This window comes from Ictidomys tridecemlineatus, chromosome 1 (assembly GCF_052094955.1).
Source record: "Ictidomys tridecemlineatus isolate mIctTri1 chromosome 1, mIctTri1.hap1, whole genome shotgun sequence".
Classification (NCBI taxonomy): Eukaryota; Metazoa; Chordata; class Mammalia; order Rodentia; family Sciuridae; genus Ictidomys; species Ictidomys tridecemlineatus.
In genome coordinates, this window is record NC_135477.1 from 257,740,914 (window position 1) to 257,813,002 (window position 72,089).

Sequence of the window (72,089 nt, forward strand, 5' to 3'; positions counted from 1 at the left end):
AATTCTGTTAAATGTGTGTGTGTGTGTGTGTGTGTGTGTGTGTGTGTGTGTCTACAGTTAGTTGCCCTGAGGGCCCAAGCATTGAACCATGGAACTGAATGATCCATACGGGCTAGCAAAATAATCCCAGATAAAAAGTCAGGAAAAAGGCTTAACCTTTTATGTTGAACTTTGTGATAAAACTAACCCAAGCCCCTGCGTGGAAACTGGCAATTCAATATACAATAGATGGTATTGCCTCTAAAAGTCTATTAATGTTAATGAGAAAGTTGAAGCATTTCTGTTTAAAGTAAGCTGGAGAAAGGGCCCTCTTACTAAAATATTCACAAAACAGTATTTTACAAAAGTGGAGGATGTTAAAGAATTTTAAAATGTACAATATAAATGAGAATGGAAAAGCCACTTTGCATCCCACACAGGGACTGATTTTCTTTTTTTTTAGCGAAATGAGGAAATGGAGCAGGAGAAGAGAAATCTAAATGGTGTATATGCATAATTAACTGGAAACTCGTGAAATTATGATGACGTGAATTAAACTATTCACCCCTCTCCTTCTTGTCCTCATTTCCATTTAAATGAACATAAAGAAAATCTAAAATACCATCAAACTGGGTCACTTCCTAAATTACCCACAAGATATAAAATCTCGGATGGGGAGAAGACCACTGAGTGTCAGGGCAGAGAGGGAGGCCAGGGGACAGGGCCAAGGCCAGGCCAGCAAATCAGGCCCGGACAGAGAACAACAGACAAAGCAGTGCTTCTTCAGGGACAGGTTCAAGTAGCCGGTGGCGTTGTCACTCACAGAGGCACAACCACACACTCGGCATGGCCAGCCACCGTATGATGTAGCCAGCTCGAACCCCAGTCGTCAATGATGACGGCAAGCTCAAATTCCGCCAACAGCAGAGGGCACCACTTAGAAACCAGACACTCCATGAGCACCCACCTGGTGCATCTACATGGGCCTACAGCACACTTCACGGGATCTAGTATGTTATTCTTCTGTCTCTGCCAGTCATGGGACGGAGCTCAGTAAGTAATAACAACATTAATGGACAACAGATAGGTCAACATTCATCAGGTGCTAATTACACGTCCAACATTCGTCTAAATCCTTGATGTGTCCCTGTTCAGCCCTCAGCACCTCTAATGAAGTAGGCCCTGGGATCGCCCCACGTACAGATGAGAAGATCCAAGTACAGAAAAAAGATCAGCTTGCTCAAGGTCACAGCCAGCAAGTGGCACAGCCAGGACCTAGCCCCTGGTACCTGTGGCATCGCCTGAAGTCCCCAGAGTGAATCTGAGAGGACCTGCTGCTTGCAGGGGCTCAGCTCTGACTTAATTTTGAGAAATACTCCTTGGTTGCATCAAAATTTCTTTAGAATAAATGAACCCAGCTCTGAAGTTCTAAATCACCTCTCAATAGATGAAATGTGCTCCGGGTTGAATAAGGAAACACAGGCTAACATAAACGGCATCTTGACTTGAGTATATTAAACTTTATTACATATTATTAATATGTTTAAAAGTTATTTACTTCAGAAACACTAGCTGTCTATTAAAGCATGCCACATGTATACCATTGTGCTGGAAGTCAACAAAAATAAACACTTTGGTTGGGGTGAAGATGGAGGGTGGCATCTAAATTTATTTAATTCTCATCTGAAGCAAACTTTAAAGTGAAACTTAGAAAAATAAACGGTACATGTCGTAAACCAACCTGTGCTGCACATTTCCCCATTAAGGTAACCACAAGGCTCAGAGTGGGAGACCTGCCTACCTGCCACTGTCCAGATGCTTGAGGAGACCAGCAGACCAGCATTCGAGGTCTCAAGGAGCCTCACTTCCACGTCTAGAACTGAGTGTCAGTCCCCAGGTGCAGGAGGTAAGTGGAAGAGGCCTTGTTGAAGTGGGAGGAAACTGCAATCCAATTGAAGTTCCATTCCAGGTATGGGGTCTTCTGTTCTCACTGAAGCATGCTGTTTTTACATTACATGATAATGGTTAGAAGCAGTGGGTGGCTGAAATGGTCTGACAACTTTTGTAGGCTAATAAATAAATAGGCTTACTTTAGTATCTCCAAGATCCTATTTATAGATTCGTACAATGAATGTGAATTCAAACCCTTTATTTGAAGATTAAAAAAAAAAATCCAGGGTTAGAGGGGTGAGGAGGCTGATTACTTGCAAAAAAAGTTCCATGGAAAAATATTTTTTGGATAATCTCATTTGAATAAAACTCACACACCCAAACAATACTGTTCACAGATAAATATGTGAAGAATACAATACATGATTGCAATTAACCCCCTGCAGCAAAGAACTCAAGTCCACAATCTTGGGCAAGCTGGAAGTACAAAGGCTGAAGTCCACAAGTTGACCCAGCATGCTAGAACACAGAGAGGTGAGTGGAGGAAAAGGAAGGAGTGCGATTTGTACTTGGAAAATATCAGCTGCTATATGTGTGAGTCCGGATCAATTCCCTAACCCCTCTTGAATGGATGTCCTCTAGCAAAGGAGCATGACAGTATTCTGACTTGCCAGCTCTGCAGAGTTATTGCAAAGATCAAATGACATCATCTATTTGACATTTTAAAAGGATATCTGTACAAATGTTAACTCTTATTAGTATTGGGATTTTAACAATCAATATACAGGGAGAACAAATCAGAAAGATGTCATTACCCCCTCTTTGTATTCTTCGGGCTAAACTTAGGTGCAGCAATGAGGCAGACAGACAAACAGCTTCAGGGTTGGGAGAGTTGCTTTCTCCCCTCCCCTTCTCCTATTCTCCTCCTTTCTTGAAGGCGAGCCCTCAAGAACATGGAATTAAGTTGATCCTGATCCCTGAATGTTAAATAGGAAGAGCATGTTATTTCCACTTTGACATAATCCTCAAACCCATTCTCTAACCTCCTGCCGTGGGAGCCACTCCCGTTAACTAAATATCCTTCTGACTCACCTCCCATAAATGTATCTCCATGTGTTCATTATGTACAGTGCTGCTTTGTGCTTTAATTTACATGTGATTATGCAGTAAGTCTGTGCTGCCTCCCACCCAACACACACACCCCCAGCCATGCACCTACTCCCCTTTTGTTGGGCACCTAGGTTATTGCAATTCTTTCTTACAAAACACATGTCTTCCTGCACAATGGAGCAGATTCCTTGGAGGACAAGAGGGAGCAGCGGAGTTACTTAGAGGTGTGGTAGTGCACACTCAGCTGTACCATTCTACTTCCAGAAATGGGCAGGAGAGTGTGCACCTTGCCACATCTAGAATCCCTACTGGAAATTATTTTCCCTTAATCATGAGCACATTGTTCACTTGTACATTCTGTTTTGTGGCGTAATCATTTTTGCCAGACCTTTGTTACATGTTTTGACGAATTATCTTCTGTTTTTTTTTTCACTTCAGCTCAATTTTTAAAATTTGTTTTTATTGTTGTTTTAAAAAATTGTTTTGTTTTAGGTGGCAATAAGAGATCTCTGGCCTGGCTTACTTTACCTCCTTGGCAGACCAGAGTTAACTCTAGTTCTGATGTATTTTCGGGCCTTATCATCATACTTTGTAAACTCATGACTTCTTTCCTGGTTTGTTTGAATCAAGCAGAAACAAGTATCAGTTTTGAGTAGTTTCTTAATCTCTATGAGACCCTATCCTTACTTCATGATATATTTTGCTTTAAACATTTATCTTTGTCTGATGTTGAAGTTGCTACATTGGCTTTCTTCTAGTTCAAATGTATACTCTTTGTGTTTCTTAATTTGACATTTCTATGTTTTTTGTGGAGTCCCTTGTGTTTCTACATATAAAATAAGCTGATTGTGATAGATTTTTTTCAAAATTCAATTTACATACTTTCAAAGTGGGGTACTTCCTTAGTGGTAATTATGATTATTCTATGACTTATTAGTCCTCTTATTTTATGTTTTCAACTTACCATTCTTATATTCTGTTCTTACCTTCCTTCTGATAGGTAAAGTCATCTTCTGCTGATTGGAAAATTATTTGTGTACTCTCATTACTCTGATGGCTATCCTTAAATAATTAAAACTATACTTACTTTCCCATACAACTTTCTAAGCTCATCAAAGTGCTTCTCTGTTATAAGAAAAGAGCCCTACGATGCATTTACTCATCTCCTCCAGGCATCCTATCCTACTGACCCCTGGCTGACATTTTGGTAATTGTCTAGAATTCAACTGCAAATGGCTGAGGTTATTCATTTATTCTTGTATTCATTGCTTATTTAGAAAAATGCAACCAGAGATATGAAAAATTTTGCTCTCTATGTGAAATATGAATTGTAATGCATTCCACTGTCATATAGAACAGATTAGAATAAAAATTTTTTTAAAAAAGGAAACCATAAGTACTTTCTTATCTGTATCCCTGATAGTTCATTCTCTTTCCTTCAAGATATATTTATATTCTTGGAAGAGTAGATTCTCTAAAAGATTTTCCAAAAAGAACACATGTGGGTAAATGTATGAGTTTTTATAGCCTAAAAAATATTTTAAACAGTATTACCCTAATTTAAATGACAGCCTAATTTTTTCCATTTTAGTCTCTTTTCAGTGTCCAGTGATACCACCGATACGTTTACATCAATCTGGCTCTAATTTGTGTGTGGATGATGTGGTTTTCCTCTCTGGAAGACTTTACAACTGTCCCTTTGTCAGAGTGTGCTCAGCCTCTGTGTTCCTCTGTCTGAGGGTGTGCAGGCGTGGTGTCTGCTGTGCCTGATGGTGGTGTGGCTTTACTTTGGAATCTCTGGTATGTTTCTCTTTCTTGTCACTGGGATCTCCATGAGGCTTTTTCTGACAGATCCTTCTTTACTTCTGGGAAAGGTTGGGTCACTATTGCTTCCAGTAGTCTTCCTTCATCTTCTCTTTTTCCTTCCGGGACCCCTGACAGACAGACGTGACTCTCCTCTTAACGGTTCATGTCACTTGAATTTCCTTGCTCAGGCTCCCAGACTTCGGCTCATTCGTGGTTCCTCCGTTGGTCCCCATTGGCCATTGAATCGGTTCACTGGGTATTTTTCTTTTTATTTTTGTATTTATACTTCTGTAATAAAACGTGCCTATTTGCCTCTTCCGTGTGACCGCTGGTCCTACTTTGTGCAGCCAACTCTCCACTCTGAGGAGAGTCACTACACTGGTTAAGATCGTCATTTTCCTCCTGGAGCTTGTTCAAAAGGGTTGCTTGTCATTTGTCTCCTGTTTCCTTTGAGCTCCTCTTGATTCCCAAGGGTGGTCCGCCACCTCCTCTGGTGCTGCTAAATGCCAACCACTTGGCTCTTACAGAAGCTTAAGGGGTGAGAGGGGCATCTGGGCATCTCTGGGACAGAGAACCACTTTGCTTCTGACCCCACAGGCTGTGCCTGTCCATATTCCAGTCTCCACAGGGTCCTCTCAGGCACGATTCTCATCATCCCCTGCCATTTCTCAAGCCGTCATGTGAGGCAGAGCTGGAATGCAGGACAGCAGCCTGCATACGGACAGCCAGAATACAGGAGAGGCACGAGGGCCCCTCCCTGGCCACCCACACTCATTGCTTTTAGCTCCCCACCCCTCTGCCTTGAGTTGCATCAGTATCATCTGATCCCACCACCACCACAGTGGGTATCTGCCCTGTGGAAAGCAGAAGGGAGTCCATGGAGCTTCTTGGGTCAATCAATTGGTTGCCCACCTATCCATGGATCACTGCAAAATCTGCAAATCAGGAGTGGGCATGTCCCAGGCTAGATCAGGTTTACCTGCCTGGCTTACAGCTCCAACCTCACACTCAGGCTGAGTCACATGGAGGAGAAAGGAAAAGCTCCCCACCTGTGCAGGTTCTCTGTTCCCACCACTGGAAGCAGATACCTTCAGCCTGCTTAGGTTTCTCATAGATTTTATTTCATTTTCTCAGTTGAACTTTCTGTTCTTTCAACCTCATTCTCTCTCTTTGGCTCCTGAGATTATCGGTGGAGAGGAAGCCTATGACCTGTGCTTCATTTCTAGTCTTTATGCAAAATTAGCATAAATAATCTCTTGGGAAACCAGGTAAATATTGATTTTGTGGCCAAAATTTAAAAAAAAAATACTATGTCAATTTAACTGCTATAGACTTAAGCTATATGACAAATGAGCTGATTAGTTTGAGCATAGATATTCCTACTGACTAAGTTGCCAGTGATCTGTGTTAGTGCTCACAGTGCTGTGGGCACCATGATGGCTTCTCTGAGGATGACTGCCCGTGTTTGCTCCTGGGGCATGTATATGAGTGCCATCCTATCACTCCAAGAGTGATCATAGACGTTATGGTCCTCCAGATTTGAAAATCTCTACTTCATTCTATCAAGTTTCTAGATATTTCTATGGTTATGGTTTGGATGTGAGACAGTGCAAGAAGGATCAGAGGAGAAATGATTGGGTTAGGAGAGCATTATCCCAATCAGTGATTAATCCCCTCATGGGGATTAACCGAATGATATCCCAAGGCAGGTAGGCTGTGGCAGGAGGAAGTGGGTCCCTGGGGGTGGGACCTGGGGGTACATATTTGTATCTGGCAAGCGGAGATCCTTCTCTCTGTTGTCTGATCATCATGAGAGCTGCTTCCCTCTGCCACACTCTTCCACCATGATGTCCAGCCTCATCTTGAGCCCTGAGGAATGGAGCCTGCTGTGTATGGACTAAAACCTCTGAAACCGTGAGCCCCAAAATAAACTTTTCTTCTCTAAAGTTGTTCTGGTTATATCTTTTAGTCACAGTAGCAAAAAAGCTGACTAGGACATCAATCAACAGCAGATTCATGTCTTTCTTCAAATCTTCTTCTAAAGTGAGATGAAAAAAATATAAGGAATCAAAGCACTGAGACATGAAGACATTGCCTCAGAGGACGCCACGCCTGGGGGTTGCTGCCCCCATGCACCCTGGAACCGTATCCAACTCCTGGCTGGGCATCTGGGGCCTTCTGAAGGCTCAGTCTTGAGCACACATTAGGCACTTCTTGTCTGCTGCGGTTGTCACTGCTCGTCACAGCACTATCAGCAGTGGTATGGTTATCCCCTTACAGCCAGCCAATGGCTTTTCAATTTCCTACACTTAGGAAGGAGCAGAAGTAAACTTCTGCACCTTTCACCTTCTACTGTATGTCAAGTGTTTTCCCACACTGAGATTTGATAATTATCTTTTTCGTCTTGTTTAATATTCTGTCAAATGACTGTACTACATTTCAATTTCCACTCTCACTTTTTATGTATGCTTCATTTTTACAACTTGAAAAGCGTTTGAAAGCAGGACGTGGTGGCAGATGCCTGTAATCCCACAGCTGGGGATTGAGGGAGGAGGACTGCAAGTTCAGATCAGCATCAGCATTTCAGTGAGGCCCTAAGCAACTTAGTAAGAACCTGTCTCAAATTTTTCAAAAAGTAAAAAGGGCCAGGTATGTGGCTCAGTAGTTAAGTGCCCCTGGGGTTTATCCCTGGTACAAAAAAAAAAGTATTTCAAAAGTCACTTTTTCCTATTTTTTTTCTGTTATCTTGGATTAATCCCTGAGAATCTGCAGGCCGATTTTGATTAAAACCATAAACTCTCAACCAATTTATACTGCTAGGGGCAATGATTGAAAGAAGTTCACCAGCATTTCATCAGAAATAATCATTTGTTATTTTCAACTTTTGACAAATTAATAAGAAAGAAATGCCCTGGCCTCCACCTCTCTGATCTAAAGGCTATTGGGTCCAGCCTGAGTCAGAGCCATGCTGTGGCAGGTTTTCTCTGTGTGAGCCTCCACAGGGCACCTACAAACACTGACCCCAAAGAGCTGCATCCCGTTCCACAGCTCAGACACCTGACTGCCTCTGGACCTGAGTTGGAATGAAAAGTACAAACATTTCACAAAAGAGACGTAGAGTCCCCTTGTCACCTTGCCTTCCTAAACACCAGTACTGAGGGGAGTGCAGTCCTTCCACGGCGCCCTGGACCTCCACCAGGCCCATGACTAGCATCCGATTAAAACCCAATTCTTCCTAAGTCTTTGAGTCCGTCACAGTCCCAGATGAGAGGATGATTTAAAGGCAAAAAGGATTCACATGGGAGGTCATTCTGAAGCAGCTCCCAGAAAGAAGAGTGACCTCCTGGAGCCCAGGGAGGCACCAGTGTCCACCAAAGCAGAGGAACCCAGGGGCTGAGGTGGGGGTGATGTCATTCCTCATGAGGAAGAAGACGTCAGCCGTCATTTTAATATTGTGTGACTTTAAATGGGAAACACAGCTGTATGTGTGAATTCCTCCCAAGCTTAACCTATCCCTGAAATTTTAGTTACAAGGCTGTCAGAGGTAGGCTGGTTAGCTTTGTTTATTTACTTTTGATGTCAGAGAAAGATCTAGGAGAGCCAGTGGTTCTCAGTCTAAGAGGTCACCCATCTCCACAGAGCCCCCGTCCACACTGCCGGGCTGGCCAGCTTTGGGAAAGTGTAGGAAGCAGGGCCGAGACCCCCCCATCCCCACCGGACCTTCCCTTCCACTCAGCTGTGCAGGACCCAGGGGTCATCGCTCATCTAAGCATCCACTAAACTTACACTAAAGGATGCAAGACGGCAGGGCATGTGTGAAAACAAGAGGAACTTGAAGTCCACTGGTCCCACCGAGGTCCCAGCTCACAGCAGCCTGGCAGTAAGAAGCTCCATGAGACAGTTAACTTACCTGGGCATCTGTAGGGAAAGTGTCACCCACCCAGAGCAAACGCTGTTCAGAGGAAGTAATACAATACCTAAAAGTACTTTCTAGACTGAAAGTCTTCACCATCTTTTTATTCACGATGACCAACACAGGTGGAGGGTCACATTCCTGGGCATCATCTGGTCTTCCTTCCCCTACTAAAAAGACCACGTGGGCTTCAATTCTACCCCACCGCCCATTCACTCTCCTGATGTGGGAGGAGCTAGTCCCTCTGAGCCTTAATTTCAACATCTAACAGATGGGAGATCAATCATCCCTACTTCTAAGATAGTTGTCAAGATTAAATCATTTAAATATGCTGATATAATCATATAGAAGGTGATTTAAATCTAATGATCATACACATTGCTTTATCATTATTATTAGTAGTGGTAATATTTAATTTCAGGCTTATCTATAGAAGATATTTTTGGACTTTGGGTCTTATTTAGAAATTTCAAGTCATATCATATGAATATTTCCACTCTGTCCTACTATATGAAATAGCAAGAAAATTTCATGTCATTGTTAATCAGGGGTTATTTTAAAAAGAGCTCTTTTAAGCTCCTTTTAGTTATTGTATCTTTCAAGATGAAGGAAATGGCTGTTACAGTAGCAGCCAAGCAGTGCCAGCTCCTGCATGTAATTCACCATTGGCCTGAACATGCTGGGGATTGAATCCTGAGCCTTGCACTTGCTAGACCACTGAGCTGCATCCCCATCCCTTTTCATTTTCTATTTTGAGACAGGGCCTCGCTAAATTGCTGAGGCTGGCCTCAGTTTGTGGCCTTCCTGCCTCAGCCTCCCAGGCGTGCTCCACAGCACCCTGCCAAAGCAGGATGTTTTTGAGATAAAGGAAGCATTAGGAATGACGACGAACAGAGGTATTGGTCAGCAGGCCTAAGGGAGGCTGCCTTGGCCAAAGCAGACACGTGGTCACCAGGGTGGCCTACTTGGCCTTCCAGGTTCCCTCCTGGGTCTCCAAGGCCAGGCCCTCACCTGAAACCAAAGCAGACCTTCACTACCTCCCAAACACACCCTCTCTGCTGTTCCTGAGGGCGGCCTCCACGGCCTCTGTGTCAAAGTCCTACCTGTCCCCAGTGCCCATCTCAGCAGACCCCCATGTGAAGACACCCATCTCAGGTCTGCTGTCAGCACAGGCTCCTCAGGGGCCCTAGCCCTCGTCCCCTCTCCCATGATGTTTTCCATACTCTTCGTTGTATTGTGATTGTCTTGGGACCCGTCAACACCTACCCGCCTATCCAAGTTTTTCCAAACTGTGCTCTTTGGTTTATTAACTCTGGAGCTCAGCATTGCACACAGTAGGCAGCAGGTGCTCAATGCATATATAATGAAAGCTCCTCTTGCTGAAGCAACACCCACCACGGCGTTGGCATCTTCCTGATTCTCTACCCCCAAGATTGGAACTTCCATCTCGGGCATACCACAAAATTCACAACAAACTTGACCGTACCCATGTTCCTCACTTTCTAACAAAATGTTTAAAAGAAAAGAAGGTCTCTGAGCTCAGCTCTCTGTGTGGTTTAAGAGCAACAGATGTTTGGGTAGAGGAAGGTGCTTTCCGGAAGGGAGGTCTTCCCTCAAGACATGCTCCCCGGGAATCAGGGATTCCAAAACAGTTCCAGGAAAAATCAGGACTCTGGAGAGACCCAACCAAGGTGTCTATCACAGAGCTTTTATAAGCAACACATGCTTGCTACAGAGAGGGGGAATGACACTTAATGCCCACATCACTTTGCAGACAGAACAGGAGCGCGTGAGGCGATGCAGATCCAACGTTCTCCAGATTCTCAGATCCCTCAAGATGACTGATGGCCACGTCGAAGACCAGCAAGCATGGATGCACTTTTGATTTACACAGTTGATCAACCAGAAAGTTCTTGTCCTGGCCCTCATCTCAACCCACACCCTCCCCAAAATTCATGTAGTTAATAATCCACCTCTCTAAATTAATGATGATGTCAGTTCACGTATCATTTGACAATTTCAAGCTTCTAGAAGCTCAATTGAGCATGGTTGCTCATGCCTGTTATCTCAGAGACTTGGGAGGCTGAGACAAGAGAATTGCAAGTTCAAGGCAACTTAGCAAGGTTCTCAGCAACTTCAAGAGACCCTGTTTCAAAATAAGAAGCAGAAAGGGGCTGGGGATATAGCTCAGTTGGTAGAGTTCTTGCCTCCAATGTACAAGACCCTGGGTTCAATCACCAGCACCACCAAAAAAATAAAAATTAAAAATTAGAAGCAAAAGGGCTGGGTATGTAGCTCAGTGGTAAAGTGCCCCTGGATTCAATCCCCAGTTCCCCCAAGCCCTCCCCAACAAAAATTCTAGAAGTTCAGTAAAAGACTTTTTAATTAGAGTCCCAGTGTTGCTGGCTCAAAACTGACACAAAAATCAAACACTGTAAAATGGCTACATCAAAACCAAAATCATCACCTTCCAGGCTCAAAGAAGGAAATATTCCCCTAGGAATGTGCTCATCTTTCTTCACCCCAAATCAAGGAGAACCAAATGCAGTGCAGACAGAGTTGGAGCAGTGTAGGAAGCACTGTGTATGACCGTCTTGTCAGAACCCCTGAAATTGCACTCCACAGAGCTGGTTTTGCTGGGGTGAGTTTTTTGCAATATTGTAACAATCCTCAAGCAAGCCTAGGACCCGGAGAGTTCAATTAGACAGTACAAATGCCAGTACGTTACTTCTGGGGAAAGGACACATTTCCATTGCTATCTAATAAAACGATCTTTGTCCTGTGAGTCTCTTCTGAGTCTCCATGTAGGAGGTAGCCCTAGATACACAATGCATGATGGGTAGGACCCTCTCTCTGTAGGAGATGGGTGGAGAAGCCACCTTCACTTGCAAGTTAGCATAAATTACCCCACGGTGTAGGCTGAGCTGTTTACCCAGGAACCAGCTGGATTCATTTGCATTAAGAAATCTAGGGCTTTGTGGGAAGGAGGAGACTTCTGCCCCCCCCTCCAATTTGGCATTGACAACTGGAGTAAATCATACAAGTTCTGTGCAAGAACCCGTCAAAGTGAAGCCAGCAAGCTGCTGAGATGACTCTATCCAGACAAGAGCCAGCCCAGCCTGGTGCCCAGACCCAAGAACTCAAAGGTTCCTGAGAACAGCCTCTGGATCAGCCATACGGTCTTTCCACAGTGTCCAGACATTGCTGTTGTCTCAGAACTTTTGAGTTTATGCATTTCTCCCAGAGAGAATATCAACAGTGACCTGATATTTCCAAATATTTCATGATCCAAAAACAATTTAAGAATTGTTGCCCTAAAGATAATGTTGATCCAAATCAATATTAAAACACCAAACTGGTCAAAGGATGCTAAGAAAGCCAGTGAGCAAGCAGGATCCTGTGGGACAGGGCCCTGCACTGTCTCTGTGAGGAGGAGGGATACAGCCTGCAGGTGAGGTGGGCCCAAGCAAGGAGAAGGCTCTTCCTGTCCCTCAGCAGAGTCGAACCAGAGGACGAGCCTCCAGACTTCCTGGTCTCAACCAAGATGGCGCCTGGTGCTGCTCCATCTTCTAGTCATTCAGAAAGCAATACTTCAGGTCAACAAGTGAGGGGAGAGCCTGCTGTGTGCCCCAGACCTCTACCCAGATTCTCATCTTAAGGTCCTCTTTTAACCTGTGCCAGGGCCAGTACTGTGACCATCACAGAATACTGACATGACAGTCCCAATACGGATCATCAGGAAATCAGTAATGATCAGTGAATGATATCGTTTTCTTTACTTCTATACAAATCTTTCTTTAAAACTGTGCATTTCAAGCTTTTTCTATTTTTGGAAAACTTTGATGAAAAAACATTTTTTATGGGTCTCCAAAATCACTCCACATGCCCATGACTTAAAGAAGAGGGGAAATAACAGCAGAAAAGCAGAAGCTTACTAAGACCTAAAATGTACTGGAAAAGAGCAGTCCACCTGGGACCAGGAGAGGTGGCCACTCACAGGACCCCGCCGCCTTTCTGAATCGCAGGTTTCTGCCAACCACGCCCTGAGAACCTCCTCATTGTGCAAGAGGGGACAGGATCTGAGCCACAGAGCAGGAGGGGCCTACTGGGGTCCCTCCTATTTCAAAGTTTTGATAGAATCAGGTATGGCCTAACTGGGTCCAACATATCAGAAATTGCTCCAATGGAAACTGTCCAGAAGAGTCTTTCAGAGTGTGCAGCTACGTGGCCTGAGGTCCTCAGACCAGCATGGAAAAAGCAGAAGGCCACAGCCCTGTGCTTGCACCAGGTGGGCCAGGACTTAGCTCCTGGGGAAGAGTAGACAACTGTGCCAGACTCCTTGGGCAAGGCCTGGCACAGAGTGCCCTATGTCCTTGTGACAGGATCTGCTGGTTGGCCCCTGCCCTGCCCACTGAGTTCTGATGATGGGTGAGCCGTAGCTCGGTCTGTCCTCTCTGTCTTCACACCTTTCCCAGGCCTTCTAACTGACCTGCTCTGCAACTGATGATTTCCGAGTCTCCTCAAATCACCTTAAATAACAGTTTACCCTTCCACCACCCTGTGAAAGAACATTCTTCCACCTAACCCAACAAAGGGACTAAAGGCATCTTCCAAAGTGCTACAGGCGGCTTGGCTCCTCGGATGGCGACCTGCAGAACTGGGGAGAATCCACCTACACTTGGAATCTCCCAGAGCCCACTGGAGCATGGGACAGTCAGCATTGCTTCAGTTTTGGTGTTTTTGAGGACCCAAGAGGCACAAATATAGTAAGAACAATGATGTGAAAATCTCTATGACAGCAGGAGAGAGCTCAAACCTTTCTCCCCACGGAAGAGTTCACAGGGCTCTGTCCCCAGGGGGAGGCCTGTGAGGGCAGGCAACACAGCAGAGTGGAACCAGAGGACGAGCCTCCAGACCTCCTGGTCTCAACCAGCACCACTCACAGTTAGGAACACACAGCACATGTCAACCTCTGCCACTGCACAGGCAGCCAGAACTCGATGGCCCAGGGGAGTAGGAGCATAGCAGGTGGGAGTCTGGGACACAGCAGGTGGGAGTCTGGGACACGGCACAGAAATCGTGCCCATGCCTACCCGAGAGAAGGCCTGTGTGGTGGCAGAAATGACTCACCTAGGGTAAAGGAGAGGAGGGGTGTGAGGAGGGGATAGCTAGTGTGACAGGGACATGCTCGTGCAGTCATGATTCCCAAGCCACACAGACGCCCTTGGAAAAGAACACCTGTACAGGAAACGGTCTGATTCGGAAGTGGTCTAGAAGAAATGAGGATTCCCCATGTGACAAGCTTGACACACATGTCCCCAGCAGCCACAAGGTCTGTCCCCAGCACTGGAGACTATGGTTACTGAGGGCTGCTACTGCTGCTGCAGGGTGAGGTCAGAGTGGAGAGGAGCACACACCTCCCCTGGTCCTCTTGCCTGGGGGGTCAGCCAGCCTAGGACTCCCAGGAATGCATCCAAAAAAGTCCTTCACTATGGACGGCGCACGGTTGGAAACCCCCCTCTCCCGGAACACTTTAGACATGGGACATAAGGTTCAAGAAGGGCAGTCCCACTGAGCTGCTTATTCAACCCCCCACCCGGTGCGCCCCGAGAGAGAGAAGTGAGAGCGTGAGCAGCTGAGCCTCAGAGAGGGACCTGAACACAGGACTCGCTCCTCCCTCCATCACAGGGCTGAGCTTCCCGCTTAGGTTTCATGCGATTAGGAAATGCACCAGCAGGCACGCCCCCTGGGACAGGGCTGGATGGAACACAGATGGCAGGTCACTCCCACAGGAGCAGCTCCTGCTTGGCGGCCTTGAGATGCTAGGGAACGTCACAGCTGCCTTGGCAGTACGTGTCAGCTCCTCCCCTACACCATATGGAAAAGGGCGCGACTCCGCAGAGGCCCAGGGCAACCTCTGGGATGGCTGGGATGTCATCTCAGTCACTCTCCGATGGAGACAGTGGTAGAGCACAAGGGGAAAGAATTAAGTCTGTAGGACTTAGAAGTCATCCCCCGGTCTTTAAATCCAGAACCTATTCAATCTCCCTAAATTAAAATGGCTATATTTGAAGAAACTAGACCAATAAAACCATCATGCTCCATTATGAAATTTTAACTTTATATTTATGAAATGTCATTTTGCTGAAAATTTACAACTTATAAGCCTTCAGGGTGAAGGTAAACTATTCCTACCCATAATTTTATCCCTTGTTCTTCTTTAAACACCCTAAGCAAGAGTTAGCTCACTAGCTCCACCAAAGATATCAGGTCTTGGATTTGTACAAATAATTTCTTGTCAATCATTAACCCCACAAGACATGCTCACAGCCAGCACTACTCCCTCCCCCACACAGGCACATACACTCACGCCAAAGCCTGCTCACTGACACAAGGCCCTGAGCCAATGCGCCTCAACTTGGCTTCTGCAGCAAAACATTGTTCATCTCCTGTAGCAACCAAAAGAAGATTTCTTGCCAATATTGGGAGTTTTTGTTAACAAAGACATTGTGTTATGATTTCCAGGTTGAAGAATTTTATTTCAGCTAAAAACAAAATCCAAGATCTCCAATGGACTCAGTGAAGGCATGGGGTGCTCCTCATTCTTAATTTTTGAAAAATTAAGTGCATTTCTTTAAGTGCCCTTGTCTGAAAACACAGTACTGAAGAACATGGCAAGACCTGGAGGACCTCATCCGTGGGAACTGCTTTTGTGCAGCATGAGGTGTCCAGGCTGTGCCAGCTGGGACATGCTGAATGGATGATGGAGACCATCAAAACCAGTCCCCCTCCCAGCGCACCTGTTTAGGACCCAGGGTCCACTCCCATTGTGCTCAGGGAAGTCTGGGAGCTGTGTGCCGCTCATCAACAGCGCTGTCTTCAGTCCCAGCCCAGGCAGTGACTCCCCAGATCCCAACATCCTCAGCTGTGTCATCTACACCAGCCCCTGGTGCTGGGGCCAGGTCTGTCTTGGCTTCGGGGATGATCGCTTCCTCCAAGTGTTGCTGGTAGAGACAGGGTCTCTTGCTTTCCAAAGCAGACCTGATCAAGCTATGGCCACCAAAGCTACCTTGGAGGAGGAAAGGACTCTCTTGGAATTTGTCAGGCCACACAACACCGCGCCGCCCTATTTCACAACTCACTCTACCCCTCTCCCTTCAAATACATCCAACAAGTTCACCTCAGACTGGGTCAGCAGATGGAGGAGTCGCCCCAATAGAGACCCCCTCAAGACAGTGCGCCAGAACCCAGAGGGTGTTCCGTGTGCCTCTCTGTGGGTGAAGTCAGTACCTTTCCTCTCTCTGAGGCAGTGGCTATGTTTCCTGGAATCCCAGATGGCCCCAGGCTCAGTTGGCCCATAAGAACCGGGAGGCTCAGATGAAGCAGTGATTATCACTTGGGAAGCCAAGGCCGTCAGATCTGGGGATGGGCAGACTCAGGCCAGCGGTGCTGTTCCACAGCCAGCCCATTCTCCTGGTGACTGGCCCATCAGTCAACAGAGGCCCAAGCCCTCGCCAGGTTTCTGGGTCCAGCCCACACCGTGGCCCCAGGCTTCCACAGGTCTCACTGCCCTCTCTCTTCACACCCTCCAGGTAGACTGGGCCTTCTCCCAAGCTTGGACTCTGTTCACCTGCCCAGTGCCTTGGGCCAAGATGCTGAATTTGAACTCAGACGCCTGACATCATCTTCCAGCTCTTCTTCCCCAGGTCCTCCATGTTGATCCCCTAGTGCTGACAAGTGCTCCTGTTTCCCTACTGACCCCGACCCAAACCCCAACTTTCACCCCCCCCCAGGGTACATCTTCCCCATCTGGAGGCCAAGGAACAACCGCTTCCTGTCCTTGCGTTCAGGACCTCCGTCCTGGAAGTTACCCTGGCCCCCAACATGCCACTCCCATGGGACACGTGGAGGCTCCAGTGGGGCCCCCAGTTGACAGGCCCACCTCCTCCCATGGGCTGGAGGGGCATCCTCTCTTCACAATTCTGAAACTCACATGAAGTCTCTCGTGTTACGTGAACTTGGAGCCACACCAACGACACCTCATGGACATCACATCCTGCAGACAAGTGCGTGGGCTCCAGAAGTGTCCTCCTCCTGTCATCTTGGAGGTATCACCCACGTTAACAGATGAAGCCCAGAAAATAAGTTCTCCTGGCAGCAGGAAAAAAAATGCCTCTCTTAGTTTTTCTCCTACAAAATTTATTTTCATGAATTTCCAAGATTGAATTAAGCAAAGAGCACTAAATAAATATCAATAAATTGCAAAGTGGCACCCTGTTTCTGGAAAAAAGAGACTTCTCAGAAGATCCAGGGTAGGCTCTGCTCCTATTAGCATCAAATGGACCCGTCACCAAGGAATACCAACTATGTCCCAGTATTCACTGAAGCCTTGTTTTTGTTTTTAAATGAATATCATAGGCTAAATAAGGCTAAGCTATTTTAAAGTCTAAAATAAAGTATCCAGTGTTCATTTTAAAGTCTGTAGGCTGGGGTGGAGGAGTGCACTTGTAATAGGTTTGTTTACTGATAAAACGCAAAGCAGATGGTCCCCTGTGATTTCTGTTGGTAACTTCAGAAAACCCCGTGAGGAATCAGCTAGATTATAATTTACCACATTTGGATGAAAGGCAAACAATTGGTCTTAAAGAGCAAGGGCTCTCCCGGTTCTCACCCAGAAACACGATGCTCAGCGGGAGCCTCCCACTGCCTCTCCTGAAAGGGCACAGAAGCTGTAAAGGACCCAACCCAGAACAGAGCTCACAGCCTCCTCGGCTCCTGCTCCCCCCAAAGAACCAGCAAAACCCTGGGGTGTTTTCCTCTTTGATTGCTAGGGGGATGGAGGGAGAGACAGAAAAGGAATATTGTACATTAGAAAATTGAAAAGACTTTTTAAAAAATTTTTTGTTTTTAATTAAAAATTTTAATTTTTTTATGTTTTAATCTACACATGACAGTAGAATGCATTTATGCACTTTGATATATCATACATAGATGAAATATAATTTCTCATTTTTCTGCGTGTACATGTTGCAGAAACATGTTGGTCACGCAGTCACATATACACATACAGTAATAATGTCTGTTTCATTCTACTGTCTTTCCTATCCCCACATCCTCTCCCCTTCTCTCCCATCACTTCCCTCTACCTAATCTAAGGTAACGCTATTCTTCCCTAGTGTCCCCTGCCTTATTGTGAATTAGCATCAACATATTAGAGAAAACATTCAGCATTTGGTTTTGTGGGATTGGCTTATTTCACTTAGCGTGATATTCTTCAACTCCAACCATTTACTGGCAAATGCCATAATTTCATTCTTCTTTAAAGCTGAGTAATATTCCATTGAGTATATATATATATACCATATTTTCTTTATCCATTGAGTATATATACCACATTTTCTTTATCCATTCATATATTTAGGGACACCTAGGTTGGTTCCATAGTCTAGCTATTGTGAATTGAACTGCTATGAACATTTATGAGGATGCATTGCTATAGTATGCTGATTTTAAGTCTTTGGGGTATAAAGGAGTGGGATAGCTGGCTCAAATAGTGGTTCCATTCCCAGTTTTCTGAGGAATCTCCATATTGCTTTCCATAGTGGTTGCACCAATTTGCAGTCCCACAAGCAATGTATGAGTGTACCTTTTCCCTACATCCTTGCCAACATTAATTGTTGCCTGTATTCTTGATAATTCCCATTCTGACAGGAGTGAGATGAAATCTTAGAGTAGTTTGATTTGCATTTCTCTAATTGCTAGAGATGTTGAACACTTTTTCATGTTTGTTGATCAATTGTATTTCTTCTTCTGAGAAGTGTCTTTTCAGTTCTTTAGCCCATTTATTGCTTGGGTTATTTGTTTGTTTGTTTGTTTTTGGTGTCAAGTTTTTTGATTTCTTTATATGTCCTAGGGATTAATGCTTTATCAGAGGTGTGTGTGGTAAAGATTTTCTCCCAATTTGTAGGCTCTCTCCTTATTTTATTGTTTCCTTCGCTGAGAAGATTTCCATACCATTTATTGATTCTTAATTTTAGTTCTTGTGCTTTAGGAGTCTTCTTAAGGAAGACAGATCCTAGGCCAACGTGGTGATATTTGGGCCTATTTTCCTTCTATTAGGTGCAGGGTCTCTGTTCTAGTACCTAGGTCTTTGATCTACTTTGAGTTGATTTTTTATTTTTGTGCAGGGTGAGAGACAGCAGTTTAATTTCACTTTGCTACATATGGATTTCTAGTTTTGCCAGCACCATTTGATGAAGAAGTCGTCTTTTCTCCAGTGAATGCTTTGTGGCACCCTTGTCTAGTATGATATAGCTGTATTTATGTGGGTTTGTCTCTGTGTCCTCTATTCTGTACCATTGGTCAACAAGTCTATTTTGGTGCCAATACTATGCCATTTTTGTTACTACAGCCCTGAAGTATAGTTTAAGGTCTGGTATTGTGATGCCTCCTGCTTCACTTTTCTTGCTAAGGATTGCTTCAGCTATTCTGGGTCTCTTATTTTTCCAAATAAATTTTATGATTGCTTTTTCTATTTCTATGAAGAATGTCATTGGGATTTTAATGGGAATTGCATTAAATCTGTGTAACACTTTGGGTAGTATGGCCATTTTGACACTATTAATTCTGCCTATCCAGGAGCATGGGAGATCTTTCCATCTTCTGAGGTTTTCCTCAATTTCTTTCTTTAGTGTTCTGTAGTTTTCATTGTAGAGGTCTTTACCTTTTATTTTTTTTTTAGATTGATTCCCAGGATTTTTTTTTAGGCTACTGTGAATGGATTAGTTTTCCTAATTTCTCTTTCAGTAGATTCATCACTAATGTATAGGAATACATTTGATTTATGGGTGTTGATTTTTTATCCTGCTACTTTGCTGAATTCATTTATTAGATCTAGAAGTTTTCTGGTGGAATTTTTTGGATCTTCTAGATATAGAATCATGTCATCAGCAAATAGTGATAGTTTCAGTTCTTCTTTACCTATGTGTATCCCTTCTTTTTTGTCTAATTGCTCTGGCTAGAGTTTCCAGAATGATGTTGAATAGAAGTGGTAAAAGAGGACATCTTGTCTTGGTCCAGTTTTTAAAGGGAATGCTTTCAATTTTTCTCCACTTAGAATGATGCTGGCCTTGGGTTTAGCATACATAGCTTTTACAATGTTGAGGTATGTTCCTACTATCCCTAGTTTTTCTAGTGATTTGAACGTGAAGATGTGCTGTTTTTTGTCAAGTGCTTTTTCTGCATTTATTGAGATGATCATATGATTCTTGTTTTTAAGTCCATTAAGATAATGAATTACATTTATTGATTTCTGTATGTTGAATCAACCCTGGATCCCTGGGATGAATCCCACTTGATCATGGTGCACTACTATCTTTTTAATATGTTTTTGTATGCAATTTGCCAGAATTTTGAGAATTTTTGCATCTATGTTCATCAGGGATATTGGTCTGAATTTTTCTCTCCTTGATGTTTCTTTGTCTGGTTTTGATATCAGGATGATATTAGCCTCATAAAATGAGTTTGGAAGGGTTTCCTCCTTTTCTATTTCATGAAATAGATTGAGGAGTATTGGTGTGAATTCTTCTTTGAAATTTCTTGTAGAACCTGGCTAAGAATCCATCTGGTCCTGGGCTTTTCTTGGTCGGTAGCTTTTGATGGCGTTTTCTATTTCATTACTTGAAATTGACCTGTTTAAATCATGTATGACCTCACCATTCAGTTTGGGTAGGTCATATGTCTCTGGAAATTTGTCGATGTCTTTGATATTTTCAATTTTATTAGACCATAAATTTTCAAAATAGTTTCTAATTATCTTCTGTATTTCAGACATATCCATTGTGATGTTTCCTTCATCTTGTATTTTAGTAATTTGAGTTTTCTCTCTTTTTCTCTTCATTAACATGGCCAGGGGTTTATCTATTTTATCTATTTTTTCAAAAAAAACAACTTTTTATTTTGTCATTTTTCTCAATTGTTTCTTTTGTTTCAATTTCATTAATTTCTGCTCTGATTTTAATTATTTCCTGTCTCCTATTGTTTTTGGTGTTGGTTTGTTCTTATTTTTCTAGGGTTTTGAGATGTAGTGTTAGGTCATTTATTTTGATTTTTATTCTTTTAATGAATGCACTCAATGCAATAAATTTTCCTCTTAGTACTACCTTCATAGAATTTTTTAAAACAGGAAACCACTATTTCATGAGGGTCTTGTATTGCAGAAAAAAAATGGCTTGGTGCTCATCCTAAATCCCTTGCCAACAGGGCTAAAACCCAAGGGACCCTCTGCCTTTCTAGCCCCATTCCCACAGCCACCCCAGGGACAAGGACAGCTTTGCTACTTCAAGTGGCCTCCACTGCCAGAGCCCCGAGTTTCCAGGTGTCCAGACTGCTGAAGTCTCCTGTTACAGACGCAGGCTGCAGCGGTGGGAGACGAAGACATGTTTGACAGAGGTGATGTTGATGGCTGTGCAGCAGTGTGAACGGAGCCAGTGATGGTGAAGGACACACTCAAGAATGGTTTCAATGATAAATTTTACCACCAGTAAACAATGTTTTAAAAAATAGGCCACTGAGATAGAAAGGCTGAGTGAGCAAAAGGGAAACCAGAATTGAAAAATTAACACTCAGAAATGAGCTATCTCCTCTGCACCCTTTCAAGAATAGGCAGATATCCTGCTTGCACACCCCACATCATGAATTAGACATCAAATAAACAGCAATAAGAAAAAGACAGTTTCCTAACAAGGCTCTGCTCCCCTGAGAGCCACAGAGCTGTCAGCCTTCCTCAAGACGGCAAAGTTGTGCTCCCTTAATTAGTTTTCCTACCAACTGCCCACATAAGTACTGTAAAGCCAGCTGCATATACTACTTTGGGGGCGGGGGAGGTGATAAAAGGAAGAAACAACAGCATTTGCAAACCTGAGCCTACTAAATTGTTTTGAATTTTATTTCCAGTTCAATTGATATTTTATTCTCTAACCTCAGAACAGCTGTGTCACCCTCCACATCAGAAAGAAACCTCACAACACGGTGTTGTGGGCTTATAACACAATGAGGCCTCAAGTTCCTAAAGCAATCCTGATGACGCTGAGTATTCTATTTCCTAGTTTTCACCTAATTCCTCTACCACAGACCCAGAACTTTCTTTCCCAAACTCATATATAAACATCCTCCCTAATTTGTTATCCAACAAAATGCCCAGTTCAGTTGCAAGAAGTCAGAAAATGCCTAATTCAAGGCACATCACCAAATCCAAATGCAATCATTTCCAGCCTGAACAAGGCAGAGATGGACTTCAATGAATCGGTCTGCACACAGCCCTGTCCCTAAGCACATGGACAGGATTCCCTAAAAAGGCTTCAATACAGCTACAGTGTCCCATATTCAGGAGCGTGGACTGAGCCAGGTGCGGTTCTACGGGTTTCCTGTGTGCTAACCTGTGAGTCTTCACACCAGTCCAGTCCTGGCGGGTCTGTCACCCACCATGATGGGACCACTGTGCCACTGCTCAAGGTCATGAAGCTAGGAAAGCCACCTGGACCTCTGCTCTGTGCTGCCTCCCAGGAAAACCAGGCTTTTCATGCACGTCACCTCAGCAGGCTCTGAGTATTGCCAAGTTCTGGAAACTTCAATTCCAGTAAGGCTTTGCATCGTAAAGGTATTTATTTTTATTATGTCATACATCATAATATGGCATTGTGTAATATTATACTATAATGCCCATTGTATAATATATGGCACAAATATTTTATAATACAATTTATATATTGTACATAAAGATAATTTATTACGTTCATTTCTGTTGTGTTTCACATAATTGGAGAAAGTTCCCATTTACTTGGTACTGCAAAAGTGCCTGCTGAGATTTTTCACTGGTCCATTCTGTTTTGCCTTAGTCATAAAGATTGGATTATTAATCTCACATGTCTTTAAAGGGCATGGGCTTCATTTATTTTTATTCTAGATTATTTTCTGTACTTGAAGGGAAATAATTTAACAGGCCTTGGTGTACAGAATGTTAAAATATTTCCAAGAGCTGGAACGGAGCTCAGTGGTAGAGCACTTGCCTCACATGCATAAGGCCTGGGTTCCAACCCAAATACAAAAAAAAAAAAAAAATTCTGGGGCACTTTTGGGCACCTTATGTGAAAATATGCTACTTTTGTGGGTAGACAGCCCTGCACCCACCCACCAGGCTTCCTCATGCTACCAAGTGTGTCCAGTGGGCTGACCTTTCCACTGGGGGTGGGATTTCTATAGAAGTCACAGCATCATTACTGACACCTCTGAACCCAGCCCTAGCCGCCCTCCAGCCAATGACTTGGAACATCTCCCCCTACACTCCTAAATGAGCCACTGTCCACTCTGGACTAAGTTCTCTTGGGAACGTCAAGGGCTAAAGTGAGGAAGACCAGGATGTCTTGAATGGGCACACCCCTGCTCATCTCACCCTGGGAGAGAAGGTCAGGAGGCAGTGTAGCCAGACGACATGACTCATCTCCCCAGAGATTCGCCCTCACCAGAGGACACTTTATTTAATAAAAGCTGAGTGCACGGTACTAAAGTGCAGAGCGCCTGCCCTGCACAGTACCTGCCCCCGGCCCTACTGGCTTTCCTAGAACCAGTGACTGAGGCTGGGGCCAGTGCCCAGGGAGTCAGTCTGCCATGGCCGGCTGGAAGGGGGGCTAGACCTGCTTTGCTATAGAGCCGGGGGCATCTCCCCTGCTCCGACTTCCCCCAGCTGGCCGGGTCACAGACTTCCTTCCCCCGTGGTTCTGGGCAGCAGCGCCCTCCTGGCCAAGAGAAAAGCATGATCCAGGTGGCTCTGGTCCAGAATGAGAACGACATGGAGGAGAACTGAACCCAACATGGTGAAGCCCTGCAATGTCCAGCCACCCGCAGGCCCTCCTTACCCAGGAAAAATCATGTGCTCTCACAAGTCACTGATGTTGCGTTGTTTAATGCACAGCATATCACAACAAACCAAAAACAACAACAACAAAAAAAAGAAAGACGCTGACTGCTACATTCGACCACGCATTGGTGGACCCAGTCACAAAATATATCCACAAGACCTAAAGGAGAAAGAGAAAATGCAAAGATCTTAGGAGATCCACAGACTGGACTGAGTCCTCTTTAGTGAAAACCATGTTTATGAACCAAAGTTTCCAAATCTGCTTTTCTAAAAGCACAATAACTAGATGGCTACTGACTGCTCTCCTGGAGGCTACCAGGGACAGCGTCCCTTGCCCTACCTGATTCCTTACAGAGGGAGCAACATGGGAGGACCACTCCTGGCCCTTTGCCCCACCCCTTGCCCAGCCTGCCCAGGAGAGTGGAAAGGGCTTCTCCCTGGCATGCCTGAGAGGTCGCCTCCCTCTCCTGTCTCCACATTCCATCTGCCTCCCGGGAGCACACCATCCAGTCTGTGGGCTGTATATTACCAGGCTGGAAGGGCTTTCTTGCAGGGGAGGGCTTATCAGGGACCGGGTGATGAGATGAGAAGTTAGGGTAGGGGAGCAAGACAGCATCCCTGCAGACCTAATTGCTTTTCACAGAAAGTCGTGTATTATTAATGGAGTTTGAGCTCCTGCTATTTGACACCTATTTTCTTTCTCAACTGATTCCTAACTCAGGCAGGAAAGGAAGAAAGAGATTTTCATTATTTTAGCTTTGAGCTAAAATAATTTACTGTTGCATAATTTAGAGTACTATAAACATTATGCAATTCACAGAAGGAATTCCTGAATTTAAGTGTGAGATCCATGGGGACCAACAAGAGGGACCCATGTCCATGGGTACGTGGGGACCTCATGGAGCACTGCCTAAAGACCCCTTGTTCAATAGGCCTCCACAGTAGGATGTGAAAGATGTGAAACAGGCTAAAATCCAGAAAAAGATATTAAATCAATTACAACGGTGGCCAATCAGTCCCTCCATGTTAGAACAGTGATGGATTTTAGTATATACAGTGGTTTGGAACTTAAAGAGAATGGTCAATGTTCTTAACATCAATGAGGCCGAACTCCTGTGAGTCATTAAAAAAAAATCACTGCCTTTCAGATCAACTCAGTACATTCAAAACATTTCCTCTTGCTGAGAGGACTAATAACAGTAATGAACTATGGAAGCTTCTAGAACAGTCACATGAAAGTTGATAATTGAAGAAATAAGTACCTTAATCAATGAATTGCTCTGTTACTACCAATTTTCGGGGTATGAGCCACAGTTTCCATTCTCACAATAATGAGGCTTTGGGAAGACAGAGAATTCACACAGCGGAGAGTTTCCTAAGATTTTTCTCAGGTGACTCCATGCAGAGGAGAATTTACCCATCGGGGTCTATATGGCTTGGATGTAATGTTTTCCCCAAAGACTCCTGTGTTGAAGGTGTGGTCCCCAGTGCAGCAGTGTTCAGTGGTGGACTTTGGAGAGATGACTGGATCATGGCAGCTCTGACTTCATCAGTGCATTAATTTATCAATGGATTGGTAATTCCATGGCATTATTAGAAGGTAGTGGAGACCGCGGGATAGAAGCTTGGGAATCGGCAATATGCTGTTCCACTGCGGCTTGAACGACAGCAACATGGTCCTTCAACGGGCTTTGTTGAGAGCCACAGCTGAGTCGGAATGGCCCCTGGCATTTTGCCAGAAGTACTGGTTGAGAGGCCAGCCATTAAGAGGATGCTGGATTGATTCAATTGTATATCAGACCTTTACTGTCCGGTGATAGGACGGCTCTTGCTGCTACCCTGGAGTTCTCGCAGGGTTCTGAGAGTGAGTGCGTGCTCAACCCCGGGAGAGGGAGTTCCGGTTGGTGTGTGGTGTGTTCCTGGAGGAGCCTCGGGGGTGGCATTCGGGAGTGTGCGTGGAGTGCTATGGGAGTTCAGAAATGAAGTCTGTTCCTGCGTGAGTGGCTCGTGATTTGTGCCCAGCCAGACTGCGGCATTTGGCGGCCCATGGGGGGAACGTCTGAAGCTCGGAGGTGAGTAAAATTGCTCGCCCCTGAGGGAAGGCGAGAGGATGGGTGACCATTTCAACAAACAATGTGTTCTTGTTTTGATTTGTTTTGTTTTTGTTTCAAGCTGCCTATCCCTAGAACTTTCTCAGGCAAACTGGGAAAAATGGTTGGCTCAAGGCTTGAAGTTGTTCGCCCCCGAGGAAGAGATAGAAATAGACCACAAATGCACCTCGGCCTTCCACCATGATGTTCCATAGAGTTAGCCATAGGGGGGTTCGTCTCATCCCAACTGCAGAGTAATGAAGCCAGTCTACCCTGGACTGAAACCCCTGAGACTGTGGGTCTCCTCCTCCAAGTTGATTTTCTCAGGTTCTTGTCACAGTGAAAACTGCTAACCCAGAGTCTCAACCTTCGTACCCTCTAGGAACCTGCTGTTAGTCTCCTTACATGTTCTCCAGGTGAGAGAGAGAGAGAGAGAGAGAGAGAGAGAGAGAGAGAGATTAAAGTCATTAAGTAATGAAAAATCTTCTCCCCAGTGCACCAGTAGACCCAGGTGCTTCCTGTTTCCCCAGGTGGCTCTCAGATTTAAACTGGCTCTCAACATGGAGAGGACAGCATTGACCATGCCTCTATTCTCTGTACTGTATGCTGATGTTTTCCCATCTGGGGCCTTGCTGGTCCCAGAGGGGTTGCTCCCCTTATGGCTAACTCCTTCCTAAATAGAGCAAACTCCTCTCTGGAGCATGATTTTTAAAAGCAAGCCAACCAATACAGAGCCCACACCCCACCACCTCCCACATTAACCTTTCACACTGGGGTCACATGCACTGGCCCTACTCATCCCTGGGCCAGATGTCAGACTACAGGTACAGCCAATCCCAAGCCCGCTTCTGCCCCACCTGTTCCTACCCATGAAAACCACAACAAAGGCATTTGCTCACACTTGTCCCATGGCCTCTGCCTCCCACTGACCCTGGTGTTCCTCCCTGAGCCATCTGGGCTGTGACATGCACTACCCCTCATCTGGGCTGTGACTGGGAGAGAAAACATTCTTTTCACTGGAAAATGGCTCCTGATCGGTTGACCTTAGCAAAACCTAGATTACCTATATTTTAAAAGAGGGCCCACCTGCGAGAACCAGAGGGCACTGTCTAGTAGCTGAGGGGAACCCAGGGGCTGAGGGCCAGCCCTGCCCAGCAACCCACAAGAAGATGGGGATGTAACTCTAACAACTGCAGGGGACCGAATTTAACCAGCCACCTGAAGAAGCCATCCATCCTCCAAACCTCCAGAGTAGAGCTCACTGGGCCTTGTGAGCCCTGTGCAGAGCACCCAGCTGGACCCACCCAGAACTCCAAGATAAAGAACCACGAGATGGTCAGGCCCTGCTGTGAGCCACTCAGTTTGTGGCCATTTGCTACAGAGCGTGGAAAACTCTTTCAATACATATGTGATGAAGAGTCTGTGGATGCTCTCGTGGGTACTGTGTGTAACCTCCCTTTAAATGTACGTAGCGCTTTGTTACGTCTCCTCCCATCCAGATAAGCCATGTCATCTTGCTTATCTTGCTCTGGGGGAAGCATGAGGTCCATCCACAGGTACGTGCCCTCCACAGAGCCCCGCAATGCGTGTCGCAGTGAATACACGTGGCTGTGCTGTCTCCCTCTGGCTTGTCAACCGCGACCAACCTCCCAGGTGACATCCTTCAGTAGCCAATATAGTCTCAAACTCTCAAAGTCTAAGGAAACAATATTAAACATGCTTTTATTTTAAAAAATCTGTTCTGAAATAACCAGATCAATTCTGCATCAATAATTAAGAGAATTAAAATCAACCTCAAAATTTCATCCAGGCTTTACTAGGTATTCTACTGGCAGAACTGTTCTCAAGAGAAACCACGGTGAGGCTTGATCAGATCGGGTCATATACATATACCCCAAATCCCTTCTCACTGGGAGTCCTTATTCCAGACCCTTAAACCCCTATGTGGGTCGACCCCTTCACCTCCCAAACCTCATCTCCTACCACCCTCCCCTCAGACTCTGCTTCAGCCATGCTGGCCTCCTTATTCCCTGGATATGTCAATTAAGTACTCACCTCAGGGCCTTTGCACAGCTGTCGACCCTGACCAGAATACTCTTTCCCTCACCCTCATCATGAGCAAGACACCCGCTCATTGTTATGTTCTCCATAGGCTCTCCATGGACACCCTATGGAAATTGTACCCCGACCCTACTGCCCTCTATTCCTCTTCCTTGTTCAGGACAAACAGGTGGAGCAGGGGTCCTAGGGTCAGAGGTCCAGAGGAGGCTCTACCTGGCCGTACTGTGACTTGTTCCCAGTCACAGGCTGTCTGTGCTTGCTGGGCGTCCTGAGGAGGGGACCATCTTTCCATCTGGGTCCTGAGGGAACCGGTGGTCCTCACCTCGCCTCCCCCCTGCCCAGTGACCTTGTGTGCTCCTTGGTCCCCTTCCTCCCAGATTATAAGTGCCAGGGAACAGGCCTTGGTGGTCCCTGGCTGTGTCACCAGTGTCTGGAGCAGTGCCTGCCCCTCGGGGAGCAGCAGAGCCCCTGGGCCCTGGGTGGAGAGGAGGGGAGGGAAGAAGCACAGGATTCCCCCCACCACGAGGGGCCACGCGGCAGCCCCTCCAAGTCCAGAGGCAGGAGAAGCAGCCCCCAGGAGTGTTCCCACCGGAGCCGGGGGACACGGCATCACCCGCACACCACCCCTTGCTGCTCCTCCAGGGACACTTCACTGTGGACATCTGAGCCCCGGAGCAGTTAGAAGCCATGAGCAGGTGTTATCTGGCCCACAGAGAAGCAGCAGGCTTTTATGGTGCCATAGCTGCTGTCCACCTAACGTCCCTTCCCCTTGTCCCTGGGTAACAGATTCCTGCACCCATTCAGGGAAGCTGTGGACCCAGCTCCAAGACCAGCGCTTCACATCTGCCCTCACAACAGGGTGTGGCCTGGGACTCAGCTAAGCTCAACAAAGTGTGAGTGAGAGCGTGGGGGTCTTCTGGGGGGCTTGATAAAGGGGCTGATGTGAGCAAGACAAGCGTCCTCTGTTCCCTTCTCCCCACCCCCACTCCTGCTGTGTAGATCACAGCATGATGGCTGGAACTCTCTCAGCCTCTTGGGCCATGAGTTGCATTTGGTAAAAAGAGCCACATGCTGAGGGTGACCAAGCAGGAGACTGGCCCTTGAGGACATGGGTGCTGTGCCTCCAGCCTGAGCTGTCTGCCACCCACTTCTCCTGAGATGATAAGCCCTTAGGGTTGAAGTCCTTATTACTTGGCTTCTGTGTTGGGAATCACTATCCTTCAGTCAAGGGCCACTAGGACACCCCTCTGACTGAACAGGCTCCGTTCCTGACCCAAGGCAGTAAAGCAGAGCACAGGCCGGGAGCCAGGAACGTCCTGGCAAGGAGGAGGAGACGGGCTCACCACAGGTTTGGTCTTTGTGCCTAACAAAAAGTTGACACTACAAAAATGCATCGAATGAATAAAATACAAACCAAAAATATCAGCCACAACAAGAAACAGCTGGAACGTAATAAAGCTCTTCCATATTTGACAAAATTTCTAATTTAAAATGAGCTAATATTGCTCAAATTTAAAATCCCTGCATTTGTTCTAGCATGTTGTTTTTTTTTTTTAGTTCTACATCCTTAAATTTCTTCATTTGTACAAATGAAATTCAGATTTTGACAGATCAAGGTTTATGTGACTTAATTAGATTAAGGAACAGTTTCTAATAAAATAATCCATGCAGATTCTGAGGTACAATAAGACTAACTCAAAATTGGATGGCAAATGAATTAATTCGGGAATGCAACAGGGGATATATTTTGAGCTTCTTCTATAGGTGAAATACAGTTGCTCTGTATCTCAGGCAAAATCTAAGAAAAAAATAATCACAGGCTGCTATGTAATTGTCACCCATATAGATGTTATTAGAAGAAAAAAAATCAAAAAAAGAAAACAGTCAAATTGGTCTAAAATGTGAGAGGGGGAAAAAAACAATTCTCAAGTCTAAATTAGCTTTGCATTTAAAGTATAATCACAACAGAGAAGAGAACCATTGTTCTGCTGACGGCTGTGAGTGTGTGGTCTTTTCAATGTGTTTTCAGGTGGACTGTGTAGAGTTCTAGGACTCCATACACTAAGCAGATAATGACACGAGTGCTCAGCCGCAGCTGGCCGTGCCCACATCAGCCCATTTATTCAAAAATATATTTTTGGAGCATGTAGAAAGGACTTGGCTCTATGCAAGAAGCTGAGAATAAGGCATGGAAAATAAGCAATATTTCCAAACAAGGGTGCAGAGAGCAGTGAACCCGGTGTGACAGGGACAGTCATGCACCTGAGCCAGGCTAAGGGTGAGCATGCTTCAGGGCAGACTCCTGGTGCTGATACAGAGTCCCAGGAGCTCTCCAGGCGCAGGGCGGGGAACTTCTGCTCTCAGGGAATGAGCTGTGAAGCAAGGAAGGAAGAGGCAGGTGTCCAGCATCTGCCGGACAGTGGTGAGGACATAGCGGGTAGGCTGGCAGCCAGAGGAAGATAGATGGGCCTGGGGGCGCAGAGGCCAGCAGAGATCTCTCCCTGGTCAGCTGGGCCAGTAGAGCCACTGTCCACTAATCTTCATACGTCTCTGTCCCTGAGCTCTGGGTACCCCAGTGCCCTGTGGCTTTGCACACCTCCCACCAGAATGGGTTGAATTCACCCAGAATGGGCGAATGCTTCGCCCCATCAGTGATGGACTTCACCATGTGACTCCCATTAGCCAATCAGTGGACAGGAGTTGTGATGTGCGGGTCCCAGACCTCAGCTGGAGACGCACCTCAGCTCAGCCTCCCCAGCTCGCCCTCCAGTACCTTCCCATGGAGGAATGACCTATGACCTTTGCCCCTTTGAGCCATGCACAGTGCTGAGCAGAGCAGAGCCCAAACCACCGCCTCAAGCCAAGCACAGATGACCTGCAGCCTGAAGCAGAGACGCAGCCCAGCAACTAGTGTCCAACTGCAGGGTGTGAAGAGGGGAGCGAAGGATTGTTGTGGCAAGTCACTTCCTGTGGGGATGTTCTGCTACGGAGAATCTTAGTGACAACAGCTGAGTAATACACACCATGTTACGAATCTTAAATCTCACCCGAACGAGGAAATCCCCACTAATGGTTCTAATCAGAGGAGGGATAAGGAAGGGCTGGCATTTTGGCAACTGCTCACTTCATTTGTGGAATGGGGAGTTGGGAGGTTTCCGTCAACGCCCTGAACCACAGCAATGGCCCAGAGTTGAGAGGAAGAGACGATCCCGAGGCCTGCTGAGGTGACATCCAGGACTTCCTTGGGGTGAGGGAGGGGACAGGTTTTTGATAACTCCTGCTTTCCGGCTCCACTGCACTTCCTAACAGGGGATCTTAAGGATGTTTTAGCAGGGAACAAAACGAATCCCATTTGGCCAGTGCCACAGGTGTCCCAGGTGTTTGGGGCCACCCTTGCTCTGGAGCACCCCAGAGAGGCTGCAGCTGAGCTGAGGTTGGGGAAGCTCTGCGGGCACCTGGGTAGAACTGACAGTGGCCAAGGGAACCAGGAGGCATGCGGCATGCGAACAGGGCTCCCAGGAGAAATGGAAACCCAGTGCTAGACAGGAGAGGGCCGCCCAGGAACAGAGCAGCGCCGAGTGCTGCCAACACTGGAGGGCTTCAACCCGGAGGCTGATCACCGATTGCGGAGTCAGTGGCCGAAAGAGTGTCTCCTGCAGCACCGCCAGACTGCCCTGGCTCAGCTTCCTTCAGCGGGAATCACAGGAAGTGCTACGGAAAGTAGAAATGAAAGGGGACACTGCTTCTGCTTCTGCCCTACATGAGTCTGAGGCTGAAATTTGGAGACCTCAGACCAACGGCAGGACTCACAAGGCAGATTCCGAGGCCTGCGCCTCAAAGCAGTGGTCGAAACCACAAGTGAAGAGAGAAGGGGAAAAGGAGCGAGGACCTCGGGGAAGTGCCAGGCAAGCAGTCTGAGGTCCCAGGGGAGGCAGAGGGTCAGCAGTGAAGGCTAGAAACTGCTCCTAGTGTCATGGAAGCCAGGAGGAGCAAGCCCTGGGAGGGAAGTCATCGAGCAGCGACAGCAGCCCCAGCTGAGCCAAGCAGGAGTAAAAGGGAGATAACAGGCAGCACTGGGAGGGAGAGAGCCAGTGCCACAGGGGGGACAGATCCAGTGCCACAGAGGGGACAATGTCCGCCTCTGAAAGTACAAGGAATGAAGAGAAGTGGGTGCCGGGGAGAGGACAGGAGTCCATTCTTTGGAGAATCTTGGTGAGAAGGGCGGGGATGTGGCAGCCTAGGATGGGTGAGAGGAAGATGCATAAGGACCAAGGAAGAACCAGAGAGCAGGGTGACCTTGGATGCCACTTGACCTTCGAGTAGAATGTGTGGCAATGGGAGCAGCTTGGGAACTTGAACAGGGAGAGCCTTCAGACTGAGCAGCTGCTTAACGATGGATGAAGGGAAATCATAGTTGGATCCCAAATGAGGTAAGTGCGTGTGTTAGCCGGACGCAGGTCTGCACCAGGCACAGAAGGCCGAGGCCGGAGTCGGATTCAAAGCCAGCCTCAGCCACGTAGCAAGGCCAAGGCCCCAAGCAACTCAGTGAGACCCCGACTCTAAATAAAATATTAAAAAGGGCTATGGGGATGCTGCTCAGTGGTCAAGTGCCTGGGATCCATCCCTTGTACTGGACGTCCTCCTGCGGGACCAGTCGTCTGGGTCCCTCTGTTGTTTCTTAAAACATGGTGTGACCAGACAGCAAGAGTTCAGCCGAGAGCACTGAGGGGTCATGGGAACAGGAGGGAAAAGGTCCACCTTCGTCAATGAGAGCAAGAGTGACAAACACCTTGGGGATCCACTGTAAAGGGGACGAGAAAAACCACAGAAAGGCTGTTATCCCCGAGCTGAGCCACTCCTGGGGACATCATGCTAGGTGGCCGCGCTCCTCCTCCATCATGGCATGTCATCTTCACACAACCTTTGGAGGGAGGCAGGAGGAAGAACAGGGAAAGGTGAAACCCGAGGTCAGAGTGCAGAAAGCCAGCCACGTAGAAAGACGAGGGCGGAGAAGCATCAGTGCAGGAGGGTTCGTTAGGAAAGACCTAGAGACACCACGCTCCGCTCCTGGACGGGAGGAGGTGCTGAGTGACGGCCAAGCCACAGTGTGGACTGCACTGGCGGACAGGGTCGTGGGCGTTGGGATGTTAGGTCCCTCCAGAGGCTAACGGCAGGTCATCGCATGGTTAAGGGGAATCACGGTTCATGAAATTAAATATGCTAACCAGTTGACCTTGAGATGAGCAGAGAACCCTGGACTTCCCAGGTGGGCCCAGTGTGACCACGAGGGTCTGAAGCAGAAGAGACCAGGGAGATGGCAGCGTCAGCAGGACTGAGCACAACAGCTGGCTGTGACGATGCAGGGCTCATGACCCACGGCAAGTGGAGGGGAAATGGAGTTTCTAAAAGGAACACAGCCCTGATGTCACCTGGAATTCAGCCCAGGGAGAGTCGTGGGGGCTTCTGAACCCTGGAACAGTGAGGTAATAAATGCACGCTGTTTAAAGCCGCCAAGTTTGTGGAGATCTGTGGCAGCCAGTGCAGGACACTCGTATGGCGGTGCCCCGTGGAGCTGTGTGGTGCGGTGCTCGGAGAAAACCAGATCACACCGGCAACTGTACCACAAAGCATGCTTTGATCTGGGAAAGTTTCCTATCGCTTGATAAAATACGGGGACAGATTTTAAATCATTTCCTCAGAGAACACACCACCTGTTCCACCCTTTGTTCCAGAACAAGCTGCATAGTTCCACAGAACTCCTGAGAGCTTTGTTCTGGAATGTAAGCCTCTGCACCAACTGGAAGTAGACGGCTACCTCGCACACTGCTGCTCCTGGGGACTCACTCACAAGTGCTCTTAGGCCTGCGCCATCGCTGACTCTGCAGGGAGGCCCCCACCCTTAGCAGTGAGGCTGTGTCACGCATTGAGTGAAGACTGAAGTCCTTAAACAAATGGCAAACAGACTACTGGACTCCTGTGCTCTGCTTGAAATGCGAATGTGCCATCAGCACCTTGGTCGGCTTAGGCTGCCATCACTGAATCCTGTGAACTGGAGGGCTGATAAGCACCAGGAATTTATTTATCACAGCTCCAGAGGCTGCAAGTCCAAGACCATGGTGGCTCTGGGGAGGCCTCGTTCAGATTGCAAGGAGACTCGGGTCTCCTTGTACCTTCACGCAGAAGGACATAGTCCCAGCACAAGGGGCCACCTACAGCCCACCTCCTCATACCAACATCATGGGGATGAGTCCCACCTGAGAACCCTGAAAGGGCATAGATGCACAGTCCCTTGAGACGACCTGGTGTAACATTTGTCAGGCCTGATGGGCAGGTGGCCAGAAGCAGCCTCTGGGGGCAGTGTCACAAAGGAAGCCCTGGACACTGGCAGGCCACACTCTAGGCAGAGGCACGCTCACCCTCAGAGGCACGTGCGCCCAAGTGCTGCGTCCCACCGATGTCCCCGGCTGTGGGAGGCCACTTCCTTGTGTGCATTCCACATGCCTGTGTTACACTGTGAGAGCGCAACACTCTCAGCCCCAGTATCAACTGGGGTCTAATTGTGGGCTGAGTCCCCACACTGACCAGCTTAAGCTGGACAGGAATCTGACTAAGGTATCAGGTTCCAGTAGGAGTTAGGTTTGGTCTCCAGCAACTGGAAACAAAACCTGTGGCTCCCAGAAGAGACTGTGTCACTTGCCTTGACAACAGCCCCAGGGTGACAAGTACCACTGCCCCCCTCCAGACCCTCCAATCAAGAGATCCGGCTGCGGCCCCCACCAGCGAGGTCTTCAGGAAGCCACTGTCCTTACCTGCACTGTTCAGAATCTACGGCACTTACCACATCCATGGGCCCAGCCACGTCACCGGCTGCAGCTTGGCCCAAAGGGTTCTGGGGACATAGTTTTTATTTTGTTTTGTTTTATTTTATTTGGCTTCCACCTTGGGGAGATGGGCATGAAAACATGGCAAACATCTATTCCATGTCTACAGCCAGAGGACCTTCCTCTTTAAAAGGAGGAGTTAGAGGAGGAAAAGGAGGAAGGATCTATGTGCTGCTTACAGAAAACAAGGATAAAATCAATCAGAGCAGACAAGTGAGAAATAAGAAGATGAATGAAGAGCCGTCCGGAGGTAGGCACGAAACCATCCCCCCCAGTCACCCAGGCCAAGCGGAGCTCAAGACAAAAGTGAAAGTGTCACAAGGACCCTGTGCGTCAACCTGGGGGACAGTCTGTGAGACAAGGAATCGAATCGTGAAGTCTCCAAGAGTCAAACAGCCTGTCCCCAACAGCTGCACCAAAACAGAGATTGAAATAAAAAGAATTTTGATCCAAAAAGAAAATGGAGCAGCAGGACACAAGGCTCTCAGTCTAACCAGATCAAAGTGTGCTGAAACCAGGGACTCAGGAAATGTCACGCCACTGGAGGGACCCACCAGGACGCTTGTTATCTGGCTTCCAACTGAGAAGATGGAAATGGAAAATATGGTAAACATCTAATTCATTTCCTTAGAGGGAGGACTTTCCTCTTTAAAAGGAGGAGGTAGAGGAGGAAAAAGAGGAAGGAGGGCGATGGATACCGTCCTTAGCCATCTCATCAGGTAAGCCCTTGGTTCTGAGGGTCTCATAGAGAGACAGAATCACCATCCCAGGAAGTAGCCTTATCACAGGAGGAAAAAATAGAAACTAATAACAGCTCAATAAATCACTTCAGGAGACTTTAGAACATCCTCACAAATATTCTTGGGTTCAATAATAAACCAAAGTCAATTTTCTAAAAAGAAAAATCAGTCATTTTAATTAGAACCATGGCCTATCGAACTCTGGAGTATGGGGTCAAAGTAGTATTTAAAAGATTTAAAATTCTATTTATTTAAATACTTTAACCATTAGGAAGAATAAATATGAACTAAATATATCTACTTAAAAGGGTAAATATTTTTAAAAAGTGAAAAATGCAATTTTGCTCAAGGAAAGCAGGAGGAAGAAAATAACAATCAAATCAGAAGTTAACAAAAGAAGTAGAATTACTAAACTAACCCCAGAACTTTAAAACCAGAAGAAATTTAGGACTAATATTTTAAAGATTCTTTGTATGAATATATGCTGATTATATTTAAAAGCTCTGAAAAGATGGATGATTTTCAAAAAAATCTAGATGATCTAAAGCAATTTGAGACAAGATAGCAAATATCTGTCATTAGAACCTATTTTAGAAAAAGATGACAACTTAAAACCCACATTTTAATTTCTAATATCATTCTGCAATGAAAAGGAACTAGTCCTCCTTAGAGAAATGGCGAATTCCTAGACAAAATGAGCCTGGAGTATCTTATAATGCAAAAAAAAAAACAAGGAAATTCTCAAAAAAAAAAAAAAAAACAAAGTCAAAGGACACAGGAGTCAACAGAAAACATCCCCAAGGACAAAAAGTGAAACAAACAATTTGAGTAACAAAATAAAACCATATTTAGGATTGGAAACCAAAGCATAAGATTAATGCCTATCAGCCCATACTTATAAAAACAAATAATTGAATGAGTTGATAACTAAGTAGGAACGAGGAGGCGAGTACCTCCTGTAGAAGCATCCTGAATGAAGTACGGAGCTACCCTGCCCTCAAGGGACTGCAGCAGGACCCTCACCCTGTGTGTGCCTGCACCTGGTGACTTCCATCCAAAGAGCACAGACATCAGCCCCACAGTGCAGAAACCTGGCTAACCCAGGCCAGCCTCGACAGCCAGCCGTCAGCTAACAGACCCGTGTGAGACGCGATGGTCACGGCACTTGGCCTGGGTGGTCCTCCCAGACCCCACATCTCCAGTCCAGTCATGGGAAAAAACAGAGATGAATCCCCGCTGAGGGACATTCAGAATCCTGACCAGGGCTCCTCAGAACTGCCAGACTCACCAAAAACAAAGAGGTCTGGGTGGCTTCCAAGATCAAAGGAGACACGTGATTAAATGGAACTCGAGATCTTGGACAGAAACTCGTAACAATGAGGGAGGAGGGAGGAGGGAAAACTAAGGTGATGTGCATCTTCTGGAATGGAGCTGGCCCATGAACCACCCCACCAGGTCACTTCCTGCAACCAACTTGCCTCTCTGGTGGGAGGCTTCAAGGACATGGCACGAGGTTCTGCAGGAACATCATCGTCCTTGCAGTCTGTACATCTGAAACTGCTCTCAAGAAAGAAGCTGACTCTAATAAAGGCCACGAGTACATATTAATAAATCTCCAGGTGATTCTTTCATAACTTCAAGGAAATGATCATTAATGACACTGTTAGCACAGGAAAATGCAAAAACAAAAAAAATCCTTTTAAGTAGCTAATATAATCTGATAACAACACTTGCTGGATGTTGAATGTGTATATAAATAGACACGTGGATCCTAAAAGACTGGCAAATTTAATTAAGCAGCACATTTAAAGCACATTCCAGCAAAATACAATATGTAATTTAATAGTATCTATTATTAAAATATTAACCTGTAACTTCAAAAGAGCGAATAATAAAACAAATATTTTAATACATGCTTAAAAGCCTTTTCATATAATTTGACATTTTGCAGATGAAAACAAATTTTAAAGTATTTGGTTAGCATGATTAAAAAAAATAGCTATCTTAAATCAATAGGCAACATCCTATTGGAAACTCAAAGAGCATTCCTATGGAGATCAGAAAGAAGACAATGATGGCTAGTAAGCTCCCAATGTTCACTGAGCTTCTGGAACTTAAACTTCAGATTTAACAAGAAACAAATGGAAAGACAAGGAAACACGGAGGAAAAGGTTGTAAGACCTGAAACAGGCTGGGGGTACAGCTCAGAGGTGGGGGTTTGTCTAGCATGTGCAAGGCCCTGGGTTCAGTTATCAGTACTGAAAATAAGTAAACTAAATAAGCCATCAGAACTACCCAGGGAGCTCAGCAAGTAGTCAGATTTAATACCAACACAAAACATTCTGACTTCATACTACCAACAAACTGTTAGGAAAAATACTAGAGGGAAATCCATTTTCTAGCATGAACTGAAAATGTAAATGACCACTAAGAAGAACCTCGAGACTGGATAGCACCGAGATGTGCCTCATTCATCACTGATGTTACTCAAGCCAAGAGGAGTCAAGTCCAGGAGACCCTGGGAGGAAACAGCTCTTCCAATATTCTGTTAACAGCTCAGTGTGTCTGTGCGGGGCTGTTTTTCTTTTTTGTTTGTTTGGGGTTTTTTGTTTGTTTGTTTGTTTTTTACCTTTGTTCCAGATTTTCCTCAATTTGTGTATTGAAAAAGTGAATTTCATCTCTGCCTTGTTAAAAGGTATCTCATGGTCGTTTCTATGCCTGCCCCCAAGGCTCTGAGGTTTCCTTATAAAGAGAAGGTCTCACCCTCTGGTCTTCCCTGCCCCTCATGGTGGTCCTGAAGGCCAACAGTCTGCAAGAGCAGCTCTCTGCAGGCCCCACTCCAATGCTGGTGAAAATGCTGGTCATCCTGGGATGACCCTGTGGAGTGACCACTGGCCCTGGGGCTGCCACTGGGTAATGAAGGTTCAGCACTGAGCCCTCCTTGACAAAGATCTTTCAGCCTCCTTCAAGCAGAAAAGAGAGGCATCAGTACTTCCGTCAATTTTTTTTACTTGAACAACTTAGAAAGTTGAGTTTAACAAGTTCAGAAGGAGCACAGATTTCTGAAAAGAGGAGAAGCATGGTTTTAACAATAGGAAGAGAATCAAACATATGGGTGAATTTATTTCTGGGTTCTGCACCCTGTTCCACTGGGCAATGGGTCTGTTTTTATGCCTGCACCATGCTATTTTGAGTACTCCAGCTTTGCATCCAATTCTGAACTCAGGTAGTGTGATGTCTCCAGGTTTTTGCATTTGTTTGCTTTTGGCTCAAGATTGCCTTGGCAATTTAAGGTCTTATATTTTGATAGAAATAGGAAAAACAATTTTAAAATTTCCTATGAACAATGGCATTAGAATTTCAGAGGCAGATGCATCAAATCTGTAGATATTCAAGTGATTTTCAACTAATAGTGAAGGGAAAATGGGATATACACATGCAAAAGAAAAAAAATGGAACTTTATCTCACAATGCTTATAAAATTCAACTCAAAGTGGGTTAAAAACTTAACTGCAAGACATGAAACTGTAAAAACTACTAGAAGAAAACATGGGAGAAATAGAAATGGCATTGCACTTGGCAAAGATTTACTGGATATGGCCCCAGAAGCACAGAGAATCAAAGCAAAGATTAGCAAACAGGATCACAGCAAATTGAAAAACTTGTACATAACAAAGGAAACAATAGATTGAAGATAAAACCCCCAAATTGGAAGAAATTATTTGCAAGCATACATCTGAAAAGGGACTAATAAACAAAATCTGTAAAGAACTCAATAACTAGAAAGCAAGTCAGCCAATCAAAACCTGGGCAGCTTCGAACAGGTATTTCTCAGAAGGAGACTTAAAAATGCCAATGGCTGTATGAAAAACTGCTCATCAACCCTGATCACCAGGGAGTTGAATCAAGCCACAGTGAGCTGTCACCTCACACCTGTAAGCAAGGCTACCATCACAAAGATGACAGACAAGGGTTGGAGAAAAGCAAACTCCTGTGAGTTACAGGTCGAATCAAGATGGCCATCATGGAAAGCTGCATAGACGTTCCTCAGAACACTGAAAACAGAACTTTCAAAAGATCCAGTACTACCATTTCTGTGTATATAGCTGAAGGAATTAAATCAGGGCACCAAAGAGATAACTTCCTTGTACATCGTAGAAAGAAAAGAAGGGAGGGAGGCGGAGAAAGCAAGGCAAGGAGGGAAGGTAGACAAGCCTTTTGAGCAAAGATGGTTCCAGGGAATGACCAAGAGAACACGTTTGTGGTGAACTGGAAGAGCAGGACACCATGTCCACCCCACAGTTCCGAACACGAGGACACTTCCGAGAGTAAACAACTGCACGTGCTCCAGTCACCTCTGAACAATGTGCTGTGCCATGTTAGTGCGTGCGGTTCCTTGTGGACTTGTGGACAAATGCCCACACCATGAGGCCCAGCTCCAGGCCCAGGGATTCCCAAGGCTGCCCCTCCAGTCAGCCCTAGCCACACAGTCAGGGAAGGCAGCCTTAATCAGGGACGGGAGGCAACATCCAGAACGCTCTACACAACGCTGTTTAATCCTCCAGTGGAGCTTTTCAAAAATGATATTTTGTGGCCCAATTCAAATTAAAATACAGCAAACCCTTGTATAAAATCAATAGTCAGGGAGGCAGGATTGGCTGAGGCAGGAGGATGGGAAGTTTAAGGCCAGGCTGGGAAACTTGGTAAGATAAGACCATCTCAAAATTAAAAATAGAAAGAACTGGGTTGTAGTTGGATAGTAGAACACCCCTGGGTTTGATCTCAGTACTGCAAAAAGGAAAAAAAACAAGTAAAAAAAAATAAACAGATAAATAAGAGGCCAGATAGCTGTCTGGTGGAAGCTGGAGAGGAGGTGGACAGCCCAGGACTGGCTGGCCATCAGTCAGCAGAACGGGGCCAGCACAGCCCAGGAGGAGGACATAAGGATGCCAGTGGTGTATGAAAAACTGCCCATCAACCCTGGTCACCAGGGAGTTAAGTGAGTCCACAGTGAGCTGTCACCTCACACCTGTGAGCATGGCTACCATCAAAAAGATGATAAGACACAAACTCTGTGCCAGCACGCCCCCAGACAATGGCCAGAGAGCAGGGCCCGGAAATGGGGCAGCTTTGGGGTGGCCCTCAGCTATCCAGCCAAAGTCAGTGGTGCTGGGCAAAAGGGACAGCCACAGGCTGTGTGGAATTAGTGGCTGGCACCTGGCACCAGGGGAGAGTGGGTGTAGGGAGCTGGTTCCCAGCCTGCAGCCTCCCAGGGCCAGGATGTTCTCCCTGCGCCACTGCGGCCTGCAGCATACCCACGATCAGGTCGCCAATTTTTCTACACAACAAAATTAAACTTTGAAAAAAAAAGTTTAACTTTGTGCTAGGTCCTCAAGAAGCTATTTGTGTGTTGAAAAAAGGCTGATGAGCTTATTGGAACTTCACAACCTGAGCAGAGCTAGAGAGCAGCCACACAGGCGTGCATGCACACACGTGCGCTCACACACATGCATGTGCTTACTCACACATGAGGAGCTTTTCAACACTTCATAATCCAAGCAGAGCCAGAGAGCAGCTACACACGACCACACAGACACACTCACACACGGACATAAAATAAACACACGCATGCACAAGTCACACACACACACACACACATGCCCAGGCACGTGCATGCACAGCCCAGGAGGAGGACATAAAAATGCCAATGGCTGTATGAAAAAGTGCTCATCAACCCTGATCATCAGGGAGTTAACTTAATTCATGCATATATACACATATGCACACACATGTCCCCTACCAAGATGGAAAGGATCTAATGGAACCAACCTGCTACCCAGTAAATAGTGTCCTCCTGGAGGTCTGGCACGAGCTCAGAGGGAAGAAGGTGACAGAGTTCACACTATGCAGGAAAACCCAGAAGAAACAAGGTTAGGGAAAGGCAAGATGGCGGGAGTGAGGTTGGGGGGGCTATGCTGTCTGGTAGCAGGTAGCAGGAGCTCCTCTCTAGACACACCAAGGTGGTGACGTGGCAGGTGGATTAGCCCCACTCTGGCATTACTTTGCTCAGAGTACAGCACCAAACTTGGCAGTGCTTGCTGCTTGGCTCTGCTTGCCCATACAAATGCCTCAGGATACCTCATACCCAAATCTCAAGAGGTTTTTTTCTGTGAAAAACCCTAATGAGTTCTTAATAATGCCTTAGGCTCCAACTGGTGGGTAGAGAGGTACCCTGCAGCAGCACCATGCCCTTACACCCCCATACCCCTACCCCCACACCCCTACCCCCAGCCACTCCATCCAAAATCGCAAATCCCTTCTCTCATCAGCGCTGTTGTCTGGCTCCAGGAAATCAGCAGTGGCTGTGGTCATCTATCATGTCCACGCCAGGAGTGGACATGGGGGCAGCGGTGGGCTGTGACGCAGTGCACACACAGTCTGCACCATGGGGCAGGGGGAACAAAGGCGGGAAGCTAGACCATGCCGTTCCTGGGTCACCTTCTCATGAGTGACCACTGGTCTTTCCCCAGGGAACACCCCAGTCCTGCTCTCAGGATTTAAATGATCATCTTCACAATTGTTCCATGCTCACATTTTCTGAAAATCCTGATTTAAAAATTAAAGAAAAAACTCGCATCTGGAGAAGGAACTGGGAGAAGTGACATTCCCCTGCTCCCACAGGCACCCCAGCTGCACGTCCGGAAGGCACCGTCAGGACCATCGCACACGGACACTCCTAAGCCCCACAGCACAGCGATGGCGTTTCTCGCTTTGGGTTACTCTGGGGTCCATGCAGGGGCAAGTGGAGGAAGCAGCAGGAGAGAAGCCTCTCCACGAAGCCCTTGGCCTCTGGAGCCAGACGATAAACAGGTCCAGTGTGACGAGCTCTGCATGAGACAGAGCCCGGCCAGGCCAGCACGGGAGGGACGGCCGTCTGGGAGGTAGACCTCCCAAGGGAGGCCAGGGCCAGCTGTACTCCTGCAGCATGAGTGGAGTCCTCCTGCAGAAGGACGCGGGAGTGGTCGGTAGCCATGGCGTCCTCTGCCTTTTCTCTCCCTGCCCCATTTAGACCCTCAACTGATCCCATGGTCTCTGCCCACACTGGGGGAGGGCAGGTCTTCCTTGCTCAGTCCACTGATTCTAATGCTGGTCTTTTCCAGGAACACCTGCACAGACACACCCAGAAGTAACATTTTACCAGCTCCTTGGGTATTCCCTAACCCAGGCCAGCTGACACCTAAAGTCACCCGTCACACGTTCTCCTAGTTCCCCCAACAAAGCCTCCTAGAATGACTGGCTTAAACCTGCAGAAATCCGCTCTCTCACAACTCAGGAGGCCAGCAGTCGGAGACGACAGTGTCCACGGGACCACACTCCCTCCCAGGCCTCTTTCTTGGCCACGAGGTTGCCCACAGGGCTGGGCATCCCTCCTCTGGGGGCGGTACCACTCCAGCCTCCACCTGTCTTCATGGGGCTTCTCCTCTGGGTTTCTGAGCCCAGATTTGCCTCTTGTCACCACACACCCATCATTGAAACGGGTCCACCCTAACCCAGTGTGGCCTCGCCTTTACTAATCACATCTGTAAAGACCCCGTTTGGATATGAGGTCAGGCTAGCAGGTTCTGAGGGTTGGAGAATTAACCCATCATTTTAAGACTTCAACAACTGTGCTGCCCACCCATTCCACCCTGACAGGCACAGGGCAGAGAGCTGAAGAGCTTTTCCTCTTTAGCCCTCTGTCCTGCCCAGGGAAACAGTCTGGGTGGTAACACCTGGGGAGATAAGATGCCTTGTCACCTGGACAGATGTGGATTGAGAGTCTAGGGCCTCAGGGCATCACCCCAGAAGGTGAGGGAAGGAACTGGCTAACTCCGGAATTCTTTCCTAAGAGTTCAGGAGACCTTGACGTTCCCTTCCTGGCAGCTGGGAATTGGTGAAAAGCCAGCCAAGGATTCAGGGTGACACAGACTCAGCCACGCAGGGCTGGGCCTTTGTGCCCAGGCATCGTGACTAGGCAGCCTGACCAGCGAGAGATGGATCCTTCCCTCCAGGCCCTGTCTGCTCCTGGTAGCTCCCATGCTCCACACACAGGCGGGTCAGTGGGGCCAGAGGTCAGAGGCCTCTGGAGCATTCAGGAGGCTGTGGGGAGCGGGAGGGGCTGGACTCCAGCTCTCAACAAAGTCCATTCTTCATGGCAAATGGACACACCTCCTGTTTCCAAAAACCCAAGGTGTGAATAATGGATGCTAATATTCTTTCCTTCAGTTTTTTTTCTTTTTCTTTTTTCTTTTTTGTATCTTTTCATATCAATGTATAACTACAAATTTAATAAAATTTATAGACTGTAGTCCAGTGTGGCAGCAAGATTGCAGTGAATTCCCAATCACCCCCTTTCAAAGATTCTACCCCCAACTCCATTACTCCATAAATTTCAAGGCCTCAACTAAGTTCCATTTTTCCCACAAACCTTTCCAGATTCCAAGTCATTATTGCTTGCTCTTTCCCCTAAAGATCTCTTGTGTATCAGAGAAGCCAGCATTTGGTGGTACATTTTCAATGGCAGTTTTGTGTGAGTAGCCTCATATCTCGTCGAGAGGAGAGAAGCCTGCGTTTTGACTTATTTGTATGGCGCTTTGTACACCTGTAGAAGTTGAAGGAACGGCGGCCCACTTCAAAAGCAGGAAGCTTAGAGTCTCGTGGGAATCCAACCTTCCCACAAGAGTTCAAGAGGGAATAGGGGTGGATTCTGAATAATAGCATTACTGATCCTAATGCAGAAAGAAATAGGAAGACTCCAGGAAGAGTCTGGGAAACAGCCAAGAAAGTGTGAATCTGGTGTCAAGAGTAGCACCTACAGGCTGGCTCTGGCTCCGTGGTAGAGCTCTTGCCTAGCTTGAGCAAGGCCCCGGGTTCAATCTCCAGAACAGCAAAATATTCTCAGTAATTCCCAAAAATATGGTACACTCAAATATATATCAGTTATTATCAGACACCCAACTGGATTATCTCATTAGAACACTTTTAATATGATGCAAGGAACATTCTCCAGTTCCCAAGATTCATTACCATGTGCCTTAAATCTTGTTAATGGAAATTTGAAATTTGACACATTAAGAACAAAACTTGAGTTTCTTACCAGACTGATAAAGACAGCAGGGGATCTGGTTTTAAGCTATTCAAAGCCAGAGAGAGCAGTCATAACTGTGTAGATGGGGTGTGGCCCTGTGAAGGTAACGGAGCTTGCGCAATGTGTGTCCTTAGCATCCATTCCCAAAAGAATGGGGACTTGCTTTGTAAAGTTGAGTTCCTAAATATTTAGTACTGGGTGGCCGAGGTGGTATTGGGTGGCCTATGTTAGGTATAATCGACCAAAGCTGAATCCTTATTTTCATGCAAAAGAAAGGTCAGAGGTGAAGAACCGGAGGTGAAGAGAGTCCTTGTTCCCTCCCAATGGCCCAGAGCTAAGCCAACATCGCTGGACTCTCTCCCAGCCATGCAACCCTCTTCTGCTCACTGCATTGACTCACCCACACCACTTGGCAACAGTGATCATGAGTAAAGCAGGGAATCCAAGCCCAAGTAAGGCCTCTGAGATAACGTTGTCCTGTGGACGCGGCTCCTGGGGAACAAACGGCCAGGAGGATGGGTCACGTTACCGAGTTTGTAAACTTGTGAAGCACAAACCTCCATCGCTACGTGAGTTTTGTTTCCCAGTCCTATCAGAGATAGAAACCATCTTCTGCAAAGAAATTAGCCTCACACAGCTTCCTCCCCATCAAAAGAGCAACAGAACTTGAAACTCAGAAGACACCAAAGACAGCCAAAGGAATTAGGCTGTAGGCAGAAATAAATTCTGAAATAAAAAATCCAACATTATAAATCAAGTGGAAAACTAAAACGAAAGAAAGAAAGAAACCTGAAACTCACTGATAGGCATAGAATGAGCTCTATGAACTATTTAGGGAAAATACCAGCAATGCCATAGAAAAACTGGGCAAAGCTCTACCAGAGACTTTACAGAAGAGACGCGAGTGGCCTGGAACACATGAAGAGACTCTCAAACCCATCGTCCCAGGTCCCCCAGGTCTTGGACTCGCCATCGACTCTTCTTCTTCTCCATGATGAACACATCTACCATCCCACTGGCTCCACCTTCCAAAAGGACCAGACTCCAGCCAGTCTCCATGGCTCCGGTCTCACAGTCCCCAAGAGCCCCGCTTCTGCTCTGTTCCCCCAGCCCTCCTCCACAGGTCCCCTACATCGTCTTCCCATCTCAGAGCCAAAGCCCAACCAAGTCCAGCCGGCCACAGGCCCTGCTCCCTGGCTGCCCGTGACCTCGTCACGTCCTCATGACGTCCACTCTCACGACCCTGGTCCCCGTTTTCCCTGGGGCACCACGTGGGCTGTGGCTTCAGTGTGTTCCCCAGAATTCATGTGCTGGGACTTAATCCCCAAAGTCATAGATTATTGGTATTTAGAGGGGGGGCCACTGGGAGGTGGTCAGGGTCCTATGGGATCCTGAGGATGGGACCCCCATGGCTCTATAAGGAGGGGAAGAGACGCTCAGGCTGACTCACCTGGTCTGTCCCCCACATAATGTCCTGCACCACCTCTGAACTCTGCATAATCTCACCAGCAAGAAGGCCCTCAGCAGATGCAGCCAGCTGACTCTGAGCACCCCAGCCTAAGGCACATGAGGTGAACAGACCTCTTTTCTTTATAAGTCATCCATTCTGTGGCATTCACTTATAGCAACAGAAAATGGACTAGGACAACATGGCAAATGATATTTCCCCAAGATTCCCCACCAGTGGTGTCCATGGCGGTTAATCTTATGTCCATCGCCTAGGCCATGACATCAGCTATTTCATCAAATGTCATTCTAAATGTGGCTTGACATATTTCTTGATGAGATTAACATTTGAATCGGTGGACTTTGGGTAAAGTAGAGCACCCTCAATAATGTGGGTGGCCTGCATCCTATCGATTGAAGGCCTAAGATCAAAGACTGAGGTCCCTGAGGAGGAAGCCACTCAGCCTTGGACGGGAATGTCCACTGGAACTGCAGCAGCTCTGCCCGTCCCCACCTGCCACGTGCCCAGTTCCATCCAGACTTCACAGCCCCACAATCGCATGAGCCAATCCCTTAAAGTACACCAATCTCTCCCCTCTCAGCTTCTTTTTCTCTGAACCCTGATTAACATGTCTCCCGATAATGAGAACCACTCTGACCTGCCCTGGAGGTGTGTCTGCTTCGGTCAACAGAACATGAATTCTCAGATTAGGTCACCAGAGCACCTTGGAGCATCTGCTTGGTGCTCGGGCACCATCTGCTCATGCTCCATCTGCAGCCAGCCAGCCTGCCCTGGAAGCCCAGTGTGATACAGAGGCCCCAGGTGGGTGCTCTGCTCTACTGGCCCAGCCAAGACCAGCCTTCGGGGGCCAGCATCTGAGCAAAGAAGCTGCTGGGTGATTCCAGGCCCTGGTCACAGGTTGCTCCAGCTCTGAATCTTTCCAGCTAAGACTTGAAATACAAAAGAATAAGATGAACCTCCCGGCTATAGCCTGTCCAAGTTCTGGACCTAACGACTCCACAAGGCACCTCTGCTCACACCCCTCGGCTGGGGCTGCTTGTTACGCAGCCACTGAGAAGCAGCACAGATGCCAAGCAAGCCAAACCCACCTGCCTACTACCCGTCTCCCCCCCTCCTCCCCTGGCACCCTCAAGCCCTCCTCTCCACAGAAACATCAGCCTCCCCAGGAGGCCCCCTGCTCCCTGTGAGACCTCAGCCTCCATTCTGCTGTCATAGCTCCTTCCCTGGCATGCTGTCCTTTGAGAACCTATTTCCATCACACAGGCTGTGGGTTTTACTGATTAACTTTCATCTCCCTATCTCCTCTAGAAAAATATCAGCTCCACCACAACAGGGGATTTGGGGGTCTGCTCTTTTCAGTGTTGCCATAACAATACCTGAACAAAGCCCAGAACACAGTAGGTTCTCAACAAACAGCAACAGAATAAGTACACAAATAAGAGAAGAAACAAACCTCACACACAGGAAGGCTGCAATGGAAATGTGCAATGACCTATGAATTTTTTACCCATCAGACCAGTGTTCTGGTAACGCAGTGTGCTGATGGGCATGTGGGAACGGGCACTGCCAACCTGCAGTGAGAGTATAGAGTGGGGCCAATTCTTCAGACAAGGAGTGGGTAAGATGACTCAAAATTTGAAGAGCACAGAAATGTCCTGGCATTTCTAAGAATACATCCTCCCAAAGTGCTCATGCACATGCAAGGTGGAAGCTCTGGGAGGATATTCATGGCAGCATTTGTGTGCGAGCGAACAATTCAAAGACCAGATGCTCTTCCATATGATAAGTATTGAATAAATAAATAGGACCCTGACCACCTCCCAGTAACACATGCAGGTGTAAAAGAAAATGTGGCCATTCTATACTCAAACGAACCTGGATAGAATAAACTCCAAGACAGATTGTTAAGGAGCAAAACAAGTTCCAGTCATGTGAGTGACATGTCTCCACTTTAGCTGTGCAAGGAAATCTCCAGAAGGACATAGGAGAAAGAGGTCAGATACAACTGCCCCTGAGGATGTGAACTCAGAGGCTGGTGGGCAGGAAGGGAAGGACATTTTTATTACATTTATCAATTTAAACTTTGGAATGTTGGACTAGGTGCACTTAGCTACCACTGGAAGAAAATATGTATTTTTTAACAAAGATAAGAAGCTAGAAATGTTTTTCTTCAATCTCCTCATAAAGGGCAGTCACAGGAGTTTGTGCTTCCTTTCTGCTTGTCTCGGTGACATGTGGGAAGAAGAAAGACCTTTGGTCGGGTCTCGAGAGGGACACGTGAGGAGCTATGTGTAGATGCTCACAGCCAGCGTGAGCAATGCCAAGGACTTAGTAACCCGTGAAATAAGCAATAAATGCTTCAGTAAAATTTGTGGCAGCAGATGTAGCTCACAAAGCTGCAGGACACTTTCCCAATATAAGACATAATGGGATAAACTGTGCTTTATGTGTGCACATCATGGTAACACTGGGCCGTCACACCTACAGATGGTTACCTAAATAAATGGAAACAGAGCAGGGAGAAGCAGGAACCCAGAATATTTTTTTATTTAGATTCCTTTTGGGGCTATTGGTAAACCGAACAGGGAAGAAACATTTAAAATGTATGACATTAAGGCTTCCTTGGTATACAGAGTTGCATAAATGTATCTAAGAGCAAAGATACACACTGCAACAAGGAAGCAGGAGATGCTCTTCAGCAGCACTTGGTAGGATTTTGCCTTCTGGGGAACCTTGTCTGCAACTGTTTTGGTTTGGGTGTTGTCCTTGCCTTCTTTATTGAGTTAGGATCTTGCCTTGAGTTCCTGGGCTCACCTGATCCTCCTGCCTCAGCCTTCTGGGTAGCTGGGACTACAGCACCTGCCACCATGCTTGGCATGCCACTGTCTCAACTACATTTTTAGACCAAAAAAATTCCATAGCCCCAGAAGTCCCAAATCAGTTATCTCCAGGCAAGGGGTCTCTGGCCACTCACCACGTGTTGAGGACACTGGAGAAGACACCGTACTGGGACGTTCCTTATCCCCCAGCAGGTCCCAGCATAGACAGGATGTGAGATTGCAGAGAGCCAGCTCCTGCGCAGGCTCAGCAGAATCAAATGGGGGGGGGGAGGAATCAACCCAGGAGGGAAAGAGCACAGTGAGGGAGGAGGCAGGAGGACAGGCAGCACAGCCAATGTCACCCACTCACACCTCCCTGCCCAGGAAGCTGCGGGAGAGCCTGCTCTGAGTCCATCGGGCACCCTTTAAAGGGACTTCAAGCCCTGAACTCCAGTCTCTTGATGTGTGACATCATTTGGAAATAGGCTCGAGGCAAATGTAATTGAGAATTTCAGGGTGAGATTGTCCTGGACCAGGTGCACCAATCCAATTGATAGGGGGCAGGTAGATGTGAGGGGGAGGGGGAGGTTAAGGGGATAATTCTCTAGACTTAGCCTACGGTGCCACCCCACACCCCGCCACATGCTTTCTTTGAAAAAGCAATTTACCTCCGGCCGCCCAGCCATGCCTGGCTTAAGTCAGTGTGATGGTTACCCTGCTCCACACACAACCTGTGGTCTGCAGAGCCACTCTCTGCCAGGGAGGTAAGTCTCCCCCATGCCTCTGTGTAAGAACACAAGTCACCCTGGAGGGGGGACGCTGGTGACCCTCACATAGAGCACAGATTCCCAAACTGAGGAGGACAGGATAACTGAAAGCAAAGTCCACCAACCATAAAATCGGAAGGAAGGAAGGAAGGAAGGAAGGAAGGAAGGAAGGAAGGAAGGAAGGAAGGAAGGAAGGAAGGAAGAAAGGGAGGAAGAAAGGGAGGGAGGGAGGGAGAGAGGAAGGAAGGAAGGAAGGAAGGAAGGAAGGAAGGAAGGAAGGAAGGGAGGAAGAAAGGGAGGAAGAAAGGGAGGGAGGGAGGGAGAGAGGAAGGAAGGAAGGAAGGAAGGAAGGAAGGAAGGAAGGAAGGAAGGAAGGAAGAAAGGGAGGAAGAAAGGGAGGGAGGGAGGGAGAGAGGAAGGAAGGAAGGAAGGAAGGAAGGAAGGAAGGAAGGAAGGAAGGGAGGGAGGAAGAAAGGGAGGGAGGGAGGGAGAGAGGAAGGAAGGAAGGAAGGACGGGAGGGAGGGAGGGAGGGAAGGAGGAAGGGAGGGAGGAGGGAGGGAGGAAGGAAGGAAGGAAGGAAAGAAGAAACGGAGGGAGGGAGGGAGAGAGGGAGGAAGGAAGGAAGGAAGGAAGGAAGGAAGGAAGGAAGGAAGGAAGGAAGGAAGGAAGGAAGGAAGGAAGGACGGGAGGGAGGGAAGGAGGGAGGGAGGGAGGTATTATTATGGCAACACTGAAAAGAGCAGACCCCCAAATCCCCTGTTGTGGTGGAGGTGATGCTTTTGCTAGAGGAGATAGGGAGATGGAAGTCAATCAGTAAAACCCACAGCCTGTGAGATGGAAACAGGTTCTCAAAGGACAGCATGCCATGAGGGCAGAATGGAGGCTGAGGTCTCACAGGGAGCAGGGGCCTCCTGGAGAGGCTGATCTTTCTGTGGAGAGGAGGGCCTGAGTGTGCTGGGGGAGGAGGAAGGGAAGAAGGGGAAAAAGTTCCAGTTAGAACCGATCAGGGCAGGCCAACATGGCCAGGAGTGGCCCTTGGGTCCTTAGCATACATTTTAATTTCATGACAGTAGTCGGATTTCCCCTGGTGGGGTACACTGGGGAACCTCTTGTCAAGACCATGCTCAGTAAGGAACTTAAACATCTAATGTGACCCTGGGAGTCAGAAGTGGAGAGGTGGCACCTGGGTGGTCTCTGGAAACTTCCCTAAAACCCCCAATGAACCAGGGAGCACAGAGGTGCACGTCTCTCTCTCCTGTTGGAGACGATCCACCCTTGAGGGTGCTTTCCCTCTCTTCTAAGTCTTCCTGACATTTTCTCCTGCAGGAACACAAGGCCTGAGAGCCACCACTAACAGAATGACCTGTACCCAAGGGGAAGGAGAGGGAGATTCAACACAGAGACTGAGAGAAGTCCCTGCGGAACACTGGAGTGGCACAGCCACCAGTCAAGGAGTGCTGGGGACTGCCAGGAGCCCCGGAGCTGGGAGGAGGCATGGAGCAGAACCTCGCTCCCAACTGCACAGACAACCAGCTGCACCAGCTCTCCCTCCTGAACTGTGAGCAGATCCATAGGATTTGTTAGACTACTTTCTCTCCCTCCCTCCCCCCCACTCCTTCCTTCTCTCTCTCCCCCTCCCCATCCCTCCCTTCCTCCCTCTCTTTCTTCTCTCTCCCACTCCCCCCACCCCCATGCTAGGATGGAACCCAGGGCTTTGCACATACCAGGCAAATGCTCTGCCACTGAGCTGCTCCCCCAGCTCTTTCTATTTTCATTTGAGACAGGGACCCCCTGCGTCAGCCTCCTATAGACTTTCTTTTTGCTGACGTTGATGTCCCTGGATATCACTTAGAAGGTGCTCCAGAAACGCTGGATAAGATAATGAGACTGAAGGGAGGTCAAGACCAGATCCCAAGGGATGCTAAGGACATGCTTTGAGTTTGTTCTGCAAGCCTCAGGGGGAATCAAAGGATTCTAAGGGTAACCATGACTTAGACAGCTGGTGGGGGGGGCACCGCAGCAGTGGTGAGCAGGAGAGGAAAGGCAGGAGGTCAGGACAGAGGCGCACCAGCATGCCACGCAGCCGCCCACAGAAATCCTGATCACAAGCATCACAATCAGGACATCAGGACGTGGCCCTGGAGTCAGACACTGGCTGAATGCTGGCTCTGCCCTACCCCTCACCCTCAGACCAGCCCCAACCCCTCGTCTATGAACTGCAGTGGTCAGTGTAACTACCCCTCACAACTGCTGAGGACCATGCAGGTTGACACAGAACTCAGAGGAGTCAGTGCAGTGGGTTCTGAAAACTGACTTTCGGACCCAGTGTGGGGAGGCTGATCTGGGTGGGCTCTGAGGACAGGATGGGACCCCAGTACCCAGAACGACACAGGAAATCACGAATCTTCCTTCTTCCCACCCCACGTTACCTCTGTGAGCAGATGCCATCTCTCTGGCCTCAGTCACAGTGCACACTAACAAGGGCTTAATTTCCCCCATTCCACATGTCTCTCTTCTTCTTATCTTTGTTATTTTAGCTGAGAAATTTTATCCTGAAGGCCAAGGCAGGCTTGTCCACAGACAGAAGGAGGAAGTTCAAAGAAGGGAAAGACAGTCCCCTACCTCCATCATCCTTCTATTCAGCCCCACCAGCTCTGTGCCGATGCACCGATGCACCCTGGGACCCCCCACCATGTCCTTGGGTTCCCAAGGTGAAAAAGGGGCCTGGTCACCTCTACTAAGAACCATCTCCGGCATGACTGTGGATGGCCCAAGGCCTTGGAGCCCTGGTCAGTGGGAGGTTTTACTGGTTTTAATGCAAGCAGAACACAAATCAAAGAAGAACACTTGAGCTGGCCTCTGCTGGTGCCCTCCCAGCTGTGGCTGCTGTCCTGCTAGCAGTTGGTGCTTCCCTGGGGATGTTTGACGCTGTCGTCAACAGCCATCCCTACCACCTGGCTCGTTGACAAACTAATAAAACAGGCCATGTAAGTGGAAAGAGCTGGCACTGCCTCGGTGTGTTTAGGCTGCTGGAGGGTGAGCCAGCTGCTCCATGGAGAGCAGGCAGACAAAAATTAAATCTCTGCTGTTTAAGGTGGGTCTTTGAAGAAAGGCGGGGGGGCTTCAGAGCCCAAACTTTTATGGTTCCAAGCAAAGCATTGCACATTTGAAGACATTTGAGAGTCTTCTGAGAATGTCTTTTTTCGAACAGGAGCAAAATTAAAGGACATTGTTTTCTTCCTTCACAGGGAACGTCAGGCCAAAAGCTTGGTAAACACAAGAACTGCTCAAGGAGTCGGGAGGGGGTCCACTAAAGGGTCTATCCAGGGCTGCTCAGATGGAGCAGCCGGGAAGGAGAGGAGGGCCCAGGGGCTCTTGACCTGCTGCAACCTTCCTGCACTGCAAGAACAATGATGCATACCAGGTGCAGAAGACTGTTTTAGATGCCTGTCATTTAAGGAAGCAACAGAATTTGCCTTTGAGAGAGATGCTGGCTGCCTGCTCCACAGGGTGTGGATGCGGAGGCTTGTTTTTTGCTTCAGCCAGAAAAACGCCAGAGGTCTCTGCTCTTGTCACTACTATGGAATGAATGTTTGCCTTGACCTTGGACTTCCCAGTTTTCAGAACTGAGAAATAAATGTTGCTTAAGGCCCTGAGTCTATGACATTCTGTTAGAGCTGAGCCAGGCTTGTGAGAGCTACCGTAGGCTGTGGTCATGGCCTTTGGGAGCGACAGCACACGTGGGTCGAGGTTCCCTCCAGAATCTTCTCCAGTAGTGTGCCAGCTTTCCAGGGTGGCCATAACATGGCCACAAACTCGGTGGCTTAACAAAGATTTTGTCTCTCGCGGTCCTGGAGGCCAGAAGCCACATCCAAGGTCTCCACGGGGCCACACTGCCTCCAAGGCCCTTGAGAAGAACACTTCCCGGTGCTCACAGCCTCTGGTGGCTCCTGGCAGTCACGAACTCCTTCGTTTGTGACTGCATCACCCCAAGCTCTATCTCTGTCCGCACACGGTTTTCCCTCAGTGTCTGTGTCTTGTCCTGCCCTGGGGTTGAGGGGCCAGCCAGACTACCCAGGATGATCTCCTCATCCTAAGGTCCGTAACTTATCTATCTTCAAAGATGCCATTTTCCAAGTAAAATCATATCCATGAGCTCCAGAATGCCACCTCTCCCTTGATTTGGGAGGGCTCTTGGGCCAGGAGACACAAATCAACCCACGACACTCGAGGAGCTAAAGGGAATTTGTATAGATCATTAAGTTTCCACAGAATTACTGGGAAGGGTAAAGAAACAGATTCCAGCATAAATATTCAAGAAAAACTCTCAGAGAGAGGTCACAGAGAACCAAGACAGCTCTTCCCCACCATCATGAGGCTGCTGCAGGGACACTAGCTAAAGTCGGCTCTAGAATTGGGCAGCTCCACACGTCTCTGCCATGCACCACACCAGCAAGATGGAGACCCAGCCCTGCTCTCCCCAGTAGACAGAATCCAAGCTCAAAGGTTCACAGGGCAGAGCAAAAAAATCCCATGCAGATCCCCGATGCAAAAGACTTAGGTAAATATGGTTGGGGTTTTCCACTTTGAGCTCTAGAAGAGGGTGGAAAGTGGTGGAGGCCAGTATTCCCCAGGATTGTGTCCACACCCAACTCAGAAAGGCCAGCAGAAGCCATTGTAAGAGCATGACAAATGGCAACCAGCAAGTGTTTCTGAAACACCTAAACTAGACATTCTCAAACTTTGAGGTGCACAAGAATTAAGCTCACCTGGGGCTCTATCTAAACCTGCATGGTCACTGAACACTGTAGTGCATACCTGTAATCCCACCATTGGGGGAGGCTGAGGCAGGAGAACTGCAAGTTCAAAGCCAATCTCAGATACTCTGCCACACCCTGTATCAAAAAATTAGAAAGGGCTGGGGGCATTGCTCAGCAGTAAAGTATCCCTGGGTACAATCTCCAGTTCTGAGGTCAAAAACAGACTGCAAATAAAAACTACACAGCTCTGGCCTTTGAAAAGTGACTCGCTGAGTGGCTGAATGAGTCAAGGAGTATAAGCTACCAGGCAGCATGGTTAGAGGGAGAGGAAACCAGCAGTAATTTCACCTCTAACTTCACGAAGTCTGACACTTCCCACTTACACCTGTGCACCTCTGACCCTCAGTGCACACCTGTGCAATTAGACCTTGTACTTTTTACAAAGCAAATACTGCTACCAGGAACACTCAGATAATTGTGAGGAGGCTGGCTCAAGAGGACAGAAGGTAAGATAGATACGAGAGTGTCTGCAGCTCTACAGAAAGAGAGCCTCATGGGGGCTGTTGCTTAATTTGACGTAACCCAGCAACAGAAAAAAAAAAAAAAAACCTCCTTCCTGTATGTTTTCAGTGTTGGAATTCAGATGGCATCAAACAAGGAGGAGCCCTCTGTGTTATCCAGTCTCTCAACATTAAAATCTACTTCATTTCCAAGTCAGGACTCAGTTGCTAAGAAAGAGCATGTAGGGATAAAATTATGCTCCTAAAATTCTAAATGCACCCTGGAAGTCATTTAAAGTAGACAGTCCCTTATCAATAGCTCTGCTGTCCCTGCTGGGCCCTGGCCACAGGTGCCAGCAGAGCTTCTAGAGGGCCTCTGATCCTCACCTTGTCTTTACCAGAGGCAGGGGAATCCTGAGAGGAGAAGGGAAGCCTGGGAGTGTGGGAATTCACAGTTGAAGCTTCACAGGTTCCCTTAAGCCTGGAGTGTGGAAGACAGTGCACAAAGGGCCACAGGTAAGTAGGCACAGCCGGGATCAGGGGTTGTTACAGGTGCCATAGGAATGCTAAGCCACCAGCCCAAAATCAAGAATACTGCCTTCAAACTAATTTATTCAAGTACATATATGCAAACATATGTCTGGTGGACACTCTTGAAGCTTTGAAATGCTTTCACATGCATTCAGAGATGCTTCACAGCTTCTGAATTTTAATTTCTAAAATGTCCCCCAAGTGGACGTCTGAAATATACTTGTCTTTGTGCTCTAATCCAAAGTACGTGCGACTCATAGTAAACGAATCTTGCCTTGCATTTTCCCCATAAGTAAAATCTAAATCCTCCTTATTCATTGCTTTGGATTCCTAAAACTGGAATTTCCATTAACCACCAAGGAAGGAAGAATCAAGAGGGCTTACTATGGTGCTCCTTAATGGCCTCTCATCTTCCGGCCTAGACAGAATCTGCCTCCCTGGCCTTCCCCTCCCACGTGGATAGCTCAATGTGGCAGCTGTGACAAAGCACCCAACCTGGGCGGTTTTCAGTAGAGGCGTCGTCCCCTGGCTTCCTTCCTGTGGCTTGGCTCACAGAGCTCGCCATCCCCAGCCCCAGTTGGCCTCTTGACGAGGTTGTTTTGAGGATCATGTTGAGAAGGCAGACAGCAAGTCAGCCCAGGAGCCAGAGGGACTGGAGTTCAAGCTCCAGCCTCGGGGACATCCAGCTGTGACCGCAGAGTCCCAGCGGGACCTCTGTAGGCCTCCACCTCTCAGTCTGTGCTAGTCCTGCATCCACTTCAGGTGATGGAGAGCTGATGCTCGTGAGCAGGCAGGGCACGCAGCAAACTGGGCTTGTGTCCCTGGCATGCCACAGGTCCCAGCCTGTGTTCTTCACCTCCAGAAGTCCCCTTCCCTCCTGACCCTGCCATCCTCCAGGTCTCCTTGCAAGCACTACTCAGAGGTGCCTTCCCTCTCTCTTCCCACTCAGTCACTCGTACCCTGCAGCATACTGTTTCCTTCCTCAGCATCTAGAAATGCTGGAGTAGGTCTGTGGTCTGTCTCCCACCAAGGCAGCTGGAAGATTCCTGAGATTTGTCCTAATCTGTGTCCCTCATTACTGGTGCACCCAGAACCCAACAGAGTTCATTGTTTGTCCATTCTTGGTTGGGTGATGGATGGGTCGAGGTACATCCTTCTCTGAGACCCTGTTAGACCTTTACTGTCCCATTGTGAGTGCTCCAAGTGGACCACAGGTCACAGTTATCTTTCCTTCCCCAGAAGGTCTTTCACATTTAGCTTATCACTTTGCACATGGTTCTTTTTCCAAACAGAGCTACCAGTTTCATGAGATTAATAAAGTTTTAAACTTTTCTGAGTATTTATGCTCAGCTAAAGGCTTCAGACCCAGAGAAGCTCAGGTGGGAGCCTGGTAATAACAAGGACATCAACACAGCACAACCACCTGTGATTCCAGAGACTAGGAGATTAGCAACATCAGCACAATCATTCTAGAATTCTGACTCCTCGTTGGAGGGGTGCCAGTCTAAAATATTGGGCTGTAGGGAGACAGAGCTGTGGAGATCTTGGTCCCTGCTCCAGGGGGATCCCTTTGGTGGTGAAAAAAGAGGGGTAGCCTGCCCCCGCCCACAGTGCACCCCAGTCTGGCTGCCATTCTCTAGTGGTGCCATACTCCACTGCCCTGGGAAATTTGCTCCTCCCAGTTGCTCACCTGACTCTCCTTCCCACGGCTATTAGCACAACCCTTCCAGAAGAATCCCACACACAGTCCCTCCAGCAGGACATCAGCCCTGGGTTGCTCTTAATGACTGTCCCAGAAGCATGTCTGGAAACCTGGGCACCCCTCACCAGATACATCAAAATGCCCCAGAGACAGCCAAACCTGAGCGTCCTATTCTGCACCCAGGTATCCTTGACCACTGCACCCCCTGCCTGAGGGGTGAAGACCACTCCCCTCCTCCAGGTGTCTTCCATCTGCTGAATCATTCTCAGCAGTCACGAGAGCTCACGGTGTGCCTGCCAGAGGGTGCCCTGTGGGAAAATGGAAGAGATGCAGCCTCACCTGCTGAGCAGAGAGAGGGAGACCTCAAGCTGCACAAAACTGAGAAATAAGCTGGCGTTTAAAGGCATGCTAATCTAGCCCTCCACGGATAAAGTCCATGGTGCTCTGCTGACCCACCATTGTGTCAGGGGGTTCTCCAAGTTATGTTCTGCAGAGGCTTGAAAGCCTTCTCTTGACCTTGGTGTAGATCAGAGAGCTATAAGACTCCCTTGGGAGAACAAAGGGCAGTGCGGTTGAAACTCTTTTGCAGGAAGGCCTGGGAAATGGTTAGCTCCTGAGTCAGCATAATGGAGAAGTCATCTGGCCCCTGTTAACTTATCATTTAGGAACCAGATCTTTTCAAAGAAGAAAACCAAGGACACTGATATGGTTTGAAGAAAATAATTTCCTAACTGTCTTTTTACTGAAAATACAAGCAAACTCATGCAAGCAAATTCATACTTATTTTAATTCCAAAAAATGCTTAGCCACCTGCTTTGGTTTGGCTGTGAATTTCATATGCTGGAAACTTGGTCCTGTGGTTTGGCTGGGCTTCATGTGCTGGAAACTTGGTCCTCGGCATGGTGCAGTCGAGGTGGTGGGGCCTAATGAATTTGGCTAGGTTGTTGGGGTACCACCCTCAGAAGGGATTAATGTGGTCCTCCCAGAATCCTGGTAAGTTCTTACAGGAGAAAGTCATTATAAAATGAGCTAGCCTAGCCCCTGAGTCCCTCCAGCTTTGTTTTCACCAAGTAGTCTCTCCTGCCATGATGCACTGCCGCAGTCTGGCTGGGCACAAATCACGAGCCACTCAAGCAGGAACAAACTTTATTTCCAAACTCCACCAGCACACTCCCCAGGAACTCTCCCCAACGCCACCCACGCGGCTCCTCCAGGAACACACCACACACCAACTGGAACTCCCACCACCGGAACTTCACCAACCAACAGGAACTCTTCAGGAATCCCCGAGAGAGCTCAACCGGAACTCAAAGGGAACTCCGTGAGAACTCAAAAGTCATCATCTTAATGGCTCGCTGGCGTCACCTCTCAACCACTACTTCTGGCAAAAATGCCATGCATCATCCCGACTCTGCTGTGGCCCTCAACAATGCATCTACCATGTTGTGATACAGCCAGAAGGCCCTCATCAGAAGCTGAACTAAAGGGACTCTGTAATCTTGGAATAGACCTCCAAAGATGAGCTCTAAATAAGCCTTTTTTTTAAATAAAGTACTCAGTTTCAAGTATTTGGTCATAGCAACAGAAAATGAACTAATGTATCACCAACCAAAACCTGGATCTAAGAATCTAAGATTCTACCTGAATCCAAGCCATATTTAATTGCAAGTATTTTGGAAGCCACATAACAAGAGGCCTTTCTTTTTTTTCTTTGTGAGGAAAAACACTGTTATGGTTTAGATATGAGATGTTCCCAAAAAGCTCATGTGAGATACAACACAAGAAAGTTTAGAGGGCAAATGATTAGGTTAAGGCTCTCAAAACCCAATCAGCAGATTAATCTATGTGAATGGATTAACTGGGTGACCACTACAGGCACATAGGGTGTGGCTGAAAGAGGTGGACAGAGCCCTCTCAGCTTCCTTGTGACTTTGTCCTGAGCCCATTTCCTCCACCAAACCTTTCTGCCATGATGTTCCACCTCACGTTGGGCTCAGAGCAGTGGAGTCCGCCGTCTGTGCACTGAGGCCTCTGAAACCATAAACCCCAAATAAACCTTTCCTCCTCTAAACTTGTTCTTGTCAGGTTTTTTGGTCACAGCAACAAAAAAGCTCACGAAAACCACCACAAAAAGCCTCCCTCCCTCTCTCCCCCACCTTTTCCCTCCCTCTCCCTCCTTCTCCTTCCCTCCCCCACCTTCTCTCTCTCCCTCCCTCCCCCCTCCCACCTTCTCTCTCTCCCTCCCTCCCCCCTCCCACCTTCTCTCTCTCCCTCCCTCCCCCCTCCCACCTTCTCTCTCTCCCTCCCTCCCCCCTCCCACCTTCTCTCTCTCCCTCCCTCCCCCCTCCCACCTTCTCTCTCTCCCTCCCTCCCCCCTCCCACCTTCTCTCTCTCCCTCCCTCCCCCTCCCACCTTCTCTCTCTCCCTCCCTCCCCCCTCCCACCTTCTCTCCCTCCCTCCCTCCCCCCTCCCACCTTGTCTCTCCCTCCCTCCCTCCCTCCCTCCCCCCTCCCACCTTGTCTCTCCCTCCCTCCCTCCCTCTCCTCTCTACCTAATGCTATAAAACATATTATTCAGTTCTCTCTGCTCTGTTTCCACTGGCCCATTTACCCCTCTTTTCTACTTACCCACTGTTTTTCTTGTAGCCAGGACCAGTCACATGACTTTGGTTCCTAGTGCAAAATGAAAAGCATAGCCTCTAACTTTAAAAACAAGTAAGCGTTCCAGGACAGCACAGGGTCCTTGTGAGCAGGAGCCCTGGGGCCTGCACAGGAGGCAGCCCAGGAACTCAGCCCTGGGGGAAGCTTCCTCCTCCTCTATCCATGTCCCCATCAGCTGTCCTGCCACTCGCTCCCCCTGCTGGGAAACCAGTCTCCCCTGAGCACAAGTCCCTTGGCCAGCTGTGAGAGGTCCCGCCCAGCCTCAGACCTTGGCTCTTCAGAGGACAGTGACTCACCACAGCCCTACAGCCACCACGGTGCTGGGGAGGGACCCCAGGCCTTGCATACACTAGGCAAGTGCTCTACCGCCCAGCCAGCCCCAGCCCAGGCATTCTTAAATTGAACATGCTTCTGAGCACTTGAGCTTCTCCGTGTCCAGCTCCACCCTAGAGCATGAAGCCAGCCTCTGCTGAGCAGCCAGGGAGGAAGAGGCCGGGCTTGATGCATCTGTGACTCTATATATTTTGCTGGGACTTGTTTCCATGCCTGACTGTTGTTTTTTTTGTACCTAGTCTAAGGTCAGGTGGGATCTTGGTCCCCAGCTGGCTCCCTCCTGGCTCACCCCGAGAGCCAAAGCCATATTTCAAAAAGGCCTTTGTGCTGGGCCTTTCCAAGTTCAGGGCCAATGCTGCCTTGAAGATAAATGCATCTAGGCCCTCTGTTCCCGGAAAACTGAACTTCGACATTCCCAACACGAATACTTCATCCAAAGTAGTTTTGTTTGTGCCACTATCACAGGGGTAGAAAGACCCCAGTCCCCAGGTAAGGCCACCACAACGGGTCCCCAGCACCTCCCCCACCCCAGCATGGCCTCCTCTGGCCTCTGTACCATGAGTTGGGCTTGCTGGAAGCAGGAAGGAGACGGGAGAGGAAAGGATGAGGACGAGGACGGCACAGGGAAAGGGGAGAGGAGCGCTCCCTGGAGGAGGGGTGGAAGGGAGGCTGCTAAACGTGCCAGTGGTTCTGGCTCAGAACAGGAAGACGGGGGAGCCCTGGATCTGAGAGGCCTTGCCCCTCTAGTAGGAGGCTGGGGACAAGCCCTGAGGAGGAGCCCAGGGGCTGGGCCAGGGACCACAAATCTGCAAGGGGTCCAGCTCTTGTGGGCTCCATCCCTCATGGAGGCAAAGTTGGGTGCTTTCCTTTTCAGCACATTTGCCCAGCACCATGAGCCACCTCTCCAGCTGCGCCCAGTTTAATCCCCTCTTTTATAGAATCACGTTAAATACATGGCTTCTTTCCCTCTCTCCTCTCCAGTCATTTTTCTCAAACAAAACAAACCCTGCAAAACTGAGGGAAATACAAGTGGACCTCCACCAACATCTCGGGTCATCTATTTTCAGGAGAACAACAAAGAAGTGTCATTCTCCTTGAATAAGCAGTGAATTAGCAAATGCCTTTCCCTGTCATAAACATTTGCTGAAAACAGCCCCAGGGTTTTGCATGAAGGATGCAGAACAGCTATTTTTAACTCACAAATGAGAGCAGCAGCATCTAATTTTGGACTGTGCTCAGTCTAGTGCTGGGGACTGACTGGGAATGGAGGGAGATGCAAAGAAAAATGTCCTCCTGGTGTGGCCCCCACCAGCCACTGCAGAACAGACCCATTTAGCCATGGGGCTGGTCACTTAGTCCATGAGGCCACAGCAGTGCTGCCAAGGCTGCCCAGCCCGCCCCATCCAGGTGATCTGGAAAAGAAAGCACAGACATTGGAGAACGGTGCATGTGGAGAAACCCAGACCATTAACAGGAAGACCCTTAGGTGGAGAGGGGGGAAGGGCTACAACTTCCTGGAAGAAAATTGGCAGCAAGCCCCAGGAGGATGAGAAACTAGGCCTTTATCGTGCTTTGAAGGGATGCTCTGACATATGAACTTTTAAATTTCTTTAAAAGAATATAAATAGATGGCATTAGTAGTGCTGAAAGTAATTAAAACCATTATCTCTCAAGAGCAACCCCCAAATTAACAGTTGTCCAAAGAGCACCATTAATCCACCTTCTAAAGCATCAGATAAGTGCCTGGCTCCCCATTTCTGCTGGGTGAAGTCTCTCTCCTGTAAGGAGCAAGCTTCAAGTCCTGGTCACCCAACACCTGCACTGTAACAGGGGACGAGATCAAGTAATAGAAGGAATTAAGAGACGAGGGAGAAAAGAAAATATTTTGCAGCCCGATTTCCTTGCTAAGGTCCTCTCTTACAATATTTTAGAATGTCTCAGGATACGTGATGCCAGCAGATCTCTGAGGGAAATACAGCATGCCAGTCATTCTGACTCAGAACAAGGAGAAGGGAAGCCCGGGTCAGAAAGGCAAATGGTGCTTCCTCGCTACAAGGGATAATGTTATCTGAGCAGAGCAATGAGGGAGCTGGCAAGACAAGCCTCCACAAGGCCTTGACTATCTTTTTAAGGATACTGAACAGCCTTGGAGAATTGAGGACAGATCTCCATCCAGAGCAAAGGACAGGCATTGTATTACCCACTGGTAAAAGCTTGGGTTCCCAAGCTTGGGTTCCCGTTGCTCTCGTGGAACATGACCCAAGTGTGAGCAACTTCCTATTTGCTTTGCCCTGTGCACATCAAGGCAGTCGATATGACTGTGAGCGATAATCTGCCCTTTTCTCTGACCCAGGAGTTTCATGTCTCCTACCAGTATCCATGAACGGCAACAAGGTAACATTTTACAAACAGGATAAAATCTTGGACCTTTCATAGCTCTGTCCACCTGATTTTGACAACGGCTGTTGATACCTTTGAACAATATTATCTCAGGTGTATACAGGATACTGAGAGATTAAACCTCAGGCAGAAGCTACTAGTAGCCCTCTTTAATATCCTTTTTCTCCATCTTCTGATCCACACAGAACCAGGTTGGGGCTCTCCATGATTGAAACCACATTCTCCAGCTCTCTTGTAAGTGGTGTGTTCCTGACAGTTCTGGATTCTGGGATGGGAGGGAAGTGGAAGGAACACTTCCAGGCCCATTGCCTCTGAGAGCCGGGATTTTGTACCTTCTGCACCCTCTTCCTCTTCTCTCGATTTTGGAGCACAGCTGCGATGATGGGCTGCAGCCGGCCATGAGGATGAGGGCCCTGCTTGGCAGCATGATGAAACTGCTGATGTTTTGAAGAGCCACAGCTGCCCTGGACGGATGCACGAAAATCTATCTTGTTCAAGAGATTTTGAATTTTCTGTTATTAGCAGCTGAATCTTATCTCTAACTGGTGCCAGGTTTGATGCCTAAAGTGGAATGCAGCAAGGAAAAACCCCCAAACCTGGAGCAAATGACTTGGTGTCACCTTGCCTGGCCTGGCCAGTCTGGGGAAGGGAGGAGGCGAGGCCCTGCCCACCTCCACCTCACCATCCTGGCTGTGCCCTCTGCCCCAGTGGCTCTCAGCCCCAGGCACCCTGGGGATCCTGCAGCAGAGCCTCACCCAGGTCCTGCTCCAGGTTTTCCACGACCTGGACCGTTCCCACCAGAGACAGCCACCTCCCCACAAGACACAAGTGAGGGGAAGGTTTTGAGAAAACAGCTTCCAGTCTCCTCTTGCTGCTTAAAATTCTTAAAAATAAATCAATCTGGAAGCACATCTTCACAGGGACTTGAATCATGGCATGGCCCTCTCATGGGGGCACTCAGACACCCGTCAATGAGGTGGAAGCGAAGTCAGGACAGGAGTCCTCTGAGTGCCTTAACAATCCCACCAGGAGGACTGAATCAGAGGCCCATGCCCAGGCATGACTGGCAATCTCTTCCCAGAGAAGCAGGCCTCCCCTGAGCAGGCGCACCACCCCAGGGAAACCCCGTCCACATCACACACTGAGCACCAGGCCACATCCCATCTATAGTTGGTTGTCTACTCACTCGCTCACTTAACATACACTTATTAGGCACTTAGTATGTCAGGACCTACCACACACAGGGAATGGGAAGGTGAATTTAGCAGGATCCACTCCCTAAATGTGCACAAACTCTAGGCAGCCTCAGGCGCACCCAGGACAGGAACTGGAACACCATTATCTGGAGATTGTCACCTTCATTGAGAAAAAAGGGCACAGAGTAAGGGTGAACCCTCACACATGGGAGAGGCCTCACAAATGCCCTGTGATATGGCACTTGTCAAAACATACAGCTTCATGATATATAGCCCTTTTCTGAGCTCTAGTGCAGGACAGGATTTTCTATGAAATATTTTTTAAAAGGAATCATTCCCAACTCTGCTCACTGAAATTTCAATCCTAAAATCCTAAGTGAAGTGTGTATATGTCTATATAGTTACACTCACATATGGTTCAGAAAGGAATGCTTTAGGATTTGTTTTGTTGTTTTGTTTTGTTTTTGTGGTACAGGGTATTGAACCCCAGGCCTTGCACATGCTAGGCAATGCTATATCCCCAGCCCCCAGAAAGGAATGCTTTGGGCTGCAAGTAAGACAAAAATTCAACCAGTTGGTACCATTTAAAAATAGAGATTGATGGTGAGGTCTGAGTTAGGTCTAGAGATGAACTAACAGAATGTGACAGCATCGGTTTCCTGGCTTTGACAGCGTTTGGCGGTTATGCAACACCTCAGTGGGAGACTCACCAACAATATACAGGCACTCTCTATTCTTTGTGCAACTTCTTGGGAGTCTTAAACTACTTCCACATTAAAATATTTTTTTAAAAGCTAGAAGTTTGGGTTTTTTTGCATTTAGAGCTCCAGAGGTAGCAACCTCTGGCAGCTGTTGGCATTAGGTGTTTGTCCAGGCCATCCATGGCCCAGGCCTCTGTCTTCCTGTTTCCCTACCCACTGCCACTGGTCTGCCCTCCTCCCCACGTGGTCTCAGATGTGGGTGGTGGCTGCTGCTCCAGCCCTGAGCCAGAACCGCATCAGGAGAATAGGAAGGAGAAGCCAGCGCCTGTCCTGCCTCCTCCCAGAAGCCAGGACTCAGACACAGTTCACAGACCGTCCGACCCTTCCTCCTTCAGAATACAGTGGAGACTCGCTCCCCTCATCTTGAAAGCGATGGTCTGATGCCTTGTCCCTTCCAAAATTCAAGTTGAAATTTAGTTGCCACTGTAATAAGATTAAGAGGTGGCCTTTTAAGAGGGGATGGGGCACAGAAGTGGTGCCCTGATGAGGGAGAATAATGCACTTAGGAAAGGGCAGTTTCAGCAACCCGCCCCCTCCTGCCTTCCACCACGTCAGGATGCAGCAAGACCCTCACAGAAGCTGGCACTTTGATATTGCACTGCCCAGCCTCCAGATTTGTTGGAAATAAAACCTCTGTTCTTTATAAACAAGCTGGGCTGTGGTATTTTTGTTACAGCAGCACAAAGGAAGTCAGTTCACTTTGTACAACTAGAATGTAACAGGACAGAGTGATGTGGCAGAAAGACACTGAGGCAGGTGCCTGTGGATGGTCCCCTCCCCTCCAATGTGGGCAGTGCTGTGGCTCCCAACCCATAGAACATGACAGAAGCAATGGGCCATCATTCAGAGACTGTGTGGAGTGCGGACAGCTGCTGTCCTGCTGGCAGACACTCCCTACTGACACTTCCTTCTGGGCTTGGACAAGATGACCGAGTTGAAGAGGCCCAGTGCCAAGGCAGCCTGCAGAGATGACCAGCGAGCAGCAAGGCCTTCAGTCAACTAGTGCAAAGGCCTGAATCTTGCAGATAACCATGAACTTGGACGAGCCTTCCTCATGGAGACTCAGATGAGACCCCAGCTCTGGCTGACACCTCAATGGCGGCCTCAAGAGGGTCCCGAAGCAGAGGACCTGGGTGAGGTGCCACCAGGATCCTGCCCCAGAGCAGCCGTCTGAAGCAGCTAGGTGAATGGTGATTTGTTACCCAGCAACAGAATCCTGATGCCACATGGCCCCAGGGCAAGGTCCCAAAATGGACAGATACCCTGCTCCTGAGTCTCCCTGTCTCCCTTAGCAGCTTGCTCCTGGGGAAGCCAGCTTATGACACAATGGAGAGGCCCATGTAGGGACCACTGAAGTTCCACCCAGCAGGCTCATAAACCAGCCAACCGTGAAACACACCCCCTTAAAGGTGGATTGTCCAGCCTCAGATGCCCACAGTCCACGTCAGTATCCTGACCCCAAGCTCTTATGGAAGAACAAGCAGGAATGCCCAGCTGACCCCCTCACACAGACAGTGGGATAGGAGGGAGGCACTGTCACCTAAGCCACCGTGTTTTAGGGGAACTTGTTGTAAAGCCACAACAACTGTCCAGTCCCCTGGGCTAGCGCTGGCCAGCAGGAGTGGGATCACCCTGGCCGGCTGAGCCCTGTCGGGACTCATCTTCCCTAGGACCTTCCAGATTGGGGTTTTGTTAGCATTGAGGAAAAGGGGGGGGAGGGAGAGAAAGAAAAAGGATTTGACAGGCAAATCTTTGCATTTGACACTCAGAATAAAAAGATAAACAAAAAAACCCAGGAGGAAGACAAAATTTAAAACCAACCAACCGAGGACAACCACAACAGAGCCCCTGGGAGTCAGGTTTGGAGGTGGAGCCACGCTCGGCTCCTGCTTCCACTCCGGTGGCTACACCACAGACAGAGATCCACCACGCAGAGTCAGTAGTGTAATTTCTGTGTCTGGGTGTTAGTAAAATACAGGTATATTTATCTCTATGATTGATTTGGGAAGCCAAAAATACGCAAGTTAGAGCAGGTTGATAATGGGGTGAAAAACTGCACTGGGCCCCAAGTCTGCTGCAGTCCTTTGGTGAAGCTATCATGTGCAATACTTCCATGAGAAATTATAACACCAGAATTTCCATGAAAAAAACAGCAAAGAAAGGCAAAATAGATTTAGAAAGTGCACACTTGGTGCCCAAGAGAGTGAGGAAGAGCTTTTCCAAAACCCTGAGCTGCAAGCCACCAGGGTAACGGGAAGACGTGGGGCAGAGACCCATGACCTGAGCCCAGCCATGCCAAGGGGACGTGCCTGGGGAGGGACAGACAGGTGTGTCCCCACATCAGTGACAGGAGGCCAGTCTCAGCCCGTGTCGTGCACTCCCAGGATCTGCGGGCAGGAAGCAGCAGCTCTGCTCACCGCCTCTGCCACGCCCTAAGGATGGTGTGTGCTCTGAATTCCTCCATCAGTGACCTGCCCCAGGGGACTTTCCATCTCCAAGGCTATGAAAATGCTCAACTGAACACTGAAGATTCAGATTTAACTACAGCTTCCCCCGGTCAACGCAGCTTAGATTCATGAGCCTATTTGTTTATGAGGAAAGAAATGACTTCAAAACTCCAGCCAGGCAAATTATTTATAATTAAACTTCTTTCTCAAAACCTGATACTGCAGCATAATATAAAAACAGCAATTATTCAAAAGGGAGGAAAATAAATAAGCAAACAGAGGACCGAGGAAGCAGGAGGAGGTCTACAGGGTGCTCACTGCCCATTCGGCTCCCCGGATGAGCACTTGGGGACAAATTCTAAGAAAAGTCTTTCTGAACAGAGGTTTTCAGGAGTGTTTATGTGCACTTTAAGCTAGTGAGAAGCAGCCAGAGACAATGGCAAAACATTGCCCCAGAAGATCTTTCCAGGTCAGAGCAGGCTCATGGCGGGGACTCAGCACGCAGTTCCTTTAATAATTAGCAAGGGCAACCATGCTAAATCTATTAAGACTAGTCATTTCAGTGCACAAATGACAGGCTGCCAAAACCTCCAGCTCCCAGAACAAGGGGATTAAAGATTTCTTTAATGCTTTTATCAGCTACTAATTAATAGTAGTGCTTGGCTTCAGTGATTTAGTCTGAATGCATGACGAAGCTTCATTAGGAGGAGAGTCGGAGTGTTCTTCTCTAAATCCACCCGCAAAGCCAGCCGGACTCCCAGACGGAGCTATGCTCACTCAAGTCAGGGAGCTCAGTGCCTTCAGGAGGGGCCCCGGCCCGGCCTGACTGCATTTCATTATCTGAGTACCTGTGCTGGTGACCCTCACGTCTTGTGGGGCTGAACCAACACTGTTAGTCAGCACAATGAGTCCCCAAGGCCCTCACACAAAGAAAGATCCTCGTGGTCACAGGAGAGACCCAAACCACCACCAGACACCTCAGAATAAGACTTAAATCACTGGGGTCTCCAGGGAGGTCGCGGAAGAAGATATCTTAATACGTTGCACAGTAAGGTGCCCACGGACGACTAGAATGTTCTATACATTTCAAAGAAGCTGGAAGAAAGGATTTTGAATGTTTCCACCACAAAGAAATGCTCAGTGTCTGAGGAGATGGATCTGCTTACCCCGATTTGAACACTGCATGATGTTCACATGCATCAGAACATCACATGGTCTCCCACGAATATGCACGATTTTTTGCATCAATTTAAAACATTTTTAAACGCTTGCCAAAAAAATTGCTCAGGAGACTCCTCTTAAAAGGAATAAATGCCACTCTAGTGGTCTTAAGACACATCAGACTTTCTGAACCATTTTTTAAAAGGCATGAATTTAAGTGCTGCAAATTTTCAATTATCTCTGCTAATGCTGGTGAAGAGAGGTACAGATAATTCAAAATTAGAGATGCTAAAAGGTTGTTGTATTTGGCATGGAAAAGCAATTTGCATGTACATTTCGATAAGAGTGAGCACAGCCTTCTGAGGATATTTGACAATTAATTCTCACCGAATAGCGACGGGCTTAAGAGCAGCCTGCATTGCCTTTCCTGCCCTCACACCTCATCCTAAGGATGAACTCTGTTCTTTTTAAGCTGGACAACACCTGACACCTGGCCTCAGAGCGACCTAGTCCCAAACACCCATGTGTTGACCCAGAGGGCTGAGCTGATGGCTGTTGACACAGGAAAAAGAGGCAAATGGATCAAATCCAAGGATGGGGGCCTCTGCTCTCCTGCCACCAGGGAAAGGCTCCAAATCTCTCCTTGAGTTTTCCCATAAAGCTTCTCAGTCTCCACTCCACTCAAAAGGGTACTGCAGAGCTAGGGAGCAAGGCCCAAGAGCCAGCCGTCCCCGCCACAGGGCTTGTATTTTGGCAGTGACATAGGACATGCCAACCTGGCTGCAGGCATCAGGAAAGATGGCACTGGGAGCCTTCACTCCGGCAGCCTCCAGCACGTTACCATGTCTGGGAGATCAGAGAGCTTGCATTGCTGGAGTTCATTCTTCACGTCTGTAGAGAGACTTCACCTCTCTTGTCTAGAGAACAGCTCAGTCTACCAGCGAGAAGAAAGAAAATCCAGGGCAAATCTATTGTCCTGGAGTAACCGCCATCCCATGGTCAGCTTCCAGGTGTGGGAGTGATCTGCCCCCTTCCAGATTATGGCCACCGATGAGCTGATTCCTCAAAGTGGTTTCTCACCTTAGCCTGCGGAGTTGCGGGAGCTCCACTTTCCCATCTCCCCAGAAAAGAGCCGGCTCAAACCATCCCTGTTAGAAACCCACAGACCCAGGCCTCTCTCCCTTCTCCTCCTCAGCAAATCCAGTCGGCTCAATCTTTAAAAGCCTTCTCAGCCTCTGCGCTGCTTTCACCCTGGCCCAAGCCACACGGTCCCTCACCTCTTCCTGGACCCTGCTTCCACCGTGCCCAGCACAGCCAGTTCCACCCAGAGGAGCTGCTGAGACCCTGTTAAAATGTGGAGCTAATTCTGCTGCTTCTCTATTCAACACCTTCCAGAGGTTTCTGCGTTGCCCAAAGAATCAGTCAAAGCTGATTCTAATGGTCTTCAGCCCTCTCGAGCCCTGTCCACATACACGCACACACATGCCCAGCCTGCTCACACCTATCCTCACATGCACAGGTTCATACATGCGCCCATATTGACATATACCCTGCCGCATTTACTCAGTGGGACAGAGACAGCCTCACAGTGATGGAAGTGTCCCCTGGCTATCTCACTGGTCCCTGGCATCCCTTTGGGGAGGGGGAAGAACATACAATTTACTATCTCAACCACTTTTAGGTATACAGGTCAGTAATGTCAGCTTGCTTGCATTGATGAAGTCCACCTCCAGAACGTTCACTTTGCCAAGCTGAAACTCCATGCCCATTAAGCCATTCCTCCCTCCCCAAGCCACTGGCCACCACCCTTCTACTGTTCCTAGGAACTGAACTTCTCCAGGGACCTCACATACTTGGATCCACCCAGCATCTGTCTTTCCGAGATGGCTCATTTCACTCAGCACAAGGGCTCAAGGCTTAGCCCATGGGAGCAGAATTCCCTTCCTTTCCAAGGCTGACCAGCATTCCCCTGGACAGCCCGCATTTTACTTACCCCTCATCGGTCAATGGACACTGGGCTGCTTCCACATTTGGGTGATTATAAGAGGTGCCACTGTGAACATGAACATTGTTTTAGGCAGCTGTTTTTGCACTGCAACTAAAAGATCTGACCAGAACAATTGTAGGGGAGAAAAAGTTTACTGGCAGCTCATGGTTTTAGTGGTCTCAGTCCATAGACAGAAGGTTCCATTCCTCAGGGCTCGAGGTGAGCTTGAACATGATGGTGGAAGAGTGTGGCAGAGGGAAGTGGCTCACATGATGTTCAGGCAGCAGAGAGAGACTCCACTTGCCATATACAAATATATACCCCAAATCCATGTCTCACTGCCCCACCTCCCCCAGCCACACCCCACCACTTCAGTTACTACTCAGTAATCCCTATCAGGGATTCACTGATTGGGCTGTGAGACCCTTAACTCAATCATTTCTCCTCTGAACCTTCTTGTATTGTCTCACACATGAGTTTTGGGGGGACACAACCAAATCATACAGATATACAGGTATGAGTTTGGGATGTGGGCCCCGATTGTATATGGAGGAAACCAGGAATCCCAAGGACAAACAGTCCTCCCTAGGAGGCTAAGCCGATCCCAGCCCACTTCAACACCCCATGATGATTTCACCTTGTGTGACGATGGTAATGGCCAAGGGCAGGTAAATCAAGTCGAGCCAAGGTGGCCTAGCTCCCGGCCTGCAGAAGCCTGGCAAATACTTAATGTCCACACTATGAAGAAAAAGCATCACCTCCCCAATTAAAAACCTGCTACACAAATGAGTAAACCCTCTAAACTGGCTGACCCTGGGTTGTGGAGCAGGCAGGGGAGGAGACACTTTTGAGTTTTCTTTGAGGTGTGTCATGAGCAGCTGCCCGCTCTGGCCATGGCATGAACTCCCAGTTTTCATGTGCCCTGGGACTCTGGGTTCCTGCTTGTGTATGTGCAGCACCCTGTCCCCAGAGCAGCTGCAGAGCGGGGAGGGAGTGAGCATGCAGCTTTGGGGACAGAGGTCTCATGAGGAACATCCAGCCATCCTCCCTGGGCCAGCCCTGGGCTTGCTGTTCAGAGGCTCGCTGCTCACCCAGATGGCCACAGAGGGCCTGGTATCCTCCAGCGGCCCGGGGCCCCTCAGCCAGCCCTGGAAGTCAGGGCAATGGCTCACAGCAGCAGGCCACACCGTCCCCGACTTTCCCAGCACACACTCCCCCACTCTAGGGGCTGCTGTCCCTTTCCTTCCTGTCCTTGCTTTACCATTCTGCCCCGGGGACCACTGAGACCTTCAGCAGCAGCTCTCTCCCTTAGGACTTTCACTCCACACATCCCTCCCTCAAATCCCTCCCTTAGGGATGCTGTGCTCCATGCAGGGGTGAGGAGTGGCTGTTCCCATCTAGAAGCTTCCCTCGCAGGGCAGGCAACATGTGGGTGACACCAGCTCAAAGACGAGACAAGACGTGGGTCAAGTGGAGACAGCCCAAGCAAGTGGTCACAGCCAAGTCCCTCTCAGTTTACAGACAAAGGGAGCTAAGCAGAGTGGCCAGGAAGGCCTGACCATGGCCTTCAAGACTCTGCAGGAAGAGCATGGTGAAGGGACACCAACAGACGTGCACTCACGCTTTGCAAGCCATCCCAGTCAGGTCGCCTTGTTAACTCATAAGGAAGAGCCCCTCAGGGCCCTTCCAGGTCTCTCGCCCTGGAACTTGCGTCATCGTGGCCTTACGTCAGGGTCCCAGGGGATGGAGTTCTAGACCTAGGGCACTGGAAGTAGGCGCAGTCAGCTGCAGTGCGAGGGCGGGAGGAAGAGAGCCCGGAGCTCCCGCAGTGTGGAACGGGATTTCACATCACCCCTTGAAGAAAATTTCCTAGCCCAGGACAGCACAGCCCAGTTACTCGGAAGGTGTGAGGGGAGGAGCTCAGGGCTCACATGTGGGGAGCTCCAGGTGGCTGGCCCTGACCTACAGCATCCTCGTCGTCACTCCACGATGGCCAAACACCTCTCCCTGGAGGGATCCAAAGAGTCCAGGCAGAAGAAGACGGCTCAGAAGGCTGTCTTTTCCAAAACACACGTTCTCAGAATT

General features: G+C 48.0%; 1 long non-coding RNA gene across 2 annotated transcripts; it reads right to left on the bottom strand.

Moving 5' to 3' along the window:
- Positions 1-23,637: 23,637 nt before the first annotated feature.
- LOC144365725 (uncharacterized) lies at positions 23,638-59,999 on the bottom strand. Of its 2 annotated transcripts, XR_013424512.1 has the most exons (3): positions 59,687-59,999; positions 24,875-27,398; positions 23,638-23,772 (listed from the first exon to the last, which is right to left on the bottom strand). It is a non-coding gene; the product is annotated as an uncharacterized LOC144365725 (long non-coding RNA). The 2 variants fall into 2 exon arrangements; XR_013424511.1 differs by having other exon boundaries at positions 23,638-27,398.
- Positions 60,000-72,089: the final 12,090 nt, after the last annotated feature.